This window comes from Ochotona princeps, chromosome 2 (assembly GCF_030435755.1).
Source record: "Ochotona princeps isolate mOchPri1 chromosome 2, mOchPri1.hap1, whole genome shotgun sequence".
NCBI classification, from domain to species: domain Eukaryota; kingdom Metazoa; phylum Chordata; class Mammalia; order Lagomorpha; family Ochotonidae; genus Ochotona; species Ochotona princeps.
Genome location: NC_080833.1, coordinates 36,584,458 through 36,648,413, shown reverse-complemented (window position 1 = coordinate 36,648,413; position 63,956 = coordinate 36,584,458). Strand labels below are relative to the sequence as shown.

At 54.6% G+C, this 63,956-nt stretch overlaps 1 protein-coding gene and 1 pseudogene across 2 annotated transcripts; one reads left to right on the top strand and one right to left on the bottom strand.

Moving 5' to 3' along the window:
* Positions 1–39,738: 39,738 nt before the first annotated feature.
* On the bottom strand, positions 39,739–55,158 carry FAAH (fatty acid amide hydrolase). Of its 2 annotated transcripts, none has more exons than XM_004599436.2 (16): positions 55,045–55,158; positions 54,538–54,748; positions 47,565–47,678; positions 45,762–45,896; positions 45,418–45,551; positions 44,825–45,031; positions 44,605–44,645; positions 44,277–44,401; positions 43,556–43,681; positions 43,108–43,205; positions 42,196–42,295; positions 41,927–41,967; positions 41,171–41,210; positions 40,720–40,828; positions 40,185–40,330; positions 39,739–39,983 (listed from the first exon to the last, which is right to left on the bottom strand). In XM_004599436.2, exons 2-16 carry the CDS (start codon positions 54,727–54,729, stop codon positions 39,855–39,857), a joined length of 1,737 nt encoding a protein of 578 aa, XP_004599493.2. In that variant the 5' UTR covers positions 54,730–54,748; positions 55,045–55,158; the 3' UTR covers positions 39,739–39,854. The 2 variants fall into 2 exon arrangements, with proteins under 2 accessions (XP_004599493.2, XP_058516837.1); XM_058660854.1 differs by having other exon boundaries at positions 55,038–55,153.
* A 5,737-nt stretch (positions 55,159–60,895) lies between these two features.
* On the top strand, positions 60,896–63,674 carry LOC118758551 (COMM domain-containing protein 8-like; annotated as a pseudogene).
* Positions 63,675–63,956: the final 282 nt, after the last annotated feature.

Here is a 63,956-nt window from a genome sequence, read left to right as displayed (position 1 = left end):
GAAACTTGAGGGCAGGTCTGGGTCAGGCCAAGACACTCACCCACATAGAAGACCCGAGCTGGGCTAGTTAGCATCACCCACCACCCACTGGTGCTCACAAAATCTGGGGTTGGGGGGCATGCCTGACTGGGCTAGGTCACAGTAATTACCTGAGAGTGTTGGAGCAGGGGGTAGGCCACATCAGTCTGGGTTGCAGCACCCACCAGAACACAAGAGAACCGGTTCTGAGAGCAGATTCAGTAGGCAACTTAGGAGCTTGCTTCTGTGGGACTGCAGTACACACCGATTTACATGGAGATCTAGAAGTGGTAATGGGCTCAGCCAGATTGGACCAGACAACTCACCTGGCAGGAACCCACCTGACACTTGCAGGAGCCATGGCTGGGAAAAAGCTGGGCAGGGCCAGCCGGCAGTATCCACCAATGCATGCAAAGGCTGGCACTGAGGACAGACCATGACAAGAAGGACCACAGCTTCCACTGGCATGCGTGAGATCTGGGGCTGGGAACAGGCCTGGTAGAGAAGCTTCGGGAACTCCCCTGCTAGGCTGCAGCTCCCACTAGTGAGTGTAACAGCTGGGGCAGTGGGCAGACCAGGTTGGACTAGGCTGCAGCAATCATCATCATGCATGTAGGCTGAGTCTAGGAGAGAGCCAGACTGTGCTAGGCTCCAGTACCCACTGGTGAAATCTGGAATGGGTATAGGCAAGTTAGACTAGGCCACAGTGCTCGTTGGTTAGTGTCAAGACTAGATTGTCCAAATCAGGCTGAGCCGTAGTACTCACTGGCATATTTAAGGTCGGTTGTTAGGAGCTTGCCTGGTAGGGGAACTTGAGTAACTTTCCTGAAAGGAAGTCCCTAACCCTAACCCTTCTGGAGAGCATGAGAGCCGGGGTTGAGGACAGGCCAAGTCAGACTGAGATGTAGCACTTGTGTCGGCACATGTGTGGGCTTAGTCTAGGGACTAGCCTTAGCTAGGGACTATAACACTTGCTAGTTCACATGAGGGCTGGGAGTTGGCCAGGCTGGGCTAGGTTGTTACACCCACTGGCAAGAGCTGGGGCTGGGAGCAAACTAGGCTGGGTTAAACTGCAGCACCTGCTGCCACACATGAGAGCCAGAGTGGATGTGGGCCAGGCAAGTTAGGCTGCAACGACAGCTGCCGGGACTGGGAGCAAGTCATGTTAAGCTGGACCACAGTACTCCCTGGTAGGCCCAAAATCTGGGGCTAGGAGCATGCCTGGCAGGTGAACAGTGGGCACTCCCCTGCTAGGCTGTATCTCCCACTGGTGGTGGGCCAGGCTGGACAGGGTGGTAGCACCTTTCGGCATATGTGTGGGCTGGGTCTGGGGGTGGGTCGAGCTAAGCTAAACTACAACACCCATGGGTAGGCCTAAGAACTGGATGTAATGTGGGCCAGGTCAAGCTAGGCTGCAGCAGAGGCTGACACATATGGTGAAGGTTAACGGGGGTCTCCCCAACCAGGCTGCAGCACCTGCTGGTGTGTATGAGGTTGGGTCTGTGGCTGCCTGGCTGGGCTGGGCCACAGTACCCCATCGGTTCATATATGATATAGGACTGGGGCAGAACTGACCAGGCAGTTGCATCCCCTGGTATGTGCATTGTCTGGAACAAGTGACAGACAATACCTGACCGGCACTGACTAGCACACACAAGAGTCAAGTCTGAAATCACCCCAGGTGAGGTTTCCTGGGGGATTCCCCAACTGGATCACTAACTCAGATCCCAGCCACACTGGGAAATCAAAGGATGCATAATCAGACCTTGGAGTGGGACTGAACTTCCTCAGTTGCTGATGCCTGTGCAGTGGACAGCATATCCAGATGCATGTGGGGAACTCCTCTAGATGCATGATGGCCAGCTCATCTAGGCTAGCAAGGGACATTGACTGCCACATCAGAGGATGGAAAGCAGAACAGGTTGAACATTCTCCTGGCCAAGCTAGTAGCATGTTTCTGGGTCTGTGGATGTACTAAGGTAGATTATATCAACCAATAGGATTTGAAATATTTTCTCAACACTGGAACAATGAAACCAACAACTTCTCAGAAATATCAAAACCACTGAAGTAACATCCTCAGAACACTTGCTCACATTGGGGTATCTAAGATGTCGTCAAATGACCATGCCCCATCCGCAAGTGCTAATGTACTCTAACAGCAAGGAGCAGCTCCCTGCTTCGCCTCCCTTGTGGACACAGGAGAAAAAAATAAAAATTGAAACTAGACATTCGTTCCACTCACCTTCTTCCCTACCTGACCCTCCTACCCCAATCAGATGCCCACATGGGCATGTGTCCCTCTCAACTATGTAAATAATATTAAAAAGAAAATAATTTTTTAAAAAAATAGTAGCATCTTGGGGGCCCGGCAGCGTGGCCTAGCGGCTAAAGTCCTCGCCTTGAAAGCCCCAGGATCCCATATGGGCGCCGGTTCTGATCCTGGCAGCTCCACTTCCCATCCAGCTCCCTGCTTGTGGCCTGGGAAAGCAGTCGAGGATGGCCCAATGCATTTGGGACTCTGCACCCACATGGGAGACCCGGAAGAGGTTCCAGGTTCCTGGCATTGGATCGGCACAGCACCGGTCCATTGCGGCTCACTTGGGGAGTGAATCATCGGACAGAAGATCTTCCTCTCTGTCTCTCCTCCTCTCAGTATATCCAGCTTTCCAATAATAATAAATCTTAAAAAAAAAAAAAAGTAGCATCCACAGCTTGAGTATCTACTGTATGTCAAGTACTTTGCCGTATGCCTTTTCTTTCCTTTATCTACATCCTGTGGGAGAGATATTATCCCTATTTAAAACCACTTAAAAGTATTTATTTGGGGCCTGGTATGGTAGCCTAGTGGCTGGGGTCCTCGCCTTGAACGCGCCAGGATCCCACAGGCATCAGTTCTAGTCCCGGTGGCCCTGCTTTCCATCCAGCTCCCTGCTTGAAGCCTGGGAGGGCAATCGAGGATGGCCCAAAGCCTAGGGACCCTACACCCATGTGGGAGACTGGAGGAGGCTCTGGGTTCCTGGCTTTGGATCTGCTCAGTTCCAGCCGTTGGGGCTGCTTGGGGAGTGAATCAACAGACGCGGGATCTTCCTCTGTTTCTCCTCCTCTCTGTACATCTGACTTTGCAATAAAAATAAATAAATCTTCAACAAAATTATTTGGGGGCCCAGCACCATAGTCTAGTGGCTAAAGTCCTCGCCTTGAAAGCACCGGGATCGCATATGGACACTGGTTCTAATCCCAGTGGCCCTGCTTCCCATCCAGCTCCCTGCTTGTGGCCTGGGAAAGCAGTTGAGGATGGCCCAAAGCCTTGGGCCCCTACACCTGAGTGGGAGACCCAGAAGAAGCTCCTGGCTCCTGACTTCAGATCAGCTCAGCTTCAGCCATTTCAGCTTCTTGGGGGAGTGAATCATCAGACAGAAGATCTTTCTTTCTGTCTCTCCTCCTCTCTGTATATTTGACTTTCCAATAAAAATAAATCTTTAAAGAAAAATTAAAAATACATTTGGGAGCTAGCACCATGGTGTAGTAAATAAAGCCATTGCCTGCTGTGTCGGCATCCCATGTGAGTGCCTGTTCGCGTGCCAATTGCTCCACTTCAATCCAACCCACTGCTAATGTGCCTGGGAAAGCAACAGGGAATGGCCCAAGTTCTCAGACCCTTTCACCCGTGCGGGAGACCCAGAAGAAGCTCCTGGCTCCCAGGCTCAAACCAGCCCAGCTCCGGCCATTGTCACTTGAGAGAACCAGTGAATGGAAGATCCCTGTCTCTCCCTCTCTCTGTAACTCTGTCTTTATTTGGAAAGTCAGATAGACAGGAGAAGAGACAAAGATCTTCCATCTTAGGATTCACTCCCCTAGTGGCCACAATGGCTGGAGCTGAGCTCTGATCTGAAACCAAGAGCCTCTTATGAGCCTCCCACCTGGGTGCAGGGTTTCAAACTTTCGACCTTCTTCTACTGCTTTCTCAGGCCACAGGCAGGGAGCTGGATGGGAAACGGGGCTGGATTAGAACCAGTGCCCATATGGGATCCTGGCACAGCCAAGGTGATGACTTTAGCCACTAGGCTACCATGCCAGACCCGATAAATAAATCTTTTTTAAAAATTAAAAAGATGCCTATTTGTTTGGAAGACAGAATTAATAGAGAGAGGAGAAAACAAAAAGATCTACATCCGTTGATTTATTTTCCAAAGGAAGCGACAGTTGGGGATGGCACAGGCTGAAGCCAAGAGCCTAGAACCCTATTTGGGTCTCCCACATGGGTAGCAGGAACCCAAGTACTTGGGCCGTCTTGTAGTGCTTTCCCAGGTGCATTAGCAGGGAGCCGGATCAGAAGCGGAACAGTCAGGACTTGAACCAGCACTCAGATGGGATGCTGGCACTGCAGACTGTGCCACAAAGCTGGCTCCCATTTTATCCCTATTTTCAAGATAAGGCCTGAGGCTAGAGAGGAGCCCTTGCTAAGTGGCATAGCATAATTTGGGCTAGAGCCTGCAGGTGCACTGCGGGAAGAAGAACCCCAACGCTGATAAGAACCACAGAGGTGCTGTTGAACCCCACCTGTATGCCCCCTAAGTGTGGGTGTGTGTGGGGGGGAGAATCTTTTCCATCTTGATTCAATAGAGCCCCAGGGCCTGAGTCCCTCCCCTCCAGCCTGCCTGCTGACTGGTTGTGACCAAGCACACCCTGAGGATGCCTACTCAGATCTGCCCGATCAGTGGCCAGAGGAAGTCACCCTGAGCATGAAATTCTGCCTGAGTGTCCAGTGGGGTTGGAGGTGGGGATTGTCCTCCTGATGGGGAGCAGGAGGTGCAGCTGCCCAGACCACCCTAAGGGGTCCCGGAGTCTGGAGATGTGGCACATGCTCCTCTCAGTCATAGACACACAACATGCACACAGCCCCCAGGAGCTGAGGGCAGCCACCAGTGCTCCACTTGCTGAAGATGAATCGACCCGGATTCCTCTTTTCTCACTGACCCCGTCAGCCACAAGGTCACTCCATTAGTACTCAGGACTTGGAGTAGGGTGTCCCGCATGTCACAGCCACTGCCGTCTGCTGCACTGGCAGCATGTCAGGGTGGGCTGTCTGTCCTTGAAGAGGGCTGACCTCTCCCGGGGCTGGATACGTGTGTGTATCCTGATGGAGGGCCTGCCTGCGGCCCTTGTGGTCACAGTTACTATGGGAAGAGTATGAGGCTGGGGCTACACATATTACAATGGACACACGCACTGAGCATGGACACACACATGGGCCATCATGCCTGCTGATCACAAGCGAGTCTGAGGCTTTCCCAGAGCTGGCCTTGGCTGGGAGCTGGGTCTGTGGGTGGGGGAAGCCAGCCCCTTTCTCCCCAGTCGCATGGAAACAGTAAACCCAGAGACACTCTCATCCCTGTAGAGGAACCCCCCTGGCCAGGGACCCCAGGGACCTACCAAGAGAAGCATCCGTGAGCCTTCCTGTTGGATTCCGACGCTATTGTGCGTTTTCTGCTGGGACTGGGACTGCAGGGCGGCATCACCAGCCCTTAGGGTACCGGGTCGGGGTGCACTTGTGCTTGGGTCTCCGAGTGGCTTTGGGGCATGGGAGGAAAGCGAACGCACCATGGCGACCCTGGCTCTGGCGCCCGCGCGCCTTCAGCTTCCTCCCCAGGGCCTGGTCCCCTGGTCTCGCCAGCCGGCCAGTCCCCCTAGCCACGAGAAGTCAGGGCCCGCCCGCCCGGGTGCGTCTCCGCCCCCTCCGCCCGAGTAAACTTTCTCAAATCCGCGAGCCGCTTAGGGCGAAGCCGCCCCAGAGGCCTAATCCGCGCCCCCCGCGGATCTGCATAATCGGGTTAGCTGCCGCGCTCCCTCCCGCTCCCGCGCCGCCGCCGCCGCCGCGCGCGATTCTCTCGCTGTCACTTAGGGAGGCTCAGCGCGATTTGCGGCCTAATCCCTCGGGATCGCTCGGCCGCCGCTCCCCGAGGGGCCGCCAGATTGTTCCCTTCATAATTGATTGACTCTATTTGCCGGATTGGGACTTCAAAGCGCCGGCGGCGCGGGGGCGCCTGGGAAGGAGCGGGGCCGCGGCGGCGGCCGGGCAGGGCAGGTGCCTGCTGGCCGGGCCGGGGACGCCACCGCCTGGCCGGTGCGCGACTGGCGGGGCCAGGGTGGGAGCGCGCACCCTGGGCACTCCTGAGTCAGCCCTGGCGAAGCGCCCCCAGTGCCCGGGAGAGGTGACAGGTGCCCGGCAGCCCCTGCACTCCCGCAACCCCTCGCTGTCCCGGCTTCTGCCGTTCGGGAACTCGCACGCTGGTGAGGCAGGCAGAGCACGGCGGTGCGGCGGTGGCCTTGGCACTGGGCGAACAAGTTAGGTTGAGCCACCAAAGGCTTCTTCAGGGGAACAGAAAGAAGCCAGCTCCTTGAAGGTCCTGGGCACCTAAGAACCTGGCGTCAGGGGGAAATGCTAGGCCGCGGGGGCACCTGACTGGCGAGTCAGACTGAGCTGCAACCCACAGCCACCTTCCTCAAACGCCCAGAGCAGGATGGTGGAGAGTGAGTGAGTGAGCGAACAACCCTGCCTCTTATTTTCCACCTGTCCAGTCTGGACCCAACCCGTGGTCCAGCTGTCCAGGCCTCCTGGCACAGGGCCGTCGGGTGCCAGGGCTCACCCCTCTGCAGACTCCTGGGAGTCCTGCCTTAAGAACCTGTCTGGATTTCGGACCCGGTTTCTGTCACTCCCGAGGAGGCAAGAATAGAGCAGGCAGAGCTGGAGGGATGCCCCCTCCCAGCCTTTCTGGCCCAGCCACAGCCAAGCTCCCAGGAATCCTTGGCCCAGACTGGGGAATCCTCAGAAACGCTTAATTAATTCTTGATTACTCGCCGTCTCTGCAGCTGCTGTAACCACCTCCCCAGCCTGGGTCCAGTCAGGCCCGTAATTAAATTAGCACAGGGTGAGCATTTCTGAGCAGGCAAGGTATTCTTAGAGGGCCTGGGTTGGTTGGGGCGGGGAGGCGCTGACAAGGGCACCAGCGAGTACATCCAGGGTCACTTAGCAGGGCTGGAATCCTGGGCTGGGGCACCACCTCCCCCCAAAATTAACTCTACCCCTTAATCCCACTGTTCCCGCCATCTCCACTCTCTTCAAGCCTTAAATGTCTTTAAAATGCCGGAATTGACTGCTGTCCTTAATGAAATGTATGCCAACTCTCTTTGGAGCTTCTGGGAGGGGAGACCCGGATGTTCAGGGCGTGGAATCGGGAAGTGAGGATTTTTTCCCACTTCTGGGGTGTGGCTGGGAGAGGTGGGCAGGGGCCTCCCTGCTCCAGAAAGGGTGGTGGTGAGGAGAGTGGGGGTGTGAGAGGACTGAGGCTCTGTTCAAGGGAGCTCCCTTGAGGGGAGTGGGGGGCTTAATTTCCTTTTCTCAGGGGAAACCAGAATAATTAATGCAAGTGCCAAGGCTGGGAGTACCCACACAGGCACTGGCAGCTGCGGGCAAAGGTGCTGCAGAACCTGGGTGATATGTTCTGAGTGAGGACGGCCCATGAAAGTCTGGGGCTGTCGCATCCCACAGCCAGGTCTCCTTCTCGGCCTCCTTTCCTGCCTCAATCCCAGGAAATGCTGGCTGACAGCCCTCCCGCCCCCAGCCCAGCTCCTTGTCACTTCAGAAAATCAGAAATAAGCCTTAGTGATTAGAGAGAGAGTGAGATGGGGCTTAGAGGCCTGGGCTCAGGGAAGTGTTAAGAGGCGAGAGGGACTCAGAGTATTAGGGGGCAGAGCTGATAGCTTCCCCAACGCCCCTCCCCCAGGACCAGAGTACCCAGAGGAGAGAAGAGGAAAGTGTGGGAAGAATGGGAAGAAGGTATAGGAGGGTGTGGGGAGGGAAGAGGGGCTGAAGGAAAGGGAGAAAGCAAGGTGACAGGGATGGAACTGAGGAAGAGGAAGGTGAGGGAAAAGAGGACACATTTTGTGAGATGCCATTTTCTCCTATTTGACTGAAAGACCAGTGATTCACTTATTTGAAAACCAAAGATAAAAACAGATTCATCTGCCGATTTACCCTCCTAATTTATCCATCTCAGGTGGGCCAGGTCCAAACCAAGAGCCTGGAACTCCACCGGAGTTTCCCAAATGGATGGCAGAGGACTCAACTAATTGAGCCATCACCAGCTGCCTCCTAGGGTATGCACTGGCAGGAAGCTGGAAGTAAGAGTGGAGCCGGCCTTGAACCCAGACACTCGGAGGTGGAAGGCAGCTGTACCAAGTTGTCCCAAGCAGCATCTGTGCAAATGCCTACTCCTAACAGTAACTTAAGCAAAGGTAACAAACACCCAGGCTTGGTGACAGGAAGTGGAACTGCAGATCCTGGGAATGTGAAACTCTGGCAAAGTTGGAGGTAGGGGGACAATTTGACAATAATGATCCACATTTGAATATGCATCCCAGGCAGGTTCTGTAGGTCAGGTCCCTGTCCTGAAGCTAGAGTCACCTCTGTGCCTGGCGCTGTGAGGTTAGAGGCTGTCCCTGACCAGCACTGGGAACTCCTTGCATACCCCTGGAACAGGCTGATGGAACAGGTGAGGGTGCCTCCAGGCTGTGCAACCCTAGGCTTCCCAGGAGGTGGGAGGGCTCTGCCACCCAGGCAGTGCCCCAGTCCATTCCTTACTCTTATAGCCATAGAAAATCTGGTTCAGGCCCAGTCATTGACGACTAATTGGGTTTTAAGCTTGTCAATGCCCCTGCGAGTGTTTGCGTGGAGGACAGCCAGGCAGTCAGCATAAATGATACTCTGTGAGACACCAAGATAGTGGGAGAGACCCAGGGGAAGAATGATGAGCGGGGGCAGTTTTCCAGCCCATGCCAGAGGCAGGGCACTGTACCTTCGAGAGCTGTGGGGTGCTTGGTCTCCTGTGGGAGGCAGGAAGTAGAAAGAATGGGCTGGGACAGGAGGAAAGTGGGGATGGAGACCCCAGTCAGAGCCCTACACTCTGCAGGGTAAGGGATCCTGGCTGCACAGGGAGTAAAGACATCAGTGTAATGGCCAGGCACCAGGTGTTGTACCCTGAGCACAGGCTCATTTGGGTGCCTTTTAGATGATTTCCTGGTAGGACTGCACCAGGTCCCTTGATCCCCATCAGAACCACATGTACTCGCCAGGCCAGGTCAGTCACAGTTGTCCCCTCCCCGCCCCCCCCCCAATGGCTGCTAATTCTTTTCCATGGAATCCTTGCTTGGGACCCACTGCTTGGGCTAGAAGATAGCAGGTGCCCTCCTCTGATGAGTAGCTCTTCTTGCCTTCTGGTCATAACCATGGTGGAAGGCTCCCTAACCTAACTCCAGTTGAATATGTAGGCCACAGGGGAGAGACCAGAGAAGCAGGGGCTTCTCCAGTAACCCCCTACACACACACACACACACACACACACACACACACACACACTCACGGACAGCAGCTGATGCCAGAGGAGCCCCGAAGGAGAGTTGGACAGTGAAGGCAGAGATAGAGGATTTCAAAGTGAAGGCCAGGTTGTTTGGCAATTACTGCTGGGGTATGGTTGCGGGGGGGGGGGCAGGGGAGAGAGGGACTCTGTGACAGGAGGGCCCAGAACACACCCAACTCCTCAGGAATCCATGATGACTGCCTCCCGTGGTCATCCTGGCTCCCATAATCCCTTCCTCTCTTCCTGAAGTCAGAAATACAGGATGTGCTTTTAAAGGATCAGCTGCGCATGTGTTTGCTCCTTTTCCTCCACAGGCCTGACTCGGGGCTCAGGCCCCTGTGCAGAGGCAGAGCAACGTTTAATGAGTTTGTATTCCCTCAGGAGCACACTGACTGACAGCTGCCCTGGGGGGTCAACACACCCAGGTCCTGGAAGAGGATCCAACGGCTGCAGAACTCCCCCTATGTGTGAAAATGTGGGTGCTGTGTGAACATGTGGGCGCGCCTGTACCTCCCATCCACACAGGTGCACCTGACCAGGACTACAGCCAGACCTACTGGGAACAGAAGCTGCCAAGAGCTTTGAGAAAAGGGAATGAATTGGGGGCCTTCCATCCTTTCTGGTCTGAACCACAGTCTCAATCCCCTGCCCTGGTTGTTTCAGCTCACCCTCCAGGTCACTCAGCCTGGGCCAGGTGGGCAGGTGGGAGGGGAGCCTGAGGCTGCCCAAAGTAGGGTTGGGAGGAAGCAGAAGCCGTGGTCGATGCAGAGGCCGGAGTCTGCGCGGGTAATGATGCCGGGGACTGGCTTGTCAATAGCATTTAAGTACTTTTCTCCCATTTTCAGGGCAGACTGAATTATTTATTTGTTTCTGGTCAATCGCTGGTAATGTCATTAGCATTTGTCCATCAAAGATGGGGTAAAGAGTGAGAACAGACCTTCTGCACTGACCCCCACCCTGCCATGCCCCAAATAGGTCAGCCTATCCCTGCCTTCAAGTTACCCTGGCATCCAGAATTTCTCAGAGGTCTTACATCCAGAATGTCCTCTTTGCTCATAGAGCTTCAAGCTTAGTAAAACTCAGGAGCCAGGCAGGGTAGGGTATCTGTTCTCTTCTGATCACACACACACCCATTGTAACCTCACAAACCCTGACCTGGATTCTGCCACCACACTGCTGGCAGTGAAGAGCTTGGGAGAGCAGGCTGGAGGTGTCCTGTTGAGCGAGCAGTGTGAGTGCAGCCAGCCTCTGCTGCTGGTCTAGAGGCCAGACTGCCCAACAGACCCAGTTCCATGTGTCACAGCTTTCCTACTCACTCAGGGTGGGGGTGCCATGTCACACTGTGTGTCTCCTCTGGGACTAGGCTCCCAGGCCACAGTGGGCCTCCACCCCTCCCAGCAGGTGCTTCAGCCAGGGCTGTTTCTCCTACTTCAAGTCAGCTTCCCAGACTCACTCTGCCTCCCCATTCAGGCCAGGATCCCAGACAGGATACCTCCTTGGTCCAGGAACCCACGGAGTGGGAGTGGGAAGGGGGTCTTGTGAGGCTTAATCCCCGGTGCAGGGCCTACTGGGCTTGAATCAGCCCCTTCGCTATCTCATCTTCTGTCCCCAAACAGGGGTTGAAGAAGAAGCAGAGGGTGAGACTTCCTGATGAGACCCAGGAAGGCCAGAGATATTCCTAGGAGTGCCCCAGGGAACAATGGGCCATGGAGCAGTGAGAGGCAGGGCTGGCCAGAGGCTGAGGTGAGTTGTGGTCCAGGGCCAGTAGCAGCCCCTACCATTCCCACATCCCAGTGTCGCACTGGTCTGGCCTTTCAGAGCTGTCCCAGACTGAGGAAAGGGAGTCAGACCTCTGGACATCTGCCACTCACCTGTCATTTGCCCAGGGAGGGGACGTGGCCTTGGACAAGGCACAACCACTAGTCTCACAAAGGCCCATGTTCCCAGCAACTGCAGAAGCAGGTGTCTTGACCTTCAAGGGTAATCTGGGCCCCAGCAGTACCCACTACAGACTCCCTGCAGCATGGGCTGGTGGGCACAAATGAAGGCTCTAACATGGAGGGTCAGGTGATCAGGAAAAATGGGGTGTGTGGCTAGGCAGGGTAGTGTAGGCACAAGAGGACTTGAGGCTATGTAGGGGACAAGGCAGAGCAGGATGGCTGTGGGTACACCAGGGAACCCAAGTATGGAGGATAAGGAGAGATGCTGGTTCTTCTCCCATCCAAGTACTAACCAGGCCTGACCCTGCTTAGCTTCCGAGATCAGACCAGATCGGGCACATTCAGGGTGGTTTGGCAGTAGACAAGATGCTGGTTCTTCTTGAGGCTGCAAGCTCTGGGTGCAGGCAGACTGTGTGGATGGCAAGAAGACCCCAGCCCCATCCCGCCTCTCCCTCCTCCTCCCACAGTGTTGTGGGCTCCTCAGTTGCTAAGCAGGATTAGCCTCCTCTTCCTCAGGAGGAGGGGCTCCTCTCCTGCAAGAGCCACCAGCTCTGGCCCTAATCCCCCTCGCTTCCTAATCCACCCACGACTTTCTTAGGCATTAGCATTGGGCTCCCCACTCCCTAAGCACCACCCTGAAGATGGGAGCCGGGTTTGGCAGGGAATTAGGCCAGCTTCAGAGGACAGCTTGGCATCCAACTGCAGAGAGCTGGGAACACCGCCACCCTTCTGTCCCTGTCTGTAGCCCACCCCAGCCAAGACTGGCCCCACAGAAGCCCCTCTCAGCTCAGGAGAGGATAAGGCAGAGGGGCCCCCACCACAGTTGCATGGGATAGAACCTTGAATGTCAGCTGTGTGGTTTGGGCTCTACCCTGGGGGCAGTTATTAAAGAGCCACTACTTTGGGTCCCAGTGAAGGACTTGGAGTGGGTGCAGAGACTAGGGGTGAGAGGACTCCTGTGATGACTTCAGCCACAGGCACAGCCACCCCATGTGGTTGTGGGAATAGGTGCAGAGCTGGGGGCATGCTCAGACAGGAGGGTGTGGCCCAGTAGGCTGGACCTTCACCTGTCCCAGATACTTCCTCCAGGCACTGGGAGTAACCTTGGGCTTCTCTCTAATCAGAGCAGCCCTAGTATGGAGCTGAGAGGGGGAAAGAGTACAAGTCCAAGGGCACTGGGACCTTGGAACCAGAAGTGTCTGTGGTGTGTTTATGAGCCACAGACCGAGAAAATCTGGCCTCCTTTCCACTTCCTACTGTCCTTCCCTCAGCCACCACTGGTCTAAGCTGTCTGCAGACACCCCCTGGGTAGCCATTGGAATTCATGACACTGAGCACTCACTACAGCTCTCCTTGCCTTAGCCTTAGGCCAGACCCCTGCTGGTTCATCCACTTTTTAAGATAAATTTATTTTCATCTAATTGAAAGGCAGGACAACACACAGAAAGATATACACACACAGATGTATCTTCCATCCACAGCTAGGGCTAGGCCAGGCTGAAGCCAGGAGCCTGGAATTCCATCTAAGTCTCCCAACTGGGTGGCAGCACCCAAGCACTTGGGCCATCACCTGCTACTACCCAACAGGCAATAGGAGGAAGCTGGATAGAGTGCAAAAGAAGCAGGACTCATATCACAGCCGCATGTGTCAGCAGTGATGTAAGTGGCAGCTGAGACTGCTGAGTCACAACACCCGTAATTCACTTAAATATTTATTATTCATTCATTCAATTACTTGAGAGAGAAATTGTGTTATCTACTGATTCACTCTCCAGGAACCCAACAATGACCAGACTTCGGAGGAGTGAAGGAACTTAAGTCACATCTACCACAGGGCAGAGGAACCGAGCTGCTTGAGCCATCACCTGCTGCCCCAGGGTCCACAGGAGCAGGAAGGTGGAATCGGAGCTGAAGCTGGGAGATGAACTCGGGCCCTGGGATGCGGGCTGCCAGCATCCTAACTGGCCTCTTTGCTACTAGCAGGCTCAAGGTCCATCCCTGCTCACTGGCCTTTCACAGATGAGGATGAAAGGACAGTGATTTTCCCTAGGCCTGCAGTTGGCAGTCACACTGAACCAGAGAAGCAGAGGGGGAAGGACCAACATCTACAACCCAGAATGGCTGGGAACACAGGGTGGCATGTATGATTCTTGCAGTAGAATAGATCAGGTTTCCTATGCAACCCCACTCCTTTTGGATGGGCAGCCTCCCTGGGCCCTTAGATTCTCATCCATCAGTGAGTCTGAAAGCACAATCTATGGGCTCCTACAGTGAGGGCTACACCTACAGTGTCCCCACAGCCATCTTCACTGCCCACGGCTACCAAGTGAACAGAAAAAGGGGCAGGGGCTGGTCTCCAGAGCTCTTACTTGTGATGGTGGCCTATAGCGGTCCCCAGCCTCCTTGGGCAGGGGGAGGTGCAGGGGGCAGTGAGGCGGGGTATTGAGCGGAGATGGGCTGGTTGGGCAGTTCATCAGGGATAGTAGGTCAGGCCGAGGTGGCAAGGCAGCTCATTGGGCCTTGCTAATGAGCCTCCACTGGATTATCCGCTCCCGCCTCCGCTCCGTTTACTCTGTCAAATCGAGTTTGCATTTTAAATGGGAATTTGACAAGATGGGCAATTTGTCTGCTGACGAGGTTAATGGGTGTTAGCCCTGAGGCCTGGGGAGGGAAAGGCCCTGTGCCCTCACCAGGTCTTGAATCAATGACCCCACTGCTGCTGCTCCCGCCTCCACGGTCACTCTGGGCCTCCTGGTGTCCAGAGACCGTCCCTACATCCGGTTCACCCTCTCCAGGCAGTCTTCCAAGGCCCACCCTAAAGTGGTTCCCTTATACCAGTCAAACTGGGCGATGTCCCTGGCCACCTCAGCTCAGACAGGACTCCTAAGGATTGGGCCATGTCAGTCCTGTCATAGCTGGGTTCCCAAAGGCTAGACGGTGATTTTCTCAGCGTGGGACTTGGAATGGAGCCGGTGGAGGGCAGGGGGAGCTGGTGTTGCGGCGTCCCCAATATCAAGGCTAAGAGAGGGACTGGGCAGCAAGAAGAATCACAACCATGCTGCACACTCCCCCCCCCCCCCACGTAGACTTGGCTCCCATGTCAGGGCTCATGGAGGACACTCTTGGGACGTTCTCAGGGCACCAAAGTTGACCTCTGCTTTAAGACCCTTCCCAGAAGTTGGGCAAGAACCCAGCTTCCTGGGATCCCAGCCAGGGCCGGGGAGCTGGACCCAGGCTAGGAACAGGTTGGGGCTGCAGGAGATGCTGCCCCGGCAGCCCCCTCCTCATGGGGACCCAGCGCCCTTCCCGCCCCAGCTAATGTGCCACAATTACCTCCTAAGTGCCCAAACAAATGTGGCTGCTGGGGAAAGTGACACGGGCTCCAGGTGATGGATTCGTGCCATCGGGGAGCCGGGCGGCGTGGGCCCGTGCGGGGGGGCAACACTAATATTGTATCAGCGTCGGCGCGGCGCCACGAGCCGGTGATGAATATGTGTCACTTTACACGGCGCACACTCGGGGGCCTGGCTGCGCAGCCATGGAAAATAGAGTGTCTGGGATTAATGATATTGAAAATGATAGAGAGCAGATTGGAAATGGCTTCGCCCGCCCGACCCGAGGAGATGGAAACGTACCTCACAGCCTTCTGCGCAGCCCCCACCTGCCCCCCACCTCCCACCAGCTGCATGGGCTCACCATGCCGACCCCAGCCTTGGGCCTGCCAGTCACTCCCTGGGGTGGCACACACACAGGTGCGGGCATACCTATGGGCAGAGATGGCAGGGATGGCACACCATCACACACACACTGAACCTTGTCCACAGCCCTGACCTCAGCTGCTGCTGAGCCCTGCCTCAGGTCACAGGGTAAATCTGTGGAGGTCTGAGATTCTCATGAGATTTTGAGGGCTGAAAGGGTAAAGTTGGGGACTGGGGTGCAGGCTGGAGTCTTGTGATTTGAACCCCGGAGAGCATATAGTGCTTTCCACTGCCAAAGGGGAGCTCAAGGCCCTGCCGCCACACGGAATGGAACAGGTAAGCAAGTGAACAGGTGTCTTCTCCGCTGATGCTGTCCGACGTGGTTTCTATGACTGCACCTGTTTGTGTGTGTGCATCTGCTCACACACACACACACACACACACCTGTGGGGCTGTGTCTGGCATGTTCAGGATTATGAATAACTGTCCATGTGTGGGCCTTGGCATGTCAGGGGCCTCAGGAGTGTGGCTTGCTTGAATCCCACCATACCTGGAGACAAGCAGGTCTGTGGTGAGGGGCTGTGCGTGTATGTGTGTGTCTATGTACACTCACATTGAGGGGCTCCACCATGCAGGCTTCTGAAAGTCAAAGAAAACTTTAATGGGAATCCAACCCTGCTCACAGGCTAAGTTCTGTTTCTGGGGCAAGATGTTCTTCTCTGTTGGTATAGAATCAATCCCGCTGGAAGTTCAACAAAGTGCCAAATGGCCGGAGACCCTGAGACCGTCAGCCCAGCCCCAACAATCCAGCACACCTGGGAGGCTCCGGCCCCTGAAGGTATTGCCTGTGATGCTGAGGACAGGCGTGACTCCTGCAAGACACATGCATCCATGCAAGGGGACAGACACCAAGCAAGTAGACAGTGTAACAAACACCACGAAATCACCTCTCTGAAGGCCGCAATAGGAGGGATGGCATGCCTGCCATTGAATGAGGCAGTCAGAGTCAGCCCTGCCACACGGGGCTGGGGACACCTGAGCTGAGAGTGGAGGAGCCAACCCGATGGAAAAAACAATGTCCTGAGGCCCTGGGCCCAAGCTGGGCCTTGTCAGGGGTCAGAAAGCATAGATGAGACAGGAACAATGGGGAGGACTCTAGGTCCAAGGTCCCTCTCAGTGGAACGTGGAGCCCTTGGCAGGCTCCAGCCCGGCAGGGCCATGATGCCATCTGTGATGGTCAGTGGTCATTGTGCTGGGTGGAGGGAGAGGAGGCTAGTGGCTCTGAAAGTTCTGATACCAGCACCAGGCCCAGAACCCATGCCACCAGACACCTTCTAGACCACAACCAGCATTAGCACAGCAATGCCTGCCACGGGAGTGCCACCTCAGATCTTTCCAGCAGTACCTTGGGGCTTGGGTCCCTTGTCTACTTTCTTAAAGATATTTTTTTCATCAGGCTGGCATGATGGCTCAATTGACTAATCATCTGTCTTCTGGTGTTGGCATCCCATATGGGATTGTTTCACTTCCCACCCAGCTCCCCGCTTGTGGCCTGGGAAAGCAGTAGAGGATGGCCCAAGTCCTTGAGACCCTGCAGCCACATGGGAGACTCAGAGGAGGCTCTTGGCTCCTAGTTTCAAATCAGCTTAGCTCTAGCCACTGTGGCCATTTGGAAAATGAGCCAGCGGATGGAAGATCTCTCTGCCTCTCTTTCTATCTGTAAAAATGTGGTTTTCCAATACAAGTCTTTTTAAAATATTTATTTTTGTTTATTTGAAAGGCAAAATCCAGAGCGGAAGAGACACAATGGAAAAGATCTTCCATCCACTGGTTCACTTCCCCAGTGGTTGCAATGGTAAGAGCTGGACCAGGCTGAAATTGGGAGCCAGAAGTTTCTTCTGGGTCTCCCACATGGGGACAGAAACCCAAGGCCTTGGGTCATCCTCCACTGCTTTCTCAGGCCACAAGCGGGGAGCTGGATGAGAAGTGGAGCAGGTGAGACACAAACTAGCACCCATATGGGATACAGGCACTGCAAATGGTGGCTTAATGTGCTATGCCACAGCATTGGCCTCCTCTTGTCTGCTTTCTGCTTGTCACTCTATCCCTGCCTGGGCCCTTCCACTGCCTCTCTCTCTGGACATGCTCTCTAAGACTGGTTCTGAGGTGGCTTGGGGTTCCTGTGAGGATGCTGGCAGAAAGGGAACCTCACTGCAGGGGTAGGGGGCAGCCCCCGTCTGAGGAGACAGCCCTACTCACCCAAGACACCAATCTGCAGGGGGAGGGCAGCACCAGGGGCAGCCACACCCCTAACTGTGGGAACTCCGTCCCCAGAGTGAGCACAGATGTCAGGCTCACCAGCCCCCGGTGCTGGCACAAAGACTCCTCCCTCCCATGCAGGTGGAGGGGAGAAGTGGCAGTGAGTCCCAAGCCAGCCCCCATACTGCCCTGGGGGCCTGGTGTCTCTGCCCTCCCCCAGGCCAGCTCCCTGGAGGAGGGGCAGTGGGGGGGATGACCGTTGCATCTGGAAGTGGGAAGAAGAGGGGCTGCCTCTCTCTCCCTGCTGGCTCCAGCGTCTGTCTTCCGCTCCCTCACTTTTTTTCCTCAATCTTTTTCCCGCTCTCCCTGTTCAGTTCTCTCCCTCCTTCCCTGCCTTTCTCTCTCTCCCTCTCTCTCTCTCTGAGTCATTTGCAGAGCCGAGATGGCCTGGCCCATCTGGGAGCGGGAGCGCGGCCCGGTGACGGAGGCGCAGGTAATAGCCGAGCGGAGGAGAGAGACATGGAAATTTATGACATTGAAAATGACTGAGAGAGAGTGTGTGTGTGTGAGTGTGGGAGACTGGAGAGGGCAGGGGGGCGGGAAGGAAAGGGAGGCAGTTTGGTGTGTGGGAGAGCATTCTCTCATTTGCACGCTCTCTCAAGGCCCTGCCCCTCCCTCCAAGGGAGGCCAACCTTGTAGAGAGGACAGATTCGGGGGAAGGGTGGGTGCCGCCAGACCAGTGGCAAAGGCAGACAGACAGACAGATGGTAGGTACAGCAGGGTGAGTGGAAGAGGAGGCGGGAACAGGTGGGAGCAGGGCACACGGTTAGGCTGAGGACCCCCTGTGAGACAGAGGCCCTGACTGAGGCAGTCCTGTAGCCCCAGCTCTCCATCAGGAGCTGTGCTCTATGCTTAGCGTGCCCCAGTGGCTCGTGGTGGCTGAGTCCTTAATCTGAGCTGGAGGTTACCCAGCAGATGAGGCCCAGAGAGGGCCACACAGGCTCCAGGCTGCACAGCCAGCCAGAGGCCCAGCAGGACCTGAGCTCAGGGCTCCTTGCTAGCAGCACAGGTACCCAGGTGGGAGAAGCGGGGAGGGAGCCAGACTGGATTTGGTAACCAGCCCCTCCCCATCAAGGGCACTTCCCTCTGGACCATGGGAGGCAGGGGAATGGCCGGGCTCATTTCCCCATGTGCTTCTGGTCAGAGTGGAGCTCCTAGGTGCCCCTCCCTGCCCCTGCCTCGGATACCAGGACCCAGAACACTGGTGCTGGGGACAGGCGCCATGTGACCTCCCTCAGAGAGCTGGGCCCTCCTCTGTCCGGGGGTCAGCCCACAGCCAGGCTCCACCCCTCAACCTGGGGCTCCCTTCTTTGCTCAGGAGCAATGCCAGGACCCAGTGAGGGTCAGTTTAACCTCAGAGGGCTGCCAGTGGGGCTGGCTGACTGTGAGGGTGGGGATGAAGCAAGCAGGCCTCCCAGGCATGGAAGATGCACACAAGAACACATGCACATAGACACACACAGAAACATGACACACACATGCATATCTACATATATACACACACTGCACATACATGCATAATGCACACATGCATAAATATAACACATGCATACCCATACACACAGACACACACTGACTCCCAAGGAAGCCCGTCCACCGCCTGGTTGAGAGGTAGGACCCTCAGTGTCCAGGGGCAGGAGAAAGTTGAAGCCCACACACACATGGCTGCAGGCCCCCCTCCACACTCAGCTTAGGAGGTCTGAGTGGGCCCTGGTCAGCTGTCCTGGTTCTGGCCAGGCACCAAGACGCTGTGCTGCAGAAGAGATACCTGTCCCTCCTCCATCCCCACCCCTATCCCCGGCTTGCCCTTTAAGCTAGAACTCTGTGTTGGGTTGCATCTCCCAGCCCCGAGACACTTCAGGGCCAGGAGAGCCCCACTGCCCGCTCCTTGGCTGGACCACCCTTGGGCTCTTCCGGTAAGCACAGGGAACAGAAAGTGACAGGGACAGAGGAGGTACCCAGCAAGCCCTAGCTGCCACCACACCCCTGTGCCATGGCTGTGTTCTGCAAGGACAGAGGGAGAAAGTAGCTTCAAGAGGCTCCTCCTCACTTCCAGCAAATGACCCACAGCTGTAAGCGGAGACTGAAGTGAGCTCCAACAAGGACTTCCCTGCCTGGGAGCCTGGCTCTGCGTATTCTGAAGCCAGCATCCTCCTCCTGCAGCAGGCGGCTCTGAGACAGCTGGGTCTGTGGGGTCTGTGGCACCGTGGGGGGAGGTGAAGAGTTCACGGGGGTTCCTGAGCTGTGGGCTGCAGGCCTCCCACCCAGCCCCAGTGCCCTGGCCTGGCCCATTGTGGCCGCATAAAAGGTGACGGATGGTTAATAGGGGAGATAACAGGATTCATATGGGAAATTTATCGGTCACTCTGGTGGTATAAATATGTTTATAGCAGACCGAGGGGAAATGAAGAAGCCCCAATAAATCATGGGGAAGCCACCAGCCACTAATAGACGAGCGGCCACAGGAACCCCAGCATTGCTGCTTGCACACACCCCCTCTGGCTGCCCACTAATGGCATGGAGGCCAGACACAGTCACCGGGCCCACACCACAGCCGGAACTGGCCTCCAGGGGCTGCCCCTACTGGATCTGAGCAGTCATGGCCGCTGGGAAGACACCCCGCTCCCCATGTCCTGGGTTTGGGCTCAGCTAGGTAGAAATGGCTGAGAAAACAGGACCAGGAGTGGGGCGGGGGAGGGCAGTAGCTGGACTGGGGAGCTCTTGGTGTCCAGGAGGCTCTGCCGTCAGTCCTGGCTCCTGCTGGCTTCCTGGTTTGCCACGGCCACTTAGCAGCTTCCAGGGGTGCTGAGAGGAGCTCTGGGTGCCCCAGTGCTGGGTGCTGCACAAGCCTTGGCAAGTGGCCCCTGTTCCCTTTCTGGCTCAGAGAATGGGCTGTGCAGATGAAAACATGCAGAGAAGCAGGTGGGAGTGGCCTTCTGTTCCCCTGGACACCCAAGGCCAGAGGCTCGCTGGGGGCACACAGCTGGAGGAGAAAGAGCCCCAAGCCCCAGTGTTGGCCAGGCTCGTACCTCGGAGCTCCTGGGGGCTCCCTGAATCCCCTTCTCTCAGGAATAGGCCTGGGGCCCTGAAGCATTCAGGCAAAGCCAGGGTGGGGAGTCCCCAGGGACTGGCAGTAGTGATGGTGCTGGTCTCAGCTCCCCCACCCCTGCTCCGCACTGGCCATACTCACCCTCGCCAGAAGCCCAGCCCAGGACTATGGCTGAGGCCTTCCCACTCAGTGCATCTCTGAGTTTCCCCACCCTGCCTTCTGGGTCACAGCCTCCATCCAGGCCAATGTCCCCTCTAGCTGGCACCCTTCATTCATTCATTCATTCACTCACTCATTCAGTTATTCACTCATCAAACACTTAGGAAGTTCTCAGTCCCCCCCCAGCTACAACAAGGCACAATATTGAGGAAATGGGGCAGGCCCTGCGGGCCATTGTCCAGATCCCGGGGTGGAACATGGTGTGTGCTGAGGCTCCAGGCACCCAGGCTGGGGAGGCCTAGGAACCAGGCAGGTGACAGCCCCTGGGGTGGATTTACCATTTCTCTGGCAATGCTGGGGGGGGGGTGGCCTATACAGACACCCCCACATCAGGCCCCACCTCCTTTGTCTTCTCTCCATTTCTCCCTTTTCTCTGGGTCCTGAGGCCCACCCATAGCCCACCCACCGGGTTCCCTTCAGGATGGCTCCCGCCTCCCGGTACACCACCCCCTCCCGCGCCCCGCCTGGGTCGCCTCTCCACACCCTCGGTGGACTCCGGGGCACCGAGCGTGGAGGACTCCGCCCCCGGTCTGGGGATCCCGGGCCTCCCGCCCCTCTTCCTAGGGCAGCGGCTGCTGCGTCGCCGACTCGCGGCTCCAGCCCGCCTCTCCCGCCCGGTGTGCGGCTGCCTTTCTCGCTCCTCTCCCTCCCGAGCCCCCCTCCGCAGCCGGGCGGGGGAGACAGCTCCGTAAATAGGCGGATGGCCCCGGGCGCTCCGGGCGCAGACACTCGTTTTGAGAGCCGGTAATTGACTCCTTTGAGTTGATAATTCATGGCTTGCATATGCGCTTTAATGCGGGCGCCTGGGGAGGCGGCAGGCGGGGCGGAGCGGCGGGGCAAGCGCGGGCGAGCGGCTCCGGCCTGGTCCACGTGCGCTCCGGGCCGGTCCGCCTGGCCCTGCGGGACCAAGCCCGCGCGGGGCTGTACGCAAAGGCCCCGGCAGCCCCCTGGTGCTCACGGGGACTGCACGGAGGTGCAGGGGGTGGGGGACAGCACACGCTAGCCCCTTCCGCACCCAGCAGGCCCTGGTGCGGGAAGCAGATCGCGACTCCAGATCGCTGCCCACAGTCCCGATGATGGCCGCTGTTCCGGGCTTTGTAGAGCCCCTAGCCCGGGGCGTTTTCCCGTTTGGGGGCTAAATTTTTCTGGGGCAAAGACCCAACCTCACAGGCCCCCACCTTGAAACGTTAGCTCCCTGCAACACCCCCCCCCCACGCGCAAGAACGCTGGAGACATTTCAGGCCCCGCCCCTCCATCCACCCACCTGCGCGGTCAACTTCGCAGCAGATCTCATCCTGAGCTTTTGATCTTCACCCACTATCTGACAGATGAAGAAGCAGAGGCTCTGAGGAGCCCGGGGACCTTATTCAAGGTCACCGAGGAGGCCGCGCCTGACCTGCACACGTACGCGCCCAGAGCAGACCCTCGGTGGGGAGATGGCTGGTGTGGAGAGCGCCCAGTCTCACCTGCTTGCGTGGACCCCAGAGAGACCCCTGTGACGCGGGGCTCCGGGCATGGGCCAGGGACTGACCAGAGTCGGGAATGGGAGAAGCAGGCTGCGACTAGCCAGGAGGGAAATCTGTGCCCAGGACCGGGTCTCCCACGTACGCGGTCGCTGGCGCTGGGATCCGCGTTCTCCCCAAGCTCATTTCAACCCCCAGTGGAATTCCACCGTCTACATCTTAGACTCGAATGTACTTAAGCCAAAGCACCTGGCTCCTTCCTGAGGGCCACCCATGTGCTTCTCCACCTGCTACTTCCCGCCTCTGCCCCAGGGAGTTGGGTCGCTGGTGTCGCTGCCCAAGTCCGAACCTCAACGGGTCGGAGCCCCGAAGGCCACCAGGGCTGTTTGAAGCTCAATGCTGCCCCCTGGTGCCCAGCCTGTTGCAGCCCACAGTGGGTCACAAGGAGACTTCGGAATCTGTGGCTCCTGCGGAAGGGAGGACTGGGTCGGAGCCCTAGTGACCCTGTCTGAGAGGAGACCGTGAGGCTGCCGTTCCCGCAGAGAGCTCAGACTCAGCAGTGGGGCTGGAGAAAAGGGGAAACCACAGCAGGGTCAGCCTCACTTGTCCACTCTGTGGTCGGGCAGGGCTGATCTCTTGAGTCTTCACCTTAAAGCCTTTTAACTCAGGCCTTCTTTTTTACTCATACCAGAAAGCCACCACTGAGCCTCCAGAAGCGCTACTCAACAAGTGTAAGATGGACACATGGGTGGGGTGCTGATTCCCACACGTGGGAAGATCCAGATGTACTGTCCATGCTGAGACACACACAGGGAGGAGAGAGACAGTACCCCAAGGTGGGGCTGCAAAGTGGGCTGGGTTAGGGGAGGGAAAGTTCTGTGGGAGGAGAGAATGTGGAGGGGTCAAGAAAGCTCCCTGAAGGATGGTATTGACACAGGGCGTGATTGACAGGACAGGGCCACTGCCCACGTGGGCAGGGGGAGGGGCAGGCCCGGGGCAGCTGTGTGGGGTGCCTTGTGCTGGCGAGAGGGCTCCAGCTTGAGTGCTATATTGGAGCCGTGGCAGGGAAGGCCATGGAGGGTCCTGAGTGGGTGCTGAATGGCAGGCCCTCATGGGGAATTTCCTCCAGATGTCAGTGGGAGCCATGGCACGTTCTTGAGCAGAGCAGTGCCTAGGGACTACAGCTCAGATGTGACTAATGCTGGCAAATAGAGGACCTCATCAAATCTAATCTCCTCTGGATTGATGCAGTGGCACAGCAGGCTGATCTCCACTGATGACTGAATGCTGCCAGTTTGAGCCAGAAGTGGTTCCTCCACTTCCGATCCAGCTTCCTGCTAATGGCCTAGGAAAGCAGCAGAGGCTCACCCAATTGTTTGGGCCCCTGCATGCACGTGGAAGATCCAAGATCTTCCCCAGGGCCAGCGGTCTCTGCAGCACATGTTTCAGGAGAGGGCCTGCACCCCAGCTGCGGTGAAACCAGGAAATACTGTTTGGACTGGATTTGGCTGCAGCTCTGGTGAACCAGGTATCCGTCAGTGGTCCTGCAGCGGAAAGACCATGCAAACCCCCTGATGCCAAAGCACAGCATAGATCCCAGACACTGGCCCAGGAATGCAGAGGCTGAGTCCCCAGCACAGAGTCCCAACCTACAGCTAACATTTGCACAACTTTCGTTGCACTGGCCCCTCCACTTGCTCTGTGTGTATGGCTTTTCCACTAACGGGCCTGTGCCTCCAGCTCCTCCTTTGTGAGACCTCATGGCTGTGGGTTGTCATGATGTCATAGACACACAGCACTTTAAGCAGCTCCCAGAACAGGGTAGGAAGTGAAGACACAATAAACTGCATTGTTTTTTGTTGTTTCTTCAGAATTAGGTCAGCAGCTCCACAGGCAGCTAGCACAAGAATCAATTTCCAGAAAAAGTTAAGTCACTTTGTGTCTGATTCAATATTTCTCTCTTCTCAGCAAAGTCAGGGTTGTTATTTTAGGCCTTGCAGTTACATATGCCCATGGCAATAATGTTTCCATGTATGAAATCATCTCTGGGGACAGGTGCAGCGGCATAGCAGGCTAAAGCTTCTGTCTGCAGTGTCAGCATCCCTTATGAGTACCTTTTTTTTTCTTTTGAAGATTTTGAAACGATTTACCTATTAATATCTGAAAAGCAGATTTACAGAGAAAAGGAGGGATAGAGGGATTTTTGGTCCACTGGTTTACTCTCCAAATGGCCACAATAGCCAGAACTGAGCCATTCCAATGCCAGGAGCCAAGAGCTTCTGAATATCCCAGGAATCAGAACAGCCAGGACACAAACCAGAGCCCATGTGAGATGCTGGTACTTGGAGATGGAGGATCAGCCAGTTGGCCATTAAACTGGTCCCTTTACTCCACTTCTGATCCAGCTCCTTATTTATGGCCTGGGACAGGAGTGGAGGATGGCCCAAGTCCTTGAGTCTCTGCGCCCGTGTGAGAGACTTGGAAAGAAGCTCCCTCTGGGTTTCAGCCCTAGCCCAGTCTCAGTTATTTCAGCCGTCTGGGGAATGAAAGAGTGAATGGAAGATCTGTCTGTCTCACCTTCTCTCTATATAACTCTGCTTTGCCAATAAAGATAAACCAATGTTATTTTTAAAATTCACCCCTGAATTAATGATAGTAATGTTTATTGAATACTTCCTATATAATGGTAGCCTTATGCTAATTGCTTCGTGTTTTTATTTAACTCAGCTCTAATTAGCAGAATCCTACAATGCAGATCTTTTAAGTTCCATTTTTTAAAGATTTGTTTTGCATTTATATGCAAAGCAGAGTTACAAAGAGAGAAGGGAGAGAGGCGGGGGGGGGATATCCACTGTTCACTCCTCAAATGGCTGCGACAGCTGGGACTGGTTTTCTCATGTGGGTGCAGGGTTCCAAGCACTTGGACCATCTTCTACTGCTTTCCTAAGGTGTATTGGCAGGGGCTAAATTGGAAGTAGAGCAGCCAGGACTTGAACTGATGCCTGTATAGGATGCTGGCACTGCAGACAGAGGCTTAACTTGCCATGGCACTGATCCCTGATTTCCATTTTCCTGGTGAAGAAACTGATGTCCAGATCTGGGCAATGTCCTGCCCATAGACACCGTAAGATCTTCACAGGGGCTCCGCTCCACTTGTCATGTGGAAACACCAAGAAAAATCATTGGTTTTGCCAAGTTTCATCCCCTGACACCAAAGTCAAATGGGGCATCCTCTTGACTGGAGTGGAATGGAAACAAACGTGACAAAGGATGGAAGCCAGGAGTGCTTGCCCCACCCTACCTCACCACCACCTTTCTGCTGTGGGCCCAGCTGGGTGGAGGTAAGGGCTGGGGAGAGGCGTACCCAAACAGGGGAACCCACACCTGGAAGTTCCTGTCCTGAGGCAGCCACTGCAGAAGGCCGGTTCCTCCTCAGGCTGCGGCGTCCTGGAGGTGACAGGCTGCACGCCCGCGGGGAAGTTCAGGATGCTGTGCAGGCTCCCGGAGCAGGAGCTTCCTGTAGGAAGAATCAGGATTCGGACATGCCCAGGAAGCCCCAGCCCCAGCACGACTCAGGTGGGAAGGCGCGCACGCCCTCTCCCGGTCCTCCTCAGAAATGCAGCCACCGGGGCTTGGAGGAGCCGGGGGCACCTGCGAACAGTCTGGCCAGGCGCTGTGCTGACCTCTTCACAACACGGATTCCTCCAGCCTGGGCTGAATCCCCACCACCCACTCTCTGCATACTCGTGGGAATGTTAGCTAGGTAATTCGTCTGCCACCTGGATATCCTTATTTGCACTCAGGGAATAGTAATATTCACTTCACAGGGTTGGCAAGGACTGGAGGAATCAGCACTGTTAGAGGTCAACACAGCGCCTGGCGCCGAGTGTGGCCCCAGCTGGGTGGAGTCCCTCCTTGTAAGATTTATTTTTCCCCCCGGATAGTCACTTTAGTGCAATCCCACCAGCTGCACAATCTTCCTGACATTTGCTCCTTCTTCCTTTGGAGTAATAAATATTTATTAAAACGTGAGTGGAGACAGAGGAGATGGCCCCTAAAGCTATGGCTGGACCCCATAGGGATCAGAAGTTCTAGACCCCAGCCCCAGCAGTGCCCAGCACCCTCTGACCCAGCACCCTGTCAAGGGTGGCCTATGCAGAAAGCAGGGTCCAGAGCTGGCGCCAACAGCGCATCCAGCTCCAGGGACTCTCACTTGGCCGTGAGCTCTTGCTGACATTGCTGCAGGGTCAGTGAGGGGTTGGAGGGTAGGAACAGACCACCAGAGGTGACCATTGACCAGACAAGGCAAAGCTGGTTAGGTGCCAGGGAGAATGCTCATGCTGTGGGTTCTTCTGACTGACAGCTGGCTAAGGTCAAGGTCTACCCTGTGGTCTGGGGAAGGCGAGGAGGGCAAATCTCAGGCTGCAGTGACTTGGGGACAGTGTCTTTGGTTTCAGAGACAAGGACCAGATGAGCTTCTTAGGTTGCCAAATCTCCCTGTCCAGGTCCTGCTGGGCCCCCGCAGCTCTGCTGCCTGTCTGGCCGTGTCAATCACCACCCAGGTCTTGGCTGTCCCAGCTGCAGCTGCCTCTTGAGGTCTTCCCAGGTGCCCATCACCTCCACATCTGGGTACAGCTCCCATAGCATCCTGGGTGTCCCGGAGCAATGAAGAAGATTGAGAGTTGGGAGATGCCATCCCTCAAGATCCTTAGTCATTGCCTGCAACTTGCAAGCTGTCAGCAGAGGAGTTGGGGATGACTTGTACCCTGGCTAACACATCTTACCTGTCCAAGGTTCTCAACAACATGCATCCCTGTTCAACCTCCCCATCCCACCAGCCACAGGGACTCCTGGACTCCCCCAAATCCACTGCTTCTATATGAAGATGAGAGGGGGAGAGCAGTGTCAGGAACCCTGGGAGTAACCTGCTGCCCAAGGCAGGTGCTCAAGAAGGACCTTCCTTCTGGCCCCCCAAAAGCCCCCATCACCTCAGCAAGCCCTGAGTCCCTCTCCCACCCCTGCCTTCTCTATGCAATGCTCTCCCTCCCCTCCCTTGGGCACATCCCTCCTTTATGCCTACCCCCACCCCGCTTCTCTCTTTCTTGTTTCCTTTTATGAACCCCCTCCCAGAGCCACCACAGTTCTTCAAATTGCACTCTCCTCTCCCAAGCTTCTTCTCTCTGGATCACACTCCTGGTGCTCCAGGGGCCAGGCCAAGAACCACTGAAGTGGATCGATTGGTGGACTCAGCTGACCATCATCTTCAAGCTGGGCTATGCTACATCCTCCCTCCTGAGGAACTGGCCACACACTGGGTCAATGCTAGCCTTTTGACCATTGGCCTGCCCCACACCCCTACCCAGCTTCCTTGCACAAGCAAGTCACAGAGGGAGCCCAGATCCAATGAGTGTGTCCTTAGCACCCTGGAACACGTGCATAGACAGGCCTCTCTGCACTTGCTGTGCCGGTCACGCCATTAGCCAGAGGCACATCAACCCAGGTCCCCTGGTTCTCCCCTAGGACTCCAGTCACCTCCAGCCCCCTTCTCTGCTTGAGTCCCATAGGTGTACAGCTACCACAAAAGGCAGCTCCAATACAAACAGACCATCCCCCTCCCCACCAAAAAAAGGTGTTTGGTGACTGAGAAGGAGTGATCTAGGGGCATGGAAGTCACATGCAGGCCTAGAGCTCCTCCAAGCTGCCCTGTTCTGTGTCCCCTAGGATCTGCAGAGAGGATGCGGCATCGCCCCGTTTGTCTCTCCCCCTTCAGCTCCTAGGTGGCCATACCCCCACCCCACCACGCACACCCCTACAGCCCTACACAGAACATGCAATAGAAGTAGAGCAACTTGGGCCCAGCATGGTAGCCTAGTGGCTGAAGTCCTTACCTTGTCTGCACTGGTATCTCATATGGCCGCCAGTTCTAATCCTGGCAATCCCCCTTCCAATCCAGCTCCCTGCTTGTGGCCTGCTTGGGATCCTGCATCCACTTGGGAGACCTGGATGAAGATCCTGGCTCCTGGCTTCGGATCAGCTCGGCTTCAGCCATTGTAGCCACTTGGAGAGTGAATCATTGGACGGAAGATCTTCCTCTCTGTCTCTCTTCCTCTCTGAATATCTGACTTTCCAATAAAAATAAATAAATCTTAGGGGAAAAAAAGAAGTAGAGCAATCCAGACTTGAAAGATAAACATTGGGCCTGGTGCAATGGCTCAATGACTAAATCTTGCCTTGCAGGAGTCTGGATCCCATATGGGTGCCAGTTTGTGTTCCAGCTGTTCCACTTCCAACCCAGCTCCCTGCTGGTGGCCTGAGAAAGCAGTGAAGGATGGCCTAAGGCCTTGAGACCCTGCATCTGCATGGGAAACTCAAAAGAAGCTCCTGGCTCCTGGCTTTGGATCGGCTCAGCTCCAGCCATTGTAGGCACTTGGAGACTGAACCAACAGACTAAGGATCTTAGTCTCTTCTTCTCTCTGCAAACCTGTTTTTCCAATAAAAATAAAATAAATATTAAAAAAAGAAAGACAATCATTATCCTGTATTCAGATCAACCTGTTTTGTTTCTTCCACAAATGCCCTATTCATCTTTCTGTGTCTGACTTCTTTCACTTTTATTGAGTTATTCTATTATTCAAGAAAATTTTAGGGGTGGCCATTGTGGCACAGTGAGTTAAGCCATGGGCTGTGATGCCATATGACATGGGGTATCACAGTGCCAGTTTGAGTCCCTGGTTACTCTTCTATCCCAGTTTCCTGGTAATGCATCCAAGAGAGTAGCACTTAACAGTTCAACAACTGTATTCCAGTCAGCACATGGGAGACCCAGACTGTGCTCCTGGCTGCTGGTTGTGGCCTGGATCTAACCGTTGCAGCCCTGTAAGGAGTAAACCAGTGGATGGAGAGCTCTCTCTTTCTTATGCTCTGCCATTCAAGCAAGTAAATATAAATTTTTTTAAAGATTTATTCATTTTATTATAGCCAGATATACACAGAGGAGGAGAGACAGAGAGGAAGATCTTCCGTCCGATGATTCACTCCCCAAGTGAGCTGCAACGGGCCGATGCGCGCCAATCCGAAGCCAGGAACCTGGAACCTCTTCCGGGTCTCCCACACGGGTGCAGTGTCCCAATGCATTGGGCAGTCCTCAACTGCTTTCCCAGGCCACAAGCAGGGAGCTGGATGGGAAGTGGAGCTGCCGGGATTAGAACCAGCGCCCATAAGGTATCCCGGGGCTTTCAAAGCGAGGACTTTAGCCGCTAGGCCACGCCGCTGGGCCTGAAATATAAACTTTAAAAATAAGCATTTAGAAATATATATACCATAGTAAGTAATATTAACAATGTTTAAAGTTGAAGGAGATGGAAACACTAACAGCTCTGATTTAATCATTATAATCATATACATGAACAAATTATCATGCCATACACCACTAATATGTAGAAATATGAAATTAAAAAGATACAGAATTAGGGGCTGGTTCAGTGGTATAGCACATTAATTACCTGCCTGTAATGCCAGCATCCATATAGATGCCAGTCCAAGTCCCAGCTGCTCCACTTCCAGTCTGGCTCCCTGCTTATGGCCTGGGAAAGCAGCAGAAGATGGTTCAGGTGCTTAGGCCTGTGCACCCACGTGGGAGACCTGGAACAAGATCCTGGCTCCTGGATTGGAATTGGCCAAACTCTGGGCCATTATAGTCATCTGGGGAGTGACCAGTGGATGGAAGATCTCTTTCTGTCTCTCCTTTTCTCTGTAAATCTCCCTTGCAAATTAAAGTAAATTCTTAAAAAGGACACAAAATTAGAGGAACCCTTGCTTCCTGCCCGCTTCCCTGTGATCCAGCTGGTGTGTCGAGTGCTTCACATGTGAGAGTTTATTCGCTTTTCACAGTCATCCCATGTGGTCGACCCTGAGGCTCAGAGAGGTGTGAAGGCTGGCCCCAGGGAGCTGAGCTGTCCTGGCTGCTTTGCTCTGCTCCAGATCTGGCTTCCTGTTAACCCAGGGAAGGAAGCAGAAAATGGCCTAAGTGCTAAGGCCCCTACCCCCGTGCAGGAGAGCCTGACCGTGTCCTGGCTCCTGGTTTGACCAGTCCAGCCTCTACCCCTGGGCCAGGTGCACCTGCCTGGCATCCTGCAGCTTGGAGCAGGTGGAAGGTGAGCTGCACGACCCTGATCATGCTAGAGGATGGCCGAGTGTAGTCGTCTGATTCCTAGTAGCTGACCCAAAGGGGCTGGTTACACCCAGGGACTCTCTTGTCCATGAAGGACACAGAAGGGTAATTGGGCTGGCAACAAGGTAGCTTAATTTTTCCAGGAACCAGATTTGCAGGTAGGGCTTCAGGGTATGACTACCCATATGCAGCAAGAAAATCCACAGGGTCTCCCCAAAGGTGCTGGGGCCTCCCTATTTCTTCCTCAGGTCCTGGGTGCTCTGGGAAACCCTCAGAAACATGAACACTGGGTGGAGTGGGAAGATGGGTGATGGGTGCGGTGGAGCAGCTGGGTAGAAAGATTCATGAGTGGATGGGTAAATGGGTAGATAAGCTGGCGAATAGGTGGGAGAATAGGCAGTAGATGGGGGGGATAACTGAGTGGGAGTTGGGGATGGGTGGGAAGGTGAGCAGCTGAACAGACGCAGATGCCTTCAAACTGAAGGGCTCTCAGGAGGGACTGTGTATGGGGAAATTGGGGAGCCAAACACTGGATGGCAGGCAATGGCTGCAGGTTGACAACTAGGAGGGGTGCAGAGAGTCAGCTGAACCGACATTGGCTGAGTGGCAGGCTGAACATGTGCCCTGTAGGGAGGGGGCTGTAGTCATTTGGGTCTGAATGCAAACCCATCTCTGCTGGTCAGCTGCTGTTCAGTCACAGGCAGGCCGTTCCCCTTCCACGACAATGTCCTCCCTCGTCCCTGGGCAGAGAAGCACTGAGCCCTGGCCTTGGGCTGTGGCCCCAACCCCTCCTCCTCCAGGAGCTCTCTGGGCTCAGCTCTTCAGCCCACGGCTTCTGGGCCAGCTCTGCCAGGGGCAGCTCCAGGTTGAGCCTGCAGAGATGGGGCAGGGTGAAGTTGCATCACTGACTGGCCTGCTCAGGCCCACAGCACATCCTCCCCTGGACCTCCATGGCACACAGCTGCGTGCTCCATGCACATCCCTGGGCCAGCCTCAGTGCTCAGGGTGGTTGGGCTGTTTCCCAGTCTCCCACGATGTCAGAGTCCCGCAGGGCCTGGCCCTCCCTCTCGCCGTTGGCTCCGTTTTCTGGGCTGCCTCAGATACCTCCCGGTGATCCAGGACGCTCTCATCCAGACAGGCACAGAGACTCAGGGACATGTCATTTTTCTGCCAAATCTGTTCTTATTCTTGATTCCCAATGGATGACAGTTAGGTCCTCAAAGCAGCAAGCCTCTGAATCAGCCTGGACACCTCCCTCCTACCCAAACTCGGGAGACTGTGTGACCCTCAACACACAACCACATGTGAGGCTCGTAATCACATGGCTGCCAAGTCCCACCGGGAGCATTTTGCACCACACAGCTCACATCAGGACTTGTTGCAACAACCCTAAGAGCTAGATGATACTATTTCCTCAGTTTGCAGCACTAGAAAGCATAGGAATACAGACAGCGAGTCAGGGACAGTCTGCCCAGGCCCGGATGGCAGAGCCTACTCCAGGGACACAAGTGCATCCATCGGCAGTTCTGCCTCCTTTGCATCACCCCACCCATTCCCCAGCCTCATGGCAGCTGGGGCCCTTCCTTCCCTGGCTCTCAGCTCAGGAGTCTCTTCCCTAGTCTGTCTGCCATCAGCCTTTTCCCCTTCAGCTTCAGTTTTTCACTGCATCCTGGACGATCCTTTTAAGATCTTAGAGGTTAGATCGTGGTTCCGTCCAGAACGACTTTGTAGCACCATTTCCCTGAGGACAGCTCACAAAGCATTCCCTGTGGGCTCAGGGCTTGTGCTCACATGGTGGTATAGATGCACATCTAGCACACCTGCTGTGTTCTGGGCACCATGCCAAGCCTTTCCCCATGCCATTCCATGGGTCCTTACATGAACCTGACCCAGGTGCTCTGGTGTTTGTTTCTGCTTCCTCTGGCGAAAGCAACAGATATGAACATTGACTCTCTTGCACTGCAAGAGACGGGGGAACCTGGGTTTCATCCCAGCACATTTCTACCTTGATTTCCACTGGCTAACGGCTCCTGGGGGATTTTTCAATGGAGCACTGTGACCTCCCGTGACCATGTGTCCCACAGACACACAGCCTTGCTGCAGGCCTTTCCCTCCCTCCTTTTTGGGCATGTCTACACAGCCAACACAGCCTACATAGCTTACAGAGCCAACATAGATTCTCTGGGAAGCCTTCTCCACATGAAGCTCTCTAGGAATTGGCAAGGCACCACTCCTGTCTAGTCCCAAGTCTCCCCGGGGGCCCAGCCTTCACCACGTGACTGAGCTTCCTCCCAACATGGTTTGCACAGCAGGTGCCATACTCCCATCCCCACCTCCAGCTTGGGGACTTCAGTAAGATGAGTTTAGGTCTGACATTGGATGTCAGATAGATCTTTGCTATGAATCTGCCCCAGGCTCCAGCCCAATGCAAGATCCAGAGGACCCACTATATATAGATATGGGTTGAAAGGCAGAGTTGTGTATATATAGAGAGGGAGAAATAGAGAGATCTTCCATCCACTGGCTCACTCCCCAAATGGATGCAAAGGCCGGAGCTGAGCTGGTTCTAACCTCAGGCCCAGGAGCGTCTTCTGGGCCTCCCACATATGTGTAGGCTTACAAGGCTTTGGGCAATCTTGGCTGCTCTCCCAGGCACATTAGCAGGGAGCTGAATCAGAAGTGGGGCAACCGGGTCACAAACTGGTGCCCACATGGAATGCTGTTGCCATAGGCAGAAGATTAGCCTCCTATGCTGCCCCGCCAGCCTGGGACCCTTGGTTTTTCGCTCAGTGGAACTAAACTAGATTTGTTTGGACAGACCCCAAGAGGATTTTCCTTGTGTCTCAACACTCTGCTTTCCCTGGGACAGGAAACTAGACACCTGAGGTCTTGAGGGACTTGCTGGAGGTGCTTGACCCAGGTGGGAACGTGCCCAGTGCAGACCCGTGTGGCTTTGCTGGGGAGAAGATAACTGAGCCTACAGGCAAGCAGGGAGGCTACAGACACCACCCACATCCCAGGCCAAGTCGTTCCCGAGTACAGCAGACACCCACACCCACACAGGTACGCACTCAGCCTAGATTCGGACCCACACCAGCCACACATTCTCCAACCAGCAACCCAACGTGCACGTGCAGCCAGGCACCCATACCCCCACAGGTTCCTCTCCAGACTGGAGCAGCACCTGGCCAGACATGCACCAGGCACAGCACAGTGAAACAGCAGCAGGAGGCACCCAAAGCCAGGCCCTGGTCTGCAGTAAAGGAACCTACACCCCCACTGCACCCAGCTGGAGCCAGCACGCACACGCGCACCACGTACAGGAGTCCTGTCGGACTGCAGGGTCGGCCCCTTCCTGCTGATGTTCCCAACAACCCCATTAGCCCAGACTTCCTCCTCATCAACCCGGGTGGGGCAGCTGCTCTCTGGGGGCGGATTGATTTATCCAACTAATTAGTCCCAATTAATATTAATACACATTCCCAGCAACGGCTGCAGCTCGAGCAGAGGAACTGCCCATCGGGGCCATCAATCACTGTCGAGGGGGTGGTGGAGGACACCTGGGAACTGTGGAGCATGAGGCCAGCACCTGGGGCACTAGCCCTGCACCCTCCCACCCCCAGGACTCTGCCAACATCAACCAAAGCTAGGAATCCCAGGATACTATGGGAATCAAGGAGCTCAAGGCCCAGAGAAGGGCTGCCACGTCCTCCAAGCCACACAGCAAATCGCAGGCCCAGCTTAAGTCTGTTTCATGCCCCACCTTTCCTGGCCTCTCCTCGGGCAGGCTTTGGTGCTGTATCTATGCCTCTCAACCACTTTTTCTAGCCCAGCTAGTCAAACCAAGCACGTCAGCACCCATGGGAGCCACTGGAGCTGCCCTTGGGGACGCCAGCTCCCCTGAAGCTTATGCCCAGCACCTCTCAGGGTGGAGTAGGAGGAGGACATGTGGCCAGGGCTCCTGTCCCATGGGGTCTGCAGGTGCTCAGGCACTGAAAAGGAGAGGCCAGGCCTCCTGTGCCAGTAGCTTCCATCTGTTTATTTCATCTCGACAAAGGCCCCAAGGGAGCACTGGTCATGTGGCTGAGCCCAAGAGAGGAGACACACACTTCTCTTGTTCCCCAGGGGCTCAGGTGGACCAGCCCCCAACCCCAACCCCAGGCTGCCTGTCATCTGATGGAGACCCACTAGTGGGACTGAGAGCCAAGACCCCCTGGCGTTAGGGCTCCAGGGTGCCCTCACCAGCTGCCAGACACTGCACCTGCTGCAGTGCCACCTTCACTTCTGCACCCCGAGGATCTTGTCTCAAGCCCGAGCACAGCACCAGGACAGGGCATGTTCAGGGAGCGGGCAGCCCAGCCAAAGTGGCACCTGTGCAAGCATTTCCCAGCTTGTTGGTCAGAGCCTCCAGCCCCACTCCAGCTCTTCCCAACCTGTACTTCTTGGGCCACCCCGAGGATGTACCCATGCCTGAAGCTGGAGGGTGGCCAGGCTCTGATCTTACCTCCCTCACATCCTTCTCCCCACCATCTATCCCACAGACACTGCCCCCCACCCCCCACCCCCCGCAGCCTGTTATCCCTTGGGCATTCCAGATGAGCTGCTTCCAGGAGAATCCCAACCCTCTTGGTTTCCCAGAACAGATCCAGGCAGGTATACCCAACAGGTCCCTTGTCTGGAGTATAGCTTGAAGAGGTGCTGGAGTCCCTGTGGAGAGGAAATGGAAGGGCCACCAGGAATCCAGGGATTCAGAGGCATCCCACAGGAGATGATCCAGTGAGTAGAGACAGGCAGCCCCGACCCTGCCATCCCAGCCTCGGGAGAAGCTGTTCCCACACCCTGCCCCCATGGCCACTATTGGGGGAATCTGAGGGTGGGATGTGGGGCTGGAGGAAGGCAAATTCCTGGAGGAGGAAGGCCACAGAAAGAGGTGGTGGTGTGGTGGGGAGGGAGGGCAAAGGGACTTGCTCTGGGGATCCTTCCATTCTCCCTTGAGGGAGAAAGGAGGATCAGTGGACTCCACCTCTACTGTGAGCACACAGTTTGAATCCTAGCTGTTCTACTTCTGATTCAGCTCCCTGTTGATATACCTGGGCAAGAAAGCAACAGAAGATGGTCTAAGTGCTTGGACCCCTGCACCCATCTGGAAGACAAGGATGAAACTACTGGCTCCTGGCTTGCATTGAAGCCATCTGGGGGTGAAGTGGTGGATGGAAGAGATCTCCTCTGTCTCTCCCTTTCCCTCTGCCACTCTGCCTTTTAAATAAATAAATACCAGGCCTGGTGCAATAGCCTAATGGCTAAATCCTCTCCTTGCATGAGCTAACATCCCACATGTGCGCCCATTCATATCCCAGCAGCTCCACTTCCCATCCAACTCCCTTCCTGTGGCCTGGAAAACCAGTAGAGGATGGCCCAAAACCTTGGGACCCTGTACCCATTTCAGAGACCTGGAAGAAGCTCCTGGCTTCTGGCTTCAGATTGGCGCAGCACCGGCCATTGTGATCACTTGGAGTGAATCAGCAGATGGAAAATCTTTCTCTTTGGCTCTTTTTTTCTACATAACTGTCTTTCCAACAAAAAAATATTTTAAAAAATATATTCTTCAAATTAAAAAAATATATAGATGCACACACACATACACACATACACACATATATAAGTTCCCACAAGAAACATTTCCAGCCACACTGACATGCATACATGTACTAGGAAAAGCCATGTCTCATGTGGCTTATTCTCATATTATTCAGGGTCCTTATCTGACAATACTTTTAGCAAGTGTTTGCATCTTTGTGCAATTTGTTTACTTGCTTGAAGAATGGAAATGCCATTCAGGCAGGGCTATTTCTAATTGGTTACCCTGAATGTATTCTGGGAATCTGATACATTATTGGATAGAGGGAGCATGGAGGAGGGGCTCAGGGGTGGGTGAGGATCTGTCAACCAGGAGAAAGCTGTAAGTTGAACAGACTCGGGATCATTTCTCATGGGTGCTAATCAAGATCACAGCAGCATAAAGCAGACAAATGCAAAAAGGGGCAGGGGTCAGGGACTGACTGAGGAATTCCCTACTGGGGATGAAAACAGGGAGTAATGAGGAGGAACCAAACAGGTTCATTAACGTCACCCACTGCCCCATCGGGTAATCCTTCACTGGGTACCAGCACCGGCATCATACTGGGTGCCAGGCAGACAAGAGCAACCTAGCCCTGATCCCAAGCGGCCTCCACTGCCACAGGTACACAGGATGGCCACTCTGGATCTGTGTGGGAAACATGAGAGGATCCAGCCCCCCCAGCCACCTAGAGAGATGGGGGCTGAAGACAGATCTGGCTGGGAAGTTCATGGTTGATTATGTGTTTATCTCCTGAGAGTCCAGCAGCAGATGAGTCACCTCTGGTGGGTGCCTGCAACCACACACCCAGAGCTCTTGTTCATGGCCATCTCCAACCCACAGATCTGTTGATGACTCGAATAAAGTCAGAGAGGTCCAGCACTCATATCTGTGGCTGCACAGCTATCTGTTGGGAGCCAGGATCCGAAGGTTCCTGACAAGCCAGCAGCCTTGGGATGACTCTGAAGGACGGTACCTAACAGCAACACATGGCAGGACTCTGTCCACAGTCCAACATCACAACTCCTAGGAGAGCACAGAGAGGCAGACTGGGGTACAACAGAGATACCTCCTGGGCTGGCACACATTCTTGCCATGAGGAAAGCACACTTGGGACTGGGGCATGTGGGTTTCAAGTTTCTTCTCTATCCCTGGTTGACTGAACCTGTTCCACAATGTGTAACACAGAAACAATCATGTCCATCTTCAGCTGAGAGAAGAGCTGATCCCCAGCCTTGCAGATGTTACATTCCATTATTAAGACACAATTGGTCCCTGCTTTTGAGCATGCATATGAGCTCAGACCCCTCTCAAACAGAGCCTGCTGGTCACAGGGCTAGATGGGCGGGCTTCAGGTAGACATCTGAAGGCAGGCACAGCACGCACAGGGAGCAAGGGGCACGGGGCTGGAGGGGAACAGGGTCTTGGCAGCCAGGCAAGAAGCCAGAGGCTGGCACTCAGGAAGAGGAGGAGATCGCAGCAGCCAGCTACAAACCAGAACAAGGAGGATGGACTTGGCACAAGCAACACTAAGTTGGTTTTTCTCTTTTATGTATTTATTTATTTGAAAGTCAGAGTGACAGAGACAGAGAAAGAGAGAAAGAGAGGTTTTCCATGGTTTCACTCCCCAAGTGGTCCCAAAAGCTGGGGCTGAGCCAGGCCAACGCCTAGAGCTGGGAACTCCATCCAGATCTATGTGGTGGCACGAACTCAGACACTTGCAGTATCACCTGCTCCTTCCCACATGTATCAGCAGGGAGCTGGACCAGAAGTCATCAGGACTCCAACTGCACACCAGTATGGGATGCGGGCATCCGAAGCAGCAGCTTAACTCACTGTCCCCATACTACAGGTTTGAGAAGGTATTCATATTTGCATTTAGAAAGGTTGCCCAACTTCCCTGGGAAGGGTGATAGAACCACTGATCTGGAGAGAGTGAAGCCAGGCAGGAGGCTGTGACCAGGGCCCAGATGAGGTCTGGATGACAACACAGCAGTGCAGATGAGAGTGGACATGGACCCACGCCTGTAACCACTCTTCCTTTACCTCTGCAGTAGCCCCAATCCCTGAGAGGACCTGATGTGTGGGTGTCCATGCCCCAGAAACTTCTCAGGACCAGGGAGCTGGGCTCAGGTCAGGTCAGTTGACAGCACTGCTCAGCAGGTGGATGGACGTGGCCATCCTGAAGCTCCAGTGACAGAAGCAGTGAAGCCATGGAATAAGGGAGGGGCACCTGCACTCTGCAGCCTCTTGTATATAGGCATCAGTAACTGACAGACAGGGGGCAGGCCCGGAAGCTGGGGCAGTGGCAAGTGGAAGCAAGAGTGAGGGGTGCAGGCAAAGGGCAGCATGCCTATCTCTATGTCCCCCGCACACATGGGGCCCTCAGCTCTAACCTTAGGATGGCCCCACACAGGCAGCCTGTCACAGGGTCTGACACCCTGGAGGGAGAAGCTCTTACGGAAGAGGAAGATTAGGATAGAGAAGAAGTTGTGGGAAGGCCACTTTCCTGGGCAAGGACTTGAGATGGGCCAGGTGGAATCCCAGAGGACTCAGGCTCTGAAATAGCTTGCACAGCAGCAGCAAGAACCCAGGTTCAGACCGGGGTGAGAGCAAAGGGCCAGGGGAGGGGACCAAGAAACCCTGAGACCACCATGGAGCAGCCACCTCCCAGGCACTGCTGGCCAGAGTTGTGAGACTCGGCGGGGACAGGCTCACCTGCCGCTCGGAGTTAATATGTCAGCCCTGCGCTATCCTTGGCCCCCTGCTCAGGCCTCAGACCCCTGCCCCAGCTAAGCAGTCCCAGAGAAGCTTTCCAATCCTTCTCCAGGTTTCGTGCCTCCAAATCTGCTCTCCTGACTGAGCCTGAGTAATCTCATACCACAGCCCCTGAAACAGAATTCAAGCCCCACACCCACCACCCACATCCACTCTGCTCTGGCCTCACCCAAACTGTTCATCATGCAAACTGTCTCTTCTCCTTGGGAGATCCTTATTCCCAAACTCAGCACTGGGAGTCCCTCTCTGGGAAGCGTTCCCACAGCGATGCAGGCCTTGGCTGCTCCTGCAAGCCCCCTCTATCAAACCATCTTATCTCACCCCCTCCCTGGACCTGTGGGCTCCTCTAACCACTGACACCTGCTCAGAACCAGTCCCTGACTCCCTGGGGATCATCTCAGGGGCTTCCCCTGTGGCTCCAGGCTTGTCCCTGTGTCAACCCAAGAGGATGAGACCCCTGTCAAGCAGGAGAGCCCATGCGCCAAGAAAGGCAGCCCCACCTGCAAAGAAGCACCCAAGCCTGAGGCAGGCACAGCAGAGAGAGATGGCGTAAGTCCAGCAGGGCTCCAAGGAAGGAGGGAAGGCCTGCAGGGCAGGACAGAGCACAGCTGGGCCCCCAGGCTGAGTGGGGGACAGAGGAAGAGAACCAGGTGCAGTGTCCAGCCAAGCAGGGTACAGTCCAAGGACAGCAGGGGTGAGGCAGTGGTGGGATACCAGCCATGGGTGCCTTGGGAACAGGACAGCTGCAGCCGGCTCTGGACAGGGGAGTCAGCCCTGCCCCCACCCTGGGCTTGGCCCCCAGTGCCCTAATGACCACAGCCAGAAAGCACACAGACAAGGAACTGTTTTTTGACTGTTGGTGGGCTGACCCAAGTCACAGCCACCAGCTACCCCATGCGGGTGGGGGATCGGGGCAGAGAGAGGGGCCCAGAGGGCCCAGAGGGAGCACAAGGCCGTTAAGAGACACACGCATCTGCAGGGGCAGGTGAGGAAGACAGTGGGGGCCGGGGGACCAGGGGGAGGCATCTGCCCCTCACCCAATCTCTCCTCCTAGGGTGGTCCCAGGGTGCTGGCAGGGTCTCCCAGCCAGCAGCAGTGCAGAGTGCAGGGAGCTCGGGTCCTCTACCCCGGCAGGCCACTGGCCCTCAGGATGGCCGCTGGCCCTCAGGATGGCCGCTTCTCTGGGCTCATCAGCTGCTCCACCTCCCGCATGAACCGCAGACACAACTCCTCCTGCCAGGGCAGAGCCACGCACTGCACGGCCACGGGCAGCCCTACGCTGTTCTTCATGGCCTACAGGGGATGCAGGCAGGCATCAGGGTGGGGCTGGCGAGGCAGGCCCCCATCCTGGGTCTGGGCAAGTGCACCAATGGGATGGAGAGGTCAGGGGCAAAGCCAGTCCCACCCTGCCCCAGCCTTGGGGCCTTGCTTTCCTTGCTGCTTCCTCTGCAGCAGCCAAAGGTGAAGGGAGGGAGGGTCTCAGGGGGGCCTCACCTTCTTCAACATCTTGTCCCAGATGTCCCCAAAGTGGCCCTTGTAATGGTCCATCTGGGCCTCGTCCTCGGAGGTCACTGTGGTGACAGGCACCACCCCCGCTGGGAAGTTCAGGCAGTTGTAGAGCAGGGTGTAGCTAACAGCCCCTGGAACACAGCATGCACAGGGCCTCAGTGGTCCCCTCTGTCAGATGGAGCCTTTCAGAGGCAGGGCATGGCATGGCAGGTGCTCGCTCCCGCCCATTCAGGTCCCTCTTGCATGCTGTTCCTGATCTCCAGGCTTCTCTAGATCCCACCTGGAACCACCTCCTAAATCTAAACTCTAACTAGAAACCCAGTGCTGGTGACAGGGGCTCATGCAGACTCAGAGTGTCTCAGGAGACGACTCCTGTCTGTGTCTATAGCCACTGGGCAGGGGCTGGAGGGGTGATCCTCCACCAGGGCTGTTGTTCTACCTTCATGCAGCAATCCCACAGGCTGAACTCACAGAAGGGTCAGGAGAGGCAGGGGTAGGGGTGCAGGTCAACAGGTCTCACCAGTGGCCTGGCCGGGGGCATTCAGGTCCATAGCAGGGCTCAGCATGGGAGTCAGCAGCACATCCAGGTCGAGCGCCCTCCACTGGGCAATCACGGTGTTGCGATACACCTGGGAGGGGAAGCGCTCAAGACTGGAGAGGGTGTGCAGTTGCAGTACCTGCCTCCCCCAACCCTGTCCCAGGGACGGAGCCAAGAGGTCAGCTGGGCAGGCAGGGCCACTTCTCCGGGGGGACAGCAGCTCTGTGTCCCTCATGAATCACAGATGGGACTCCGCATGCACGGCTGTGTAGCCGGTATGGGAATCCCAGCCTGATCTAGCCCCAAGGCCAGGCCTATGCCCAAGCGGATCTGGGGAGTGGACAGGGGAATGGCAGGCCACTCCAGGAAATTGGGGAAATGGCAGCTGAGAGACCCTCCCAGCTCCACCCTCCACTAGGCGCTCTGGCCTCACCTCGACCTTGTGCTGCAGTTCCCAGAGCTTTCCAGCCGACCTGGGCAGAAGGAATGAAGTCACCGGCCGTGACAGGCCCAGCACAGGGCTAGCAACCTGGGGCTTCTGCTCCTAACACCTGGATCTCGTCCCTCCTGGGGCCCTGCTCAGCCCTTGGAGCTCTGAGACGGCCGAGTCCAAGCCCTCGCTGTCCGGACCAGGGCACCATGCTCCCAGAAGCACCCTGGCTGGGTAACTCAGGGACTCCATAGAAGAGCCAAGACCAGATGGCATCTAGTCCCTTACCACCCTCGGGAAGCAGGAGAGGCCAAAGCTGTCAGAGGCCCCAGATGCCTGGAGGTCAGACACATGTGTGTGCAGGACGGCAGGGCCGGCTACGGGCAGTTTAGAGCCTGCCTTTTCAGCTCAAGCCTCTGCTGCCCACAGCTTCTGGCTGCTCATCTGAGAGCTCTGTGTGGCCCGGGAGGCAGCAGGTGCAGCCTGTTCTATCAGGTTCCTGAGGGGAGCGTCTTTTTGGGTTCCCAGTGACTAGTACTCCCTTGTGCCTCCCCACTAACCCAGGACTGCTCCTCCCTTGTCCTTCCCACTCTTGTTCCAGTCTCTCCTACCCAGCTCTCCAGGCAGCCCTGTGGCCCCCAAGACAACATCAAGATCCCACCAGCAGGTCCCCACCACCACCTACGCTATTTCCACTTTGGAATTACTTCCCTGTCAGAACCCCAGACCTGGAATCAAAGGGGTGGGCAATGTTCTCACCGAGGCATCATGTTTCTGAGAAAGGCCGCCATCCTGGGGAGCTGTAGGACACAAACAGGGCCAAGGGCTGAGCTGGCCTCTTCAGCCAACTCCCCAGACCCCAGGCCCACCCCTCCCAACATGCTGGCCAGCTGGGGCAGATGGGGAAGACAGCAATGTTGGGGCTGGGAAGGAGGCTTCAGGGAACAAGAGGCCGTGCCCACCCCAACTGGGAGTGGGATGGGGTGCCCTGGGCTCCCCGCAGCAGCCCCTACCCCTTGTGCCCTCACCAGTGGCTTTAGCAGGAAGGCCAGCAGTACTTTTAGCCACTTGGGCAGCCTCAGGATCAAGATAAGGTCCCCCAGGCAAGGGTCCACGATGTCACCTTTGCTGAGAGACAAAAATCCCTGTCCAGGCACTGCTATATCCGAGCCCCTCAGGGTCCACCCTCCCACCACTGTGCCCCCTGTCCTCTACAGTAACCCTGTCCACCCCACCTCCTGCTCCACAGGCTCCACCCCTTGTTTGTCTCCCATCAACACGTGGGCTATTCCTACCGAAGCCTCAGGGCCCTCCTGAGCCCACTGGCCTTCCCCAAGGCAGGATGAGGGGCCTCTCCAATGGGAGCAGTAAGGGTGGAGAGTGATCTGGCCCCACTCAGGCTGCTCTCTGAGGCCATCTCCCTGTGCACACTGCTGCCAGCCCCAGCCTGGGAGGCACAGGAGTGGGCTCCTGAGTGGGCTGCCCATCAGGCTGCCTCTGGCTCACGATTTCAGGGTTGGGCTCGGGCAATGGCTCCCGGGGCCAGGGGGAGAGGTAACCTCCTCCATATGGGGTGGATGGGGTAGAGGGAGCAAATGGTAGGCCAGGCCCGTGGTAGGGGAGAGACTCAGCTTCCTGATGGGTGAGGCAGTGGAAGTGAGTGAATGGCCCAAGAAGCCCCAGGCCAGTTGGGCCAGGCTATGGATGCTCATCCAGCCTCCCCTTGGCCAGTTCCCTTCCAAGGATTCCTCAGCAGGTTGTAAGGATCCAGCCTCACCTGACACAGATGGCAGGATGGCAAGGCCCCTTCCCAGGGTGCCCAGGCTGTGTTCGGCAGAGGCCCCTCCTGGGACCCCCAGCACCCAGCTGTTCTTCCTGTGTTTGCCCAGTTTCCTCACCTGCCACCCTCCACAGACTCCCCAAAGACCAACATCACTCACAAGTTCTCAAGGAAGCTTTGGCCACCATCACTGAACAGCCCCCCGGTAGACAAGGTTTCCACGGCATAGGCAATGTCGCTTGGCAGGAAGGGAACCAGCTGCAGGGAGGGAGAGGGCTGTGAAACCCCCCTCCCCTACAACCCTGGGCTCCTAGGTGCCAGGTGGCCCTGGCCAAGGATGGGGCCAGCACTGTCTGCAGGCTGGCTGTCCTGGGAGCTCCAGAGGCAGCCCTGCCTCCCTGTGGACACTGCCTGCAAGGACCCATCCGGGCCGAAGTCAGAGGCCACATGGAGCTGTCTCAGATGAGCAGCCAGAAGCCCTGGGTTGCACTTTCAGAGCCCTAGGTAGATGCCCCAGATGTGGTGCTGAGTTCACCCTCAATTCTCATCCCGAGCACGGATCCACCAGAGTGCCAGGGCCCAGAGTTCCAGGGCTTCCGTGGCTGTACCGTGTGGCCAGCAGCCTCCAGGCGCTTCTTGGTCTCCAAAACAGCCCGCCTCATGGCTGGGGTAGGCATTGTATAGTTGTCAGTCTCATAGTAGCCCACACGCAGGGGCTGAGAGCTTGTATAGACCTGGAGGGCAAAACGCTGGAGGTCAGGGACAGTCCTAATAGGGAGCATCAGCAACCGCTCACACCCCATGCTCTCACCTGGGAATTCTGTGCCCAACTCCTACTTTGTCACACCCCTGACCCAGTGCCCACCCAGCCCCACCACGCCCCAACCCACTGGGAGCCATGGGCCTCAAGCTCCACTTCAGAGCCCTAGTGAATCCCCCCCACCACTTCACACCTGCTTCTCACTCCGAGATGCCACGCCAAGCTGGGAAAGCTCCAGTTGCCGGGATGGCATCCAGGCAGCCAGCAGTCTACCCTGCTCTTGGGTCCTAGTTCCCTACTAGACACTGAGGCTAGACTTACATGAACACTGTAAGAAAAGCTGCTATTTACTGAGGGACAAACACAGCTGTGGAGGCACAGAAGTTCTCCTCCAGGGAGTTCTGGGGTCGGGAAGAGGCTGCTAGCTTTCCTTTCTTAGGGACAGCCTCAAACACTGGGACCCTTTGAAAGCCTGAAGGTTTCCAAGCCAATGGCGCCGCCTAGTGGCCATGTGCGGTGTAGCCGTTGATCCCGGCCTCCCAAGGCCGCTTGGAGCCACTTCTGCTCACCTCCTCCCTGAAGGGCAGCGGGGGTACACTGGGATCCAGGCGGAACATGTCCTCGCACAGCAGGGCTCGCAGGCACATCGCCAGGCTCTCCACATCCCGGGCCATGGGACCCACGGAGAGCTGCACTGCGGGCCAGGGAGGGAGAGAAGTTGTGGGGCTGGGTTGGGGTGAGGACAGGGTTGTGGCCCAGGAATAGGCAAGGGACAAGAATGCAGGAGGTCAGACCTACAGTGGCATGGGGGAGAGGTAGAGGCCAGCGTGTGTGGGAGGGCAACAATCGATCAGGCCAATATGCCCTCCTCCAGGTACTGAAGGACACAGACCTTACCTGCTACCTGTCCATAGACGCAGCCCTTCACACCACTCTTGCTGGAGGAGAAACAGGAGCCATTGGCAACAGGAAACGGCCACCCTCCTCCACCCACAAGGCAGCTCTGAACTTGAACCTGGGACCCCCACCCAGCAAAATCCCAGGCAGTGAGACCCTGCCTGGGGCACAGAGAGACTAGAAGCTCTTACAGGCCTGGAGGCTTCCCCAGTTGGCATACCTGATGCGGTTCCCGGTGGGCTTGAGGCCACAGATGCCACAAAAGGCTGAGGGGAAGCGGATGCTACCTCCGATGTCGGTGCCTAAGCCCACCGGGGAGCCCCCAGACCTGATGAGGGCCCCCTCGCCCCCAGAGGAGCCACCTGGGCTCTTGGTAGGCTTCCATGGGTTCCTGGTCTGGCCGAAGAGGGGGTTGCTGCAGTCAAAGCTGGAGGAAGCAGGACCAGGTCAGCGATGCCCTGCCGGCCCCCAGGCCCAGTGCCCTGCCCCCCCGCCATGCCCTGTTCACTGCCCTCCAGGTCAGCGATGCCCTTCCAACCCCAGGCCCAGTGCCCTGGCCCCCCACCATGCCCTGCTAACCGCCCCCCAGGTCAGCGAAGCCCTGTCGACTCCCAGGCCCAGTGCCCTGGCCCCCTGCCATGCCCTGCTCACTGCCCCCCAGGTCAGTGATACCCTGCCAACCCCAGGCCCGTGCTGTGGCCCCCCACCATGCCCTGCTCACTGCCCCCAGGTCAGCGATGCCCTGCCAACCCCCAGGCCCAGTGCCCTGGCCCCCCGCCATGCCCTGCTCACTGCTCCCCGGCCCACAGCAACCTGAACATGGACTGGGGGACGTTGGTTTGCACAAAGGGCACAGCGCCCTGCAGCTTGAGCACCTGTACCACCACGCTGTCGCACTCAGCCGGCGCCCCCTCATGCAGGCTCAGGCCCATTGTCGAGTCCTGGCCCTGGAGGGCAGGGAGATACAGGGAGAATACCCGTCAATGAGACAGGGGCCCCTTGGAAGCCTGGGGGTCACGCTTGCCAGTGTCACAGGGGTCAAGGCAAAGCACAGCCACACCACCCTCCCACGGCCTCTGGGCCTGATTCTCCCTCCAAGGGTCCAGAGTCGGCTGGCTGGATGTGGGGACGGTGGCAGGTGCATGTGGGGGCGGTACCTTGTAGCTGAAGCACTCTTTGAGGCTCACAGGGACACCGTACAGCAGGCCTCGCCTGGGGGCCTGTGACAGCTGCTTCTCACAGTCGGCCAGGTAGGAAGTCACACAGTTGGTCTCTTTGTTTACCTCCCAGGCCTGTGGTGGGTAAATGGGCACAAGGCAGCAATGCAGCTGGCCTCTAAAATGTAGTGAAATATACAGAAGATAGAAAACTGGCCTTTATTAGCTAACCAGGGACATGTTCACCTGAGCCAAGAGAGGCCTAGGCCTGACATCCAGCTCACTGGGCATATCTGGTCCCAGCCTCACCCTGGCCACCTCTGGTCTTTTTTTTTTTTTTAAGATTTATTTTATTTTTATTGGAAAGTCAGATATACAGAGAGGAGGAGAGACAGAGAGGAAGATCTTCTGTCCACTGATTCACTCCCCAAGTGACCATGATGGCCAGTGCTGAGACAATCCAAAGCCAGGAGCCAGTAGCTTCTTCTGGGTCTCCCATGCAGGTGCAGGGTCCCAAGGCTTTGGGCCATCCTCGTCCGCTTTCCCAGACCACAAGCAGGGAGCTGGATGGGAAGCAAGACCATCAGGATTAGAATCAGCGCCCATATGGGATCTTGGCATGTGCAAGGTGAGGACTTCAGCCGCTAGGCTACAGCACCAAGGTGCACCTCTGGTCTTTAACCAAGAGAGTCAGAGAGAGAGAGAGAGAGAGATCCCCCAGGGCTGGGCACAACAATCAGGATAATCAAGGGAACATGGCCGAACCTCAGCTGCCCCGCTAGCAGGAGCTGAGCGAGAAGGAGAATGGCCACTGGCCATGCCCCCAGCCTCCAGCAACCCACACCTCTGTCCAGCCAGGCCAACAGGAAATAGGCATGGATGGACCCCAGCTCAGGTCAGTGTGAGAGAGCTGCAGAGTAGGGCTAGATCCAGGCCACATCTCCAGGGGTCCAGCACACTCCCCCTCTGCCCCCAAGCGGTCCCAGCGCACCTCTTCCCTTCCCCTCTTCACCCACAGGAAAGGCCAGGGTGGGACAAGGCACAGCTGTGTTAGTGAATGTTCCTGCTTCTATGAGGCAGCTGAGGACAGCAGGGACCTGTGGCATGCGCTCCTGGTTAGACCCGCTCCCTGGCACGCAAGCTCAAGCAGACACCTACAGTACATGTGTGTCTTTGCAAGCTTTCCTCCCCTTGTGGCTCTTGTGTTCAGCACTGAAGCTTACAGACACGGGACAAGCTCTGTCCACAGAGCCCACCGGGGCACGGGGGAGTGAGGGAGACAGACCTTGCACTGTCTGGAGAGCCACACTGTGTCGGGGTGGAGGGGTGGGAAGGGTGTTTGCTGCTTAGCAGTGTCCTCTGCTCTAAGCCCTACAGGCAGCCTGTGAGGAACAGCCTTCCAGGCACTGTGCCCTGAGCTGATGCTGTCCGGGGGCTGCTGGAAGCAGTGGGGGTACAGGGGCACAAGGGGGAGGGCTGGAGAGAAAGGGAGGGAAGGAACAGACTGGATTTGGTGGCCCATGGCATGGAGACGGGAAAGGAAGGGAAGCCTGGGCTGAGAGCCAGGCTGCCAGCATGGACAATAGCCAGCTCTGGCTCCTGGCTCCCTGGTAGGACCTGGCACCGTGGTCCCATCACGGCCCACAGTGGGACATGCTCCCTGCTGCCAGTGTTTCCTTATAACCTGTGCAGAGAGAGAGAGAAGAGAGAGTAAGAGAGTGAGAGAGAGAGAGAGAGAGGGCAGAGAGAGCAAGGAGCAGGCAGGATCCTGGCCGGCCACAGCGGCTTTGGCCTTGGTCTTACCTTTCCGACATAGGTGAAGAGCACAGCTTCAGGGGACAGCTCCCCATTGTCCAACTTCTGCACCAGCTGAGGCAGGGACAGGGCCAGCAATGCCTCTGAATCCAGGCTGGGGTTCTGTGGAGGATATTCTGGGATCAGTGCCCCCACTCCTATAAGCCCCTTCTCCATGGGCATCTTGCCCTTGGTCCCCAAGCAGGCTCAAGTAGAAGCTCCCTGACTCAGGCCAAGGTTTGGCAATGTGCCCAGGGCAGCTCTGAGGCCAGAAGCCTAAGAAGGCCTTGGTTATGCTTGGTCAAGTGCAGAGAGTACTCCAGAGGCCTTGGGGCTGGGCTGGGGGGGCGTAGGAGGAGCCAGACACAATGTTCAGGCAGATTAATTTTTAGTATAAAGTTTTATTTTGTTTTATTTGAAAGGCAGAGGGGCAGAGAGATCTTGAATCGACTGGTCCCCTCCTCCAGATGCCTGCAATGTGAAACAGCTGAGACCGGGTCATCAAAGCCAGGGATGGGGGATTCAATCGGGGTCTCCCCTGTAGTGCAGAGGGAGCAATCACCTGTGTCTCCCAGGTGTACATTAGCAGGAAGCTGGAATCTGATGTGCAGCAAGGACTCAAACCCAGGCACTCCAAGCCTGTCTAAGCTAATGAGCCAAATGCCCAGCTCTGGCTGGCGAGTAAACCATTGCAGACACTTGCCCATCATGGATGCCTACTGTGAACCGGGTGCTGTGCAGATGTACTTCACATTTTAATTAAATCCTACCACCAGACCCACTGCACACAGGAATGGAAGATTAGGCGAAAGCAGTGTGAGATGGCCCAAAGTGTTTTGGGCATCTGCCACCCACATGGGAGACCCAGCTGAAGCTCTTGGTTCCTGGTTTCAGCCTGGCCCAGTCCTGGCCATTGTGGCCATCGGGGAAATGAATAAGTGGATGAAAAAATATCTCTATCTCTCCTTTCTTCCCTTTGTAATCCTGACTTCCAAATAAAAACAAAAATCTTTGGATCCGGCTCGGTAGCCTAGTGGCTAAAGTCCTCGCCTTGTACACACCAGTATCCCATAAGGATGCTGGTTCTAATCCCAGCGACCCCACTTCCCATCCAGCTCTCTGCTTATGGTCTGGGAAAGCAGCTGAGGAAAGCGCAAGGCCTTGGGACCCTGCACCCGCATGGGAGACCCAGAAGAAGCTCCTGGCTTTGGATCATCTCAGCACTGGCTGTTGTGGCCACATGGGGAGTAAATCAGTGGACAGAAGATCTTCCTCTCTGTATATCTGACTTTCCAATAAAAATAAATAAATAATCTTTAACGAACTGACAAACAAAAGCAATGGAGGAGCAGAAGGAGGAAGCAAGTGGCAGCATGCCCTGCCCAGCCAACATAGGCTGCACACCTACAGGCTCTCCACCCAGCCCTGACCTACCCAACCCCCAGCAGAGGAGGCTAAACACAAGACATGCCCAGCCAAGATGGCTGGGTCTGCAGCCAGAGATCACTGCCAGAGAGGGAAGCCTTGTCCTACAGCTAGGTCTGTGCCAGGCAGCCTCAGGAGGCACTGAGCAAGGAGGAATACCCGCCTGAGCTGGTACAGGGCGGGGTGAGAGGACAGGCAGGTGAGTGGTGAGAAGTGACCTAAAGAAAACAAAAGGGGTGTGGTGAGTAAGTGGTGCCTCCACCGGCTGGTCTAGGTTTCTGGGGGAGAAGGGCCCTGGGGGCCACAGCTCACTGCCAGCCAACATCCTGATTGCACTTCAGGGACTCCCCCCAGCTAATGCACAGATGTCACACAGGTCCCCCCTGCCCTGGCACAGTCACCATAGACCCGCTTCTGGACGAATCCAGCAGCTGTTGGTCTCTTTCTTACTCCATGGTCTCCCTGGGTCACACTTAGTGTCCCCTTCAGGTGTTCCTGGATGTGGGGACGCTACAGTCATGGGCTCCTCCCTGCTACTACCTAACAAATTTGTTCTGCAAACAAGTTACACAATACACAAGTCATGATAGATGTGATAGCAAACACAGTGCCAGATGGAGATAACAGAAGACCGCCTTCAGTGGGCGTGTGGTCCTGGGCTGGAAAGAGGGAGAAGTCAGGTGTGCTTCCCAGGGGCTTTTTTCTTTCCTCTCTCAGACTGGACACGGGCCTTCCTGATCTCGGCATCCACTCCCCTGCTCCCCTAAACACCCCCACCTCTTTCCAGGCCTCCACCCAGCCCCCACCAGAGCTCAATCCTGAGCTACCCCTGTGTCCTGCCCTCTGAGAGTATCGCTTCCACCACTTCCAGCTCCCTGCCTTGGCAGGTGTAGCATCACCCTAGTTCAAGCGACAACACAGGAAGGCTCCTCCCTCCACTCCCACCTGCTTTCCATCGCTCACTGAGCTCTCTAAAAGGCTCTGGGAAAAGCTCCCCGCCCCCCCCCCCATGCTTGCTACCAAGACCCTGTTATGGAAATTGCCCTCCAGAGGCTTGAGAGCCACTTATGGCAAAGAAGAACCTTTATTTCACTCTAGAGGGGCACCAGCCTGGATCACTCCATTACAGCTGGGCCCTAATCAGCCCCTGCCTCCCATATTTTAGAGAGCAGTTGCATGACTTACTTTCAGCACTGGTGAGGGCAATCACGTGGAGACAGTGAGGCAAAGGTAGAGTTTTCAGCTTTTGAGCTAGCACGACCTTGAGAACGTCCTGAGTTATTACAGCAGCCAGCATTTCCTTATCTCCTTCCTTATCCTTGGTATGCTTGTCTTTACAAGACTTCGCTGTTCTGAGAAAGCTGTTTTCCTTCTACATGTGTGCCATGCCGTGTGTGTGGGCTTGGTTTTTGCCCACCTGCAGGCCGGTTTCCACTTCAACCCTCATCTTCCCTGGCTCCTCCCTCTCTCCTCCCAACCTACATGCTGCCTTCCCCAAGCTCTGACTTCTGGAGCTGCCCTTCCTGTTGGGACCAGCCTGGCCCACTTGGCCTTGACCCTCCCTGACATAGCCCATCAAGGCAAACCACAGCTCCAGTGAATACTCCAGGAAATGCTGCATGGCCAACGTCCTGCCAGGCTTCTCTCACTGCTGCCCCCCATCTGCCACGGCCCTGTCACATCCACCGCACCTGTTACCCCTTAGCCTTCACATCTGATGGCCTCAATCATAGCAGCATTCCTCTATGTTTGTCACATTGACACAACACCTACCTGGGAATTTTTTTTTTTAATACAATGAACTCCAAAAAAGGAAAACATTGGTCCCATGATTTCCCTTCAAATATACCAGAAATCCTTGCTGATCTCTTCTTCTTCTTTTTTTTTTTTTTAGTATATAAAATGCAAAGTGAGCATTTCTCCTACATAACCTCTTTTCTGAAAATGAAACACCTGTTAACGGTTTCTGATGAACTCTTACAGGAAAAAAATGTATATGTTTATGGCGAAGCAGGTGTTGGGCAAAGTAGTGTCAGAGGCTACTGCAGACACCTATGTGCCATGTCTCAGGTTGCCTGGCTCCCGATCCCAGCTTCCTGACAAAGCATGCCCTGGGATGCACTAGGTGACGGTGCGAGTAGTTGGGGACCAACACCCACATGAGAAATCTGACTTCCCGGATCCTGGCTTTGTTCTGGCCCAGCCCTGGCGGTTTCGGGTATTTGGGAAATGAACCAGCAGATGGAAAATGTCTCTCTGCCTTTCAATGAAACTTTTTAATTTAAAGAAGTGTTTATGGGAAACCCCAATGTACAAGGGCAGTTCAAAAAGTTTGTAGAAAAACAATGAATTAAAATTAAAATTACTCCGATGCTAAACTTTTTTATGGCTATATCGATGTGGGGTGTTCAAAAAATCACAGAAAAATATGTATCATGAAAAAAACCAAGAGAACAGAAAACCCAACAGCCACCCATGAGCTGTGATCCAGACTCTAACGACAACCAGGAATCAGAGGCGGCCACAGATCAGCCCTTGCAGCAGCCAGGTGGGAGCTTGGGTTTGCACAAGGAGTTTGGGAGGTGAAGACAGGCTGGGACTTGGCCAAACTTGCTGAATACTTTGGCCCAGCAACAAACTGACAGAGGGCTGTGGACTCCACATGGCAGACTGGTGGTCGGTCGGAGCCAACAGCACACGGATCAAACGCCTGAGTGAGCACGTTTCTAGCTAGTCACTCCTGGCTAATCTCATGGGGAGGACAGCGCCAGGAACTCCATCCTGGGTCACACATAAACTGGGAGCTGGATCAAAAGCAGAGTGATCGGAACTAGAACTAGCACTCTGACACAGGATACAGGTGTGGCTTAACTCACTGTGCCACAACACCACGCCCAGTTCCTTTCATTTTCTTTTTTTTTTTTTTTTTTTTTTTTTTTTTTGTCTTCAACTATACAGCTGAGGCATTTTCTCTGTCCCAAGAGAGCAAAGTCTGTGGGCACTTCTAGGAGGCCAATGTGTGAGCTTAGGGAAATGGACTCTGCACACACACACTGCAGCCAGTGCACGGATAACACATAACTAGCCATGTGGTCACCTGCAGGGATGAGTCTTCAAACGGCAAATACTCCATCATTGAAGCACACTGCCTCTCTTACGATTTGCTGTCTCCTTCGGGGCCACCTGACACCTGACTTCAGATCCCCGGATGGGCCTCTGAGTCACTTTTCTCTTCCTTCATGGCTTTTATCTCTGGTTCTATTTCAAGATCTCTCTTCCACCTGCTCATGGAGACTGCTAATCCTGCTCTCAGCCAGGCTCATCTACTGAGCCACCTCATCTGGAAGTGATACACAAGGCAGTTTGGAGAAGGCCAGGAGACACAACCGCGGCTCGGATCCAGTCGAAGGAAGTGGGGCTTGTAAAAACCAGGGGGACTGTTACTAATTAGGGTGGCCAAGATGAAAAGAGGCATTCAGGGCGAATACATGCCATTAGCTGCAGGGCCTCTCCCAGACACAGCACCCTGCTGCTGGTGAGCCCTTTCTCTGGAACGGCCACCAGGACTCTTTCAGAGATCAGAGTGAAGAACAGCTGCTCATAAGCTCCATAGAGAGCTGGGAGCCATGCTGTGATGACATAGCACCCTGGGAACACTGCACGGACTCGCACAGTCCCAGGGGCTGGGTTCAGAGATCCTAGGAGAAAGGCAGCTCAAAGGCCAAGCAGTTGGGCATCCAGGCTGTGTCCTCTCATTGGCCCTCAAGGGTATCCAGTCACTGTCCTGGATAAGCCACCTGCTCAGGACCACTGAGGGGTCCAGACACTTGTCCCTCCCTTTCTCTTGCAATCATTAGGAACTCTAAAGGTAATCTGGCCTATTTAAGAGATAAGCCACTGGTGTGGCTTACAGGCTAAGCCTCTGCCTGCAACTCATATCCATGTCAGTTTGAGTCTTGGCTGCTCCACTTCCTATTCAGCTTTCTGCTAACGCCCTGGGAAAGCGGCAGAAGATGGCCCAAGTGCTTGAACCCCTGCACCCCTATGACAGACCGCAAAGAAGCTCCTGGCTCCTGCCTTCAGATCAGCCCAGCTCTGGCTGTTACGGTCATTTGGGGAGTAAAACAGCAGATGGAAGATCTTTCTCTCGGTGTCTCTCCTTCTCTCTGTAAATCTGCCTTTCCAATAAAAAATAAACTGTTTTTAAATGACCAAGGGCAGTTAATCCATGAGAAAGAGGGGGAAAACCTAGCTCTAAGAACTATGTGAGACTCAGAGCTGAAGCATGGGAAGATCCGTCCTCCTATGGCATCACACCCACCAACCAAATGGAGTCGTTGGGACTAGGAGTTCAGCTGGTGGAACTGAGGACGGGTTCTCTGTGCTACTCCCTACACAGACACAGGGTTCAGCTGGCTGAACACAGCCACACGGGAGTGAGGGGCAGCTGAGGGTCTCCAGCCCAATCCAGGCGACATCAGGAGGACCCAAGGGGACTCGTCCAGAGCTCAGCCAGAAAAGAGAGGTGTCTGTGCTTATCCAGGACTAGCAGTCAGTTTAAATAGACACAGACAGCAGGGGGAACCCCAAACGCTGGTTGATGTTAACTTTTTGGCCAGCTTGATGCGTGGAGGATGGGACCAGAAAGATCTGATGTCAATAAACATATAAGTATGATGTTATCCTGGCTGCAATTACAGCAAGCCCACACCCCATCCCATTGGAGGTCACTTCCTGGCACTAATACCCTCTTTCCTAATCTCTCCCCGGGGATAAACTGTAGCGCCCTGCCAGGCACCTAGGTTCTGGTTCACCTCAAAATTCAGGTGCTGCAACTGAGCAACTGCTCAATGCACTTGTCTGTACCTCTCCTTGCCTCCCACTTAGGCAAACCTCCGTGCTGCCTCCTCCTCCTGTACCCATGGTCTGCAATGCCTTCCCCCACCTGCTGGTCCCACAAACACCACAAATCTTTCCTCTTTTAGTACATAAAAACAGCTCCCTGAGCTCGGCATTTTGGCTTTCCTATACCTGGAGGAACTGTTTCCCCCGCTCTTCTAGACACCCCGCCTGGCCGTCAGAGAGCACCAGGCCAGCTCAGTGAATGGGGTTGACATGGAGATGGACTGCTGCAGAGACGTCCATTCCAGCCCAGCGGTGCCCACTATGCCTTGCGCCTGGGACAGCTCTCCAGCTTCCTCTTAGGATTCTCACGCGCCTATCAGTGAGCCTGAACTCTACCCTCTGCAGCGTGCCTGGGCTATTCACTCCTAATTCCAAAGTCCAAACTCCTGCCTCCTATTGGCGCTCACACCAGCCAGCAAGATTGTCTGCAGAGCACGGAGGAAAGCCTCTCTTTGATCCAACTGCGCGTCGGCCCCCCGCAACCTGCGCTGTCCCCTTCCTTCCTCCGCTTGCCCTCACCTCGCTCCAAGGTGCTAGCAGCGAACCACCAGGGCAAAGCAAGGTTCTGTTAAGTGACACGCCTGCACCCCTGGCCGCCTGTCCGCCCGCCCGCCTCCAGGGCCGCTGAGGGATACCCGCGCCTGGCTGTCACCTGGAGCCGGAAGCGCTGCGCTGCCTTGTCCATGGTCTCCAAACTCTCTCGCTGCCTCTGTCGCGCCCTGGTCGCTGCGCCCCGCGCCTTCCGCCGCCCAGACCAGCGCAGGGCCAAGGTCGCCGCCACTAAGCAGCAGGCCAGGGCAGCCCCGGAGGTTCCGGACAGCGCGGTGTAGAGCTCGTCCAGCATAGTGATCTTCCGCCGCCAGCTGCAGAGGGGAACGACTGATGAAAGCGCAACACACACAGAAACCCAACACCAGCCAAGCGGCAAAACCCGGCCTGGATAGGCCGGCGGCGCGCGCGGCTGGCGTGGGGCGGGACAAGGGCGTGGCGCGGCAGCACGCCCTCCGGAGAGCGCGCCGTTGCTGGGCAACGGGCCACAGGCTGGTGGAGCTCAAGTGTCAAGGTCGTGCCCAGCGATTGGGCTAAAATAGCGCTCTGAGAGGCCTGCAGGATCTGGCCGGGCCGAAGCGGCAGGTCGTGCGCGGCACTCACCTCGCACCTGCACCGCACCGTCGGAAACAGGAGTGTAGAGGCAGGTAGACGCCTCAGTCCCGGGCCTGACTTCGGGTCGCACGCCTCTCACAGCTCCAACTCCCTCGGCTGGCTGGCCCCACAGAACTGGGAGGAAGAGCTGTGACTGAGTGGCCTCCCGAACTCCATCAACTTCGGCATTTTTGCGGCATCTTCCCAGGACAACTCAGCTCTGGACACCCACGGCTTCCAGCTCGGGCCGGGGTGGGAGGGAGGAGAGGGGGAACTGCCACAGGAAGTTCTAGGGCTCCCAACCGCTGCTCCTTCTCCCAACCGCTGCTCCTCCCAACCGCTGCTCCTAGTCCTGCGGTCCCCGCACTATGGGTCACTCGCCTTGGGCTCAAACAGCCTTTGCAGTATGTCCTTTGTCTCAGCCGCTTCCGGCAGAGTGGTCTTCCCAGGGTCATTCTCCCCTGGGTTTCACGCCTGAGAAGGAGAAGGGTCACTTGGCCAGGAGGTTCCCTGGGATCTGAAGCTCTCCACCCCAGGCTAGTCTGTCAACACACCCATCCTGCCCAAGCCTTTGCTTGCAATTCCCTTGCTTTGTCACATCTGTTATCCCAGCCACCAACTTTTCTTATTCTTCCTGTGAGGTAACTGGAGACAAAGCAGATTAAACCACTTACAAAAGGGCCACAGGTAAGCTGGGTGGGGCTTCAAACTCAGGACTAATGCAAAGCCATCAAGCAGGCCAACCTTGCTGCTAGGGGACAGGGAAAAAGAGGGACCTTTAACAGGGATGCCTGCTGGAAGTACTTGTTTGTTTCATTTTAGACAAAGAAATGTGTTGTGTTTTTAAAAGAACTTTATTGTTATTCAAAGAGTTACAACAGAGAGAGTTATCTTCCATGCACTGGTTCACTTCGCAAATAGCCAGAGCTGAGCAGACCTGAAACCAGGAGCCAGGTGCTTCTTCCAGGTCTCCCACATGGTGCAGGGTCCCAAGGCTCTGGGCCGTCCTCCACTGCTTTCCCAGGCCACAAGCAGGGAGCTGGACAGGAAGTGGAGCAGCCAAGACCTGAACCAGCACCTATGTGGGATACTGTCACACAGGTGGAAACTTAACGTGCTATGCTATGGTACCAGTCTCAAGAAATTTATTTAAACAAGACATTTGATTTAAAGGGAAAACTATGGAACTTTACTTTTTTCTATTTTTAAAAAAGATTTGTTCATTTGAAGGCCTGGTACAATGATTCAATAGCTAAATCTTTACCTTGCAAGTGCTGGAATCCCTTACGGGTGCCAGTTCATGTACCAGCTGCCCCACTTTCTTTTTTCTTTTTTTTTTTGCATTTTCACCCTTTTTTTTAAATTATTTATTATTTAACTTCAGTAATTACATTGTATTATGTGACACAGTTACATAGATACTTGGGTTCTCCCCACCCCTCCCCAAACCCTCCCACCATGGTGGATTCCTCCACCTAGTTGCATAACCACAGCTCAAGTTCAGTTGAGATTTCCCCATTGCAAGCGTATACCAAACATAGAGTCCAGTATCTTATTGTCCCGTCAAGTTCAACGGCTTCTTAGGTATACCCTCTCTGGTCTGAAGACAGAGCCAGCAGAGTATCATCCCAGTCAATTGAAAGCTCCAACATACCATCAGCAAAAATTTACATCATTATGGAATTAATTGACATAGTAATGAGTAACCAATATGTTAAAAGTAAATGCGAGTTCCCAGCCACCTTCTGTGACCACCTCACCTATACTTCAATTTTAGTTTATACACAACATATAACATTCAAAACATAACATGTTATACATAACATCATATCATCTTAAATTAAGGCAAACATGTGGTATTTAACCTTTTGGGATTGGCTCATTTCCCTTTCCAGTTTGGCCCATTTGGCCACAAAGAACTGCATTTTGGTTTTTTTAATAGCTGAGTAGTATTCCATGGAGTAGATGAACCATCAGCTGCCCCACTTTCATCCAGCTCCTTGCTTATGCCCTGGGAATGCAGTAGAGGATGGCTCGAAGCCTTGGGACCCTGCACTGTGTGGGAAACCTGGAAGAAGCTCCTGGTTCCTGGCTTTGGATCAATTCAGCTCCAGCCATTGCAGCCATTTATGGAGTAAACCAGCCAATGGAAGACCTTTCTGTCTCCTCTTCTCTCGGTAAATCTGATCTGTCTTTCCAATGAAAGGTTGATTTACAGAGAGTAGAGACAGTGGCTCCTGTGGCACAATTGGTTAGCACGTGGTACTTATAAGACAGAGAGTAGAGACAGAAAGATCTTCCATCCCCTGGTTCACTCCCTAAATGGTCACAACAGCCAAAGCTGAGACAATCTGAAGCCAGGGGCCCAGCACAGGACATTGTAGCCATTTGGGGAGTAAACTCAAAGATGGAAGATATTCTCATTTTCTCGCTTTCTCTGTAACACTGTCTATTAAATAAATATGTCCTTCAAAGAATAAAAAGCATTTCCATACCTTGTTTGTTATTCTGGAAAAGTTATTGAAGGCAGATTTACAGAGAGAATGAGAGACTAAGATCTTCCATTTGTTGGTTCACTCCCAAAATGGTTGCAGTGGCTGGAGCTGAGCCAATCCAAAGCCAGGAGCCAGTTGAGACACTTGGGAAGTGAACCAGCAGATGAAAGATCTGTCTCTCTTTTGTTTTTTAAAAGGTTTATTTTTATTTGGAAGTCAGATATACAGAGAGGAGGAGAGACAGAGAGGAAGATCTTCTGTCCATTGATTAATTCCCCTAACAGCTGCAATGGCCAGAGCTGAGCCAATCCAAAACCAGGAGTCTGGATCTTCTTCCGGGTGTCCCACACACGTGCAGGGTCCCAAGGTCCTTGACTGCTTCCCCAGGCTACAAGCAGGGAACTGAATGGAAGGAAGGCTGCTAGGATTAGAACCAGTGCCCATATGGGATCCTGGCGCATGCGAGGTGAGGACTTTAGCTGCTAGGCTACTGTGCCAAACCCATCTCTTAAGAAAAAAAAAAAAAAAAAAAAAAAAAAAATATATATATATATATATATATATATGTATTTGAAAGGCAGATTTGCACAGAGGGAAGAAGAGACGAATCTTTCATTTGCTGCTGCTCCAAATGGCCACAATGGCTGGTTTGGGACCAATCAAGCCAGGAGCTTCTTTGGGTCTCCCACACGGGTGCAAGGACTCAGCAGCCATCCTCTGCTGCTTTCCCAGCCCATAAGTAGGGAGCCGGATAGGAAATGGAGCAGCTAGGATGCTACCCAGTTCCCATATGGGATGCTGGTGCTGCAGGCAAAGAATAGCTTACTACACAGTCGTGCTATGTTTCTGAGCCTTCAGCCTGGACTAAGTTCCTCCAGCCATACTCCACACTGGTGGCCATTTGAGAGTTACAGGTCCCTAGACCTCAGTCCGCCTAGAAGATATATGACAGAAACCCAGTCTGAATGGATTTTGCGCTTCACCTTCCAACCCCCCTCTGCCCCGGCCAAAGCAGATTCTGGCCTGCAATTCACCTTTCATCTTGCTGAGTGACCACAAGTCAGCAAATCTAGTTAATGGTCAATCACAGTGGGTGGCCACTTCATTCCTGTAAAAGAAGTATGTCAACACCCTTGGCCTTCTGACATCATGTGCTCACTTAAACATCCCCCGAAACCTGCCGCTACTCCACATGATAGCTCCGATGCTGTGAGCTGGAGAAACAAACCAAGCACTGAGGCCTCAGGTCTGCCCTTGTGGCTCTAGAGAACTGACTGGGAAGAGAAAAGGCGTGTACAGCCCAGGAAACAAGAGACAGACTTTGGTGGACATGCTGAGATCATGCTGTATGAACCCCGTACTGCAGGAAACCAAAGCCCTTAGAGTCTGGCGCTCCAGGAAGCGCTCCACAGAATCATTACAGACATGAAACAAAGTTAATTCAAAGACAGAGCTTAGACCAGTGCCTCACCATTGTCAAATGAGGCAGAGACATGATGCAACCCTCCCGGTGCCTAAAAGAAGGCAGGGCTGTGGAGGAGGCTTTGGAGGCATCCAGGATGGCAGAGCAAGGACAATGCAGAAGATCCAGTTGGGGAGGTTTGCAGGGTTATCAGGAGGTAACAGGGTAAGATAACACCATAATATTCTTTTTTTTTCAAATGAATATTTTCATTATTTTAAAAAAAGCACATTTATTTCACAATCCAAGAACTGTAAAATAGCTATGGCAGCTATAGTGGACTAAGACGCGAATGCCCAGCCCCACATGTGAGGCAGGACACCACCGTTGGCAACCATGACCACTCTGGGGTTTGCAATTCATCAAGCACTGGTAAGTTTGTGAATACAGTCATCTGGGCACCCCCAACACCCTCCCCATTACCCCTCAGAGTTTGAGGCGACTTTGTCTCCCGTAGGAAACTAATTGCATAAAGGATCCCAGCAGTCCATCTTCCCTGTGCCTTTGCTCTTTGCAAAGTAATTTTGCAGCTCCTCCCCGCAGAAGTGGAATCTGTCTCCCCACCCCTACAAAGTGCTGGAGCTTGCTTTGGCCAGTGGTAAGTGCAGCGGCAATGTGGTATGGTACTAGTCCTTAGCCCAAGCTGCAAGAGAGTTGTTCTATCGCTCTGTTTCTCCTGACACCCTGAACCTGCCAAGAGCAGAAACCCAAGCTGGTGGACCGAAGGAGAGAATACGTGGCCAACCTAGGCACCTCACCCCAGCCGATACTCAGGTGACGCAGCCTCCTGACCTGAGGTCCATGAGGAGCCTTGACAAGCTCGGCCTGGCTCAGCAGAGCCACAGACAACCCCTTGATTCAGAGAAGCCACTGCTTTTGAGGTTGGTCTGTTACAAGGCAATTGTTAGGTACAATCTACCTGTCCCCCCTACCGAGGTACTAAATCCCCCTAGACAACTATGACTTGTCAAATACCAAATACCTGTGGGAGTCACAACTACAAGTCAAACCTAGATCTTCAAAACTCAAAATCCCAGCTGCCTCAGTAACAGGGACACAGATAAGTTGTAGAGCTGATGTTAAAAGTTGACGTAAAGCTCCCAGCATGATGGCTTAGTGGGTAAATCCCCACCTTGCAAGCGCCAGGATCCCATATGGGTGTCGGTTCATGTCCCGGATGTTCCACTTTCCTTCAGTTCTTTACTTGTAGCCTGGGAAAGCAGTCAAGGATGGCCCAAAACCTTGGGAACATGCACCTGCATGGGAGCCCCAGAAGAAGCTCCTGGCTCCTGGCTTCAGATCAGCTCAGCTCCAGGTTTGCGGCCGCCTGGGGAGTGAACCAAAGGACAGAAGATATTTTTCTCTGTGTCTCCTCCTCTCTATATCTGAGTTTGCAATAAAAAAAATCTTTAAAAAAAGTTGGTATATAATTAATGAATTAAAAGTAATAAATAACTAAAAAATATAAATAAATAAATAAATAAATAAATAAAATTTTCCAAAAAAAAAAAAAGTTGGTATAAAGGCTAAGATGCAACTTGGAATGCTTATATTCCATATCGGAGTTCCTAGTTCAACTTCTGGCTCTGCTTTTGATCAGTTTCCTGCTAATGCAGACCCTAGAAGACAGCAGGTGATGGCTAAAGCACATGAGCCCCAATCACCCACATGTAATGGCAATTTTATCAGGGAAGCACTTTCATTTTGATGGTGAGAGTTGTGGGCATTTCCCTTTGCACATGTGACATCAGTAAGCCCGCGGAGCCTGCCCGCGTGCCATCCATTCTTCTCTCCTGGAAGGTGTGAGAGCAGCATCTCATGGGTGGCAAACCTGTGTCTGAAAAGCAGCCAGGCTGAAAGCCACATGCCTCCTTTGAGAAGCACCAGGTGGGGCATTTCTGTCATACTCCATGGAAATGGATATCCTTGGTAAGTTGTGTATAAACGAAATCCTAACATGTGGCTATCTCATCTAGGGCATCATTCTGCCACACTGAGGGATGTTTCAGGCATTTGGACAGTAGACCAGCAGATGGAAGATCTCTCTCCTTCTTTCTCTCTGTCACTCTACTTTTGAAGCAAATATATGAATAACTGAATTAATTAAAGAGACTGTGCCATGAGGTCAGTCATGGGATTGGATAGAGAATAGCTTGAAACCACTGCCATTTGGGAGCCTTTCCCTGCTTTCTTTTATAAATTAACAATCCAGAGTCACTATCTGGAGAAATGTTCTCAAAATAGAATGTCCTCACCTGGGAAGGACAAACATCAAGGACATCAACTGCAAGAGGAGCAGCAGAGAAGAACTGAACGACTTTGGTCCTTAGGAAAAACAAAAGGGGAGAAAACAGCGAAAAGGCCAGTGCTTGGCCTGGCGTGGCAGCTGAACTAGCTAATCCTCTAGAGCACCTTATGGGCGCCAGTTCATGTCCTAGCTGTCCCATCTCTCACCTAGCTCCCTGCTTGTGGCCTGGGAAAGCAGTAGAGGATGTTCCAAATGCTTGGGACCCTGTACCGGTGTTGGGGGGCCTGAAAGAAGTTCCTGGCTTCAGATTGGCTCAGCTCTGGCCATTGCGGTCATTTGGTGGGCGAACCACCGGATGAAAGATCTTTCTGTGTCTTCTGTCTGTAAATCTGCCTTTCCAATAAAAATCAATCTTTAAAAAAAGAAAAGGTCAGTGATAATGTACAAGTCCAAGCCCACATGCCCACTTCTGGGTCGCATTCCTTCTCCTGAGCAGTCAGCCCTGACTAAGCACCTTGAGAGGAAGGCCTCCCTGGAGGCAGCACCATCCAACTCAGAAGGAAACACCATCCTTTACTAGCCCATGATTTCCTCCCCTCATCATTTGTTCATTCTCGCAGGAGCAAAGGGTTGAGATCAATATACTCCTTTGTTCACAGACTGCTACCACCATTGGTCAATCCAAGTCCCACTCTTTTTTTTTTTTTAAGATTTACGTAATTTTATTGCAAAGTCAGATATATAGAGAGGATGGACAGAAAGGAAGATCTTGTGTCTGCTGATTCACCCCTAAGTGGTCACAATGGCCAGAGCTGCGCCCATCCAAAACCAGGAACCAGGAGCTTCTTCTGGGTCTCCCACACAAGTGTAGAGTCCCAACGTCTTGGGTGTTCCTTGACTGCTTTCCCAGGCCACAAGCAGGGAGCTTGATGGGGGTGGGGCCATTAGGACACAAACCAGTGCCCATATGGGATCATGGCAAGTGCAAGGCAAAGACTTTAGCCACTAGGCTATCATGCTGGGCCCAGCTTTTATAGTTTTATTAAAATAGAATTGGTTGTTGGGCCCGGCGGCGTGGCCTAGCGGCTAAAGTCCTCGCCTTGAAAGCCCCGGGATCCCATATGGGCGCCGGTTCTAATCCCGGCAGCTCCACTTCCCATCCAGCTCCCTGCTTGTGGCCTGGGAAAGCAGTTGAGGACGGCCCAATGCATTGGGACACTGCACCCGCGTGGGAGACCCGGAAGAGGTTCCAGGTTCCCGGCATCGGATCGGCGCGCACCGGCCCGTTGCGGCTCACTTGGGGAGTGAATCATCGGACGGAAGATCTTCCTCTCTGTCTCTCCTCTGTATATATCTGGCTGTAATAAAATGAATAAATCTTTAAAAAAAAAAATAGAATTGGTTGCCCTTGTGGAGGCTGCAGAAGCTGCCGGCCGAGCTGGGTCCACAGGTAAGAGCGGTGGTGGCTGCTGCCAGGCACCTGGCCAAGGGGCGACCTAGCAGGCCATAGCGCTAGCTGCAGCCTGGGAAGGAAGAAGAGGCGCGATTTTGGGTGGCTGAACCTGTGTTTCTCCCTGGAGTGCTTAAGCGACAAAGGCCTGCAGTATCACATCTGCATCCCGGCTTACTGGCTGCGAGAAGGACCTTGGGCGCACTTGGGCGTCCAGTTGCAAGTGCCCTTGTACCCTAGTGGGGGCGGTCCACCTGCTGCCTGGAGCAGTCAGGAACAGCGACTATGGTCCGGCCAGTGGAGTCCCTGGAGTCTTGGGAAACTTAGGACGTGCAGTCAGTGGTAACTTGCTGGTGTACATTTCATTCATTCATTACCTACTTGGCTTCCTAGCCCGGTTAGCGCACTACTGGCTGCAGTGAGTACCTTAGTGAGCTGCCCTGCCAGCCGCCCCTGCTCCCTTGAGGGCGGCAGAAACAAACTTGGGAAGCACTGCCAAGGAAGCCCAATTATTGACCAACTTATTCAAGTGACCTCCAAGATACCCCAAGTCTGTGAAAGAACCTGGCTGTGAGATCTGGAAAAAGCAACCTTCCTTTTCTCTGTGTTTCATTTGCAATGGAGCTGCTGTTTAGGTATTCAGCAATTGAATCAGTTGAGCTCATCTCATCAACAAGCTATCATGAAATGCTTGAAAAGTAGGAAAGATGAAATCAAGCAGACCCTGTTAGGAGAAATAGTTGATATTTCATCTGCACAGCTCCAGAACTTTGATTGGCAGTTAAAGTTTGCACTTTCCAGTGACAAGATTGCTATACTACAATGCCACTATTATTAAACCTACATCTAGATGTCAAAGAAAATGGTGAAGGAAAACCATACTCTATTGGAATGAGTAAAGACGAACTCCAGAATCTGATAATTTCCTTGGAAGCGGCTAATAAGGTGGTCCTGCAGTTGAAGTAGCTGGAAGTGTCGAAGACCCATGCTGACAAGAGTACACGGCTACCCCTGCTGCGCAGAGAGGACCCTGTGTGCTCATCCAAAAGCCCTTGCATTGCATTGACTTCTTCACTAAGCTGAGCACGCAGCAGTGTTGGCAATTTCAAAGAGAAAGAACAAGAAATTACGTGGTTGACAGGAAGTGTATAAAATGAAAGATGAAAAAGCCGTAGTAACAGTTTATATTTTCATGATTGTTTTGCCTCAGTTATTAAGTATTTGAAAACTCTTCGTATATATATAATTTTATTGAAAACAAAAAGTAGGCTCT

Bases quoted from the DNA above. Each gene is read 5' to 3' on its own strand.
- FAAH (XM_004599436.2), bottom strand. From the start codon at position 54,729: ATGCTGGACGAGCTCTACACCGCGCTGTCCGGAACCTCCGGGGCTGCC. The intron at 41,211-41,926 runs GTGAGAACATTG...CCTTCTGCCCAG, and splicing joins CTCAGAAACATGATGCCTCG to GTCGGCTGGAAAGCTCTGGG. The intron at 39,984-40,184 runs GTGAGGCCCCCC...CATCCCCTGTAG, and splicing joins GGGACAAGATGTTGAAGAAG to GCCATGAAGAACAGCGTAGG.